A 72,089-nucleotide genomic window follows, 5' to 3' on the forward strand; every position below is an offset into this window, starting at 1 on the left:
AAGGTCAGCAGTCTCTGGTCATGCCCTGCACTGTCTGCAGTCTCTGGTCATCCCCTGCACTGTCTGCAGTCTCTGGTCATCCCCTTCACTGTCTGCAGTCTCTGGTCATTCCCTGCACTGTCTGCAGTCTCTGGTCATCCCCTTCACTGTCTGCAGTCTCTGGTCATTCCCTGCACTGTCTGCAGTCTCTGGTCATTCCCTGCACTGTCTGCAGTCGCTGGTCATTCCCTGCACTGTCTGCAGTCTCTGGTCATTCCCTGCACTGTCTGCAGTCTCTGGTCATCCCCTGTACTGTGTCCGCAGTCTCTGGTCATCTCCTGTACTATGTCCGCAGTCTCTGGTCATCCCCTGTACTGTGTCTGCAGTCCATTGGTTCAGAATATTTTTTTTTCTTGTTTTTCCCCTCTAAAACCTAGGTGCGTCTTATGGTCAGGTGCGTCTTATGGAGCGAAAAATACGGTAGTTTCTATGGGTAAGCCATACTCATGGTGGCCTCAAGCAGTCATTTAAGGCTGAAGAAAAGCAAAAAAACTGATGGACAGCACTAAGGATGATGAGAGGGAGCAAATTAAAGGGAAAAAAAGGACAACAAATATAAGGGATGATATACTAAAACTGAAGAGTGTAAAAGGCTGGTGCAGCTGTGCCTGGCGGCCAATCAGCTTCTAACTTCAGCTTGTTCAATTAAGTTCTGACAATAAAACCTGGAAGCTGATTGGTTTGTATGCAGAGCTGCACCAGAATTTGGACTCTCCAGTTTTAGTAAATCAACCCCATAGAGTTGACCCTTCACCTGCCCAATGTGCTCAAAATCTATGACTAAATCTAGTGTTAATGTTTATTGACTTTTCCAGCATGGTGCTCCTACAGACTCAAAGTTCAAATGGTTAAAGTATTTTTGGGCAGGTATTTCACATTCAAGCTATTGAGCTGGTTTTCCTTCATTTGACTACATTTGCAAGTCTAAATGTTCCCAGTGCCTCTTTGAGTATGTTGTTCTGGAGTACATAAATGTGTATGACCAACAAGAAGTAATTAAAAACATGCACTCAATGGGCCATAGAATAAAGACATGTCTTCCTTACAGCCACAATTTTATACATATGTCTCTTCTTCTGTGCTGCCATTTTGGATCCAGGATCATTGGGGGCCAGGTGTTATTTGCAGACTTTGGCACTTGGCCTCCTTGTGACACTCCACTATGTAAAGCTATACAAATCTCACAATACTTATGTCAATCTTGTGTCATGTCGGCATTGAATGACCAGAAGCCTTGTGGGAAATGTGATCTGGATATTCCAGGACGCTAGGAACAGCTGAGAGAACGTCGCTCTCATCTCTTGTTTTACATTGTCTAATATTGTCTTGATTTTAGCCCTAATAAAGATGAAGTCCTGAGCCCCAGAATTGGCTTTCTCTTCTGTCTTCTTGTTATGAAACATAAAGTTCTCCTGGACTTACTCCAGTGTTGTGGTGCTCTCATATTTTGCATTTTCTCTAGGCAAGAAATAGGAGCATAAAAGGGGACAAATCAGAAACCCGCGGTCACTAAATGGCGGACGACGGTCCGCGAACAGTCAAAGAAGCGCTACCGCCTGGACCACCAGCCCACAATGGCAGATCCGCCGCTGAGCAGGGCAGTCCTCATGGCAACATGGCATCACGTATTCGCCCAGCCCCTTTTAGCTCACTGTCTCTCCAGCTCCCGCTCCCTGCCTGTACACAAGTGTCCAGCAAGGATCCCCACATAGCTCCTTTCTGCCCTCAAGGTAGGGTGTAATCTTACAGGGGCACTCTGATGGGCACATTGAATGTTAAGGGGCACTCTGATGGGCACATTGAATGTTAAGGGGCACTCTGATGGGCACATTGAAAGTTAAGGGGCACTCTGATGGGCACAGCATAGAATGTGCCCATCAGAGTGGCCCTTAACATAACATGTGCCCATCAGAGTGGCCCTTAACATAAAATGTGCCCATCAGTATGCCCCTTATTTTATGTAAAAGAGGCACTCTTATGGGTAAATTTTATGTTAAGGGACACTCTGATGGGCACAACATAGAATGTGCCTGTCAGAGTGCTTCTTAACATAGAATGTGCCCATCAGAGTGCCCCTTAATATAAATGTGCCCATCAGAGTGCCCCTTAACATAAAATGTGCCCATCAGCATGCCCCATATTTTACGTTAAGTGATACTATGAAGAGCACAGTTTATGTTAAGGGGCACTCTGACGGGTCCATGTTATGTTAAAGGGGCACAAATTAGCACATACTGTGGAAAGGGGCACTCTGATGGGCACGTGCTGGAAAGGGGCACTCTGATGGGCACATGTGATGGAAAGGGCCACTCTGATGGAGAATATGATGGAAAGGGGCACTTTGAGTGTAAGGGGGCACTCTGATGGGAATATCTTTATTATTATTATTATTATTATACAGGATTTATGGCGCAAACAGTTTGCTCAGCGATTTACAATATAACGGGAGACAATACAGCAACAATACAGTTCAATACAAGAGGGATAGGAGGGCCTGATCCTTGGAGCTTACAATCTAAGAGGGAGGGGCTAGTGGTACAAAAGTTAATAACTGTGGGGGATGGACTGGTAGGAGGAATAGAAGATTCCATTATTAGCTGAGGGCAGGATAGGCTTCCCTGAAGAGATAGGTTTTCAGAGATTGCCTAAAAGTGAGCAGAGTAGGCATAGAGAGTAGAGGGTAGAGAGTTCCAGAGGATGGGGGAAGCTCTGGAGAAGTCCTGGAGACGAGCATGGGAGGAGGAGACAAGGAAGCTAGAAAGCTAGAGAGCAGGAGGTCGTGCAAGGAGCGGACAGGATGGTTTGGGTGATATTTGGAGACAAGATTGGTAATGTAATTTGGGGCAGAGTTATACCTGATGTAAAGGGGCACTCTGATGGGCACACTTGATGTGATGGTAATATATGATGTAAAGTTGCACTCTGATGGTGACACGTAATGTAAGGGGCACACAGATGGGCACATCCTATTCGGACCTTGACTAGAAGAAAATTTTTGTGACCAGACCTCCTTGAATTTTAATTGAATACCCCTGCCTTAAATATACATAATGAAGTGATACACAGAGAGGAAAAAATCTCCTATATAGGTTGAACCTGTTTATCTGCAGTCTTCTCTTCTCTACATCTGTTCAAAGGGGTGGTGAGCTGAAATTACACTCTGAAGAGCTCAGAGAAGAGAGCTCTGAGAGCTGACTGGAGGGAAGAGACACACCTCCTTCACACAGCACACAGGAACAGAGCTGAGGCTGTCAATCACAGGCTTTGTGCTGGAGCTCCCTCCCCTGTCACCTTTTTTCTCTTGGTGTCAGGAATGCTTGTCCGAAGTGACTCATGCTGATAGCAGAGGAATGAAGCAGCAGACAGAAGTGACACTTAGAGCATCAGATGGAGACAAGTACATTCTATAGAGGGTGCTGGGTGAACACCGCTCAAACAGATCCCCAGGAGTCAAAGAATGATACTGTGTAGTGGATGGCCTCAGCCACTGCTCCAGCCATGCCCACTGATGCGTTTTGCCCCACCCAGGAGCGGACTGACAACTCATGGGGCCCCCGGGCAACAGGGGATCATGGGGCCCCTGTGTCCTTGCCAAAACTCAAAAAAGCCTATGAAAAAGGTACCAGGGACGTCTCATGGGGCCCCCTACTGACCCCGGGCCCTCGGGCAGTGCCCGAGTTTCCAAATGATCAGTCCGCCCCTGGTCCCACCCATTGGGGGCTTGCTCACAGAGGCTTAGGAAACAGACAGCCCGAGAGATAAATGTAGCATCATCGGCCATGAAAACAGGTGTGTGTGCAGGTGATGTGACGAAAAGATTGAAGGGACTTAAAAAAAATGTATCAAACATGGGAATGGAATAAAGCAGAAAACACAAATGAAATTAAGAGCAAAAATGACAAAAGATTGAGAAAAGTTAATATAGAGAAGAAAAATGTCAATAGAAGAATAATAAAAGTGATGAGAAAGCGATGAAGATCAAAAAGATAAAAAAAAGTGAAAGAAATAAAATAAAACGTAAAAAAATATATATAAGATGAAAAAATGAAAAAAAAAAATGAAAAAATTAAAAGAGGGATGGAAGGGACAAGGCACACTATAGAGCAGTGGTTCTCAACCTTCCTAATGCCGTGACCCTTTAATACAGTTCCTCATGTTGTGGTGACCCCCAACCATAAAATTATTTACCCAGTAATTATAATTCATGAGTGTCATTTTACCTCCAATACTGCTGCTTTCAGCACAGTAGCTGCTTTCAACACAGTAGCTGCTTTCAACACAGTAGCTGCTTTCAACACAGTAGCTGTCAGGGCTCCCAGGTATGACCAGAGGTGTGTGACTGATGCAGGGAAACGCAGACTTCAGGTATGTGATAAACAATACAATTTATTAACACTAACCATACAAACATAAACGCAGTGCAATACTAAACATAATACAGTGCAAACAAACCAAACCAACCACCCACAGATAACAGTACATACAAGCAAGCGTCATCAGGCAGGCCGGGTCAATATCAATTGGGCAGGTAGGTACAGGGGGAGCAAGCAGAGAATGGTCGGGGTCACAAGCCAGAGATCAAAACAGGTAACAAGCAGCGTAGTACAGAGGGTCAGGCAGAGGGACAGAAACAGGATGCAGGACAGATACAGGGCCCAGGACAAACACAACACCAAGGCAGAGTCTGTGGGTCTGGCCATCCCTTAAATACCCCAGTATCATCAGTTCCAGGTGTTAGCTGGCTGAAAGGTTGAGTCTCTGATTGCTGGGAGCACCCGCTGGCCAGCCCTGGTACTGCAGATCAAAAGGCAGGTGAGTCCCACCATTGCTGGCCAGTCCATTCCTAACAGTAGCTGCTTTTAACAGAGTAGCTGCTTTCAACACTGCAGCTGCTTTCTACACAGTAGCTGCTCTTTACACATCGGAAATATGTGTTTTCTGATGGTCTTAGGGGACCCCTGTGAAAGGCTCGTTCGACCCCCAAAGGGGTCGCGACCCACAGGTTGAGAACCACTGCTATAGAGGGATATGCTTTGTTCATAGTTCATAATGGAGAAAAAACAAACAGAGGGCCTAAAAGCATTTCTTAAAGCGATAAAAGTAGGTATTGTACTCACAAACGACAATACAGTCAAAGGCACATCATGAAAGAACAGCTCAGTCCAATCCACACTACATGTCGAACCGCAATGGGAACCCTGGACTTCCAACAGGCTAACGCGTTTCGAGGACTTGCCTCTTCCTCAGAGCCCTGTAATGCACTAGGCCGGTGTCTCTGTTTGTTTTTTGCTCTATTCAGTACATTTGGACTCCCCCGGTCCTCTGAGGGCAGCAAGGAGTGCAGATTCCAGGACTTCCGCGAAGTGCTCATAATCTTCATTATTAGGGATGGTTGTGTCCATCCCTAAGCGAAGAAGTATTTGGCTCTGCTGTTTCTTTCTTGTTCATAGTTCATGTCTGAGGTTTACATTCACTTTAAAAAGGAAATGACATGACTTCAGTGACTGTAATCAATTGTTTACTCTATGTAAAAACAAAATAAGTGAGCGCTTAAATTCATATAAAAGTAAAACAGCAGCTGTACACCAAAAGGCACCATATAAAACCTTCAAAAACACAGAGACAAAAGAGGATGCAGCGCTATGAAATTCTCAACAATATTATAAATCAAAATTAAAATTAAAAAATTAAAATATTAAAAATAAAACACAGTGACAATGTGCACACAAAAAAGGCCACTATGCAGTGGCTATGAAGTGAAGGAAGTGTTAATAAAATCAATAAGTCCAAACAGGAGTGCTCATGAGATCTCAGACGATCTTCAGACGTCTAATATGTGGAACCGTAAAAAAGGTGATGGATAATGTAAAGATTGCGCACTCACCAGATACGTAATCTTAATGAGCATTTGTATAGAGACCACTGAACATCTGGGGGTTTATTTACTAAAGCTGGAGAGTCCAAAATCAGACTCCCTTCTGCATAGAAACCAATCAGCTATTAACATCAGCTTGCTCAATGAAGCTTTGCAATGAAACCTGGAAGCTGATTGGTTTCTATGCAGAAGGGAGTCTGATTTTGGACTCTCCAGCTTTAGTAAATAAACCCCCTGGTGTCATCCAACTGGTCTGGTCAGATCTGGTCACGTTTACTCTCACTGCCTGGTGCTGTCACACTAGAGTTTAGGTAGACGTGGCTGCTCTGTAACAAATGGAGAAACAGAAAAAGGGCGCACTGACCTAGTGCATTATCGTTTAAAATCATTTATTAAAGAAACAAAAATAGGTATCATACTCACAATGGACATAATAACACAGGCATGTCAAACTGAACAAGGTGTATGATCCAAACAACATCTGAGTCCATACGATGGAACCCTGGATGACCAACTGGCTAACGCGTTTCGAGGACACAACCTCTTCCTGAGAGCCAACCTCTTCCTCAGTGGCTGCTCTGTAAACCTGATTGGTTCTCAAAAGAACTCAAACAAACAGAGAGAGCCACATAGTGTAATATCCTTAAGGTATTTATTCAGTAAACAGGCATACATAGTAGCAGAGGTAACAAGAGATCCAATGTACTGACCAAGTGTATAATCAAGATGGCCGCCGGGGCCCCTCAATCACCCCTATGCCTATGAGCAGTTGCTCGAAACGCGTCAGTGAGAGCTACAGCAGGTGGGATGCTACGCCGCCGGTGCCACGAGGGGCCGTCTTGATTATACACTTGATCAGTATATTGGATCTCTTGTTACCTCTGCTACATACTGCCACTGCCATGATTCGAGGTTGGAAGAACGGAGTTCAAGGAAGGATTCTTTACTGTTAGAGCAGTAAGTATATGGAATATACAGGGCCATGGGAATTGTTGTAGAATTAAGATCACACACACATAGAATGAACTGGATGGACCTGTATCATATTTCTACCTTATAAACTGTGTGATTGTATAAGAGGGAGTGGGGAGGAAGTGGCTGGGAAAAGGTTTGAATAAAGCAGAAAGGTCTGCTCCAGGCTCTGGTTAGTGCTCTGACCAATCTGAAATGTTCTGTCTAGAAGAGAAGACTAACCATGATAGAGAGATTCCATAGGTCGCCGGATAACCAGAGGGGTTAGGGAACAAGGAAAAGCAATTTCAAGGAACGAGCTGCAATACAGGATCATAAAGGGGGACAAAGTACAGAACTCACTAAAAACACCCCCAGCCACCGCTGTATCAGGCTGCTCAGCTCTCTAATTCCACTTTCTGGTGGTAACACTATAAAGATTTATTGATACCATGATATTCAGCAGAAGGACACACACCTAACGAGAGCAATCCGACACGACCCACACCAGGACAACCGGCAATCTGCTGAGAGACACCACTTCCAGAACCCCAACATCAAGAAAGGTATGACCGGACTGAGCCCATAGTTCCGTTATGGGCAGACAAAGGTGGGGTGAATTTTTTTTTTACCCAACATTTGGGTATGCCCGGGGACCTTCATACACTTCATAGGCATAAGCCTCACTCCTTTGGTTATAGCAGGTGGGAGGAGCTGGGAACCTAACAGTGGAGGTCTCACCCCTGAGTGATGGTAAAAATAAATTGTTAACTTGCATTACGTTATATATATATATATATATATATATATATATATATATATATATTTTTTTTTTTTTTTTTTTTTTTAAGTAAAAATGTAACAGAATATGGGGGGGAGGGTCTATTTTTAAATGTTTTCATTGACACTTCACACAATTTCCCTTAGTTACATGGTTAGTCTGGCTGAAAAAAGATAAAAGTCCATCCATTTCAACCATTAAAAAAAAAAAAAAGTTATAAACCTATACCCACAGTTGATCCAGAGGAAGGCAAAAAACTTAAAAAAAAAAATCAAATGAAATGTAAATATGAGTGAATCGTGGATAAAAACGTTGTTACATGGGACCCCCCCAAGGTGTAATAAATAGATGATGACAGATGTGTTCAGGGGCAGACTGACAACTCATGGGGCCCCTGGGCAATAGAGGATCATGGGGCCCCTGTGTCCTTGCCCAAACTCAAAAAAGCCTATGAAAAAGGTACCAGGGGGCATCTCATGGGGCCCCCTACTGACCCGAGCCCTCGGGAAGTGCCCGAGTTTCCAAATGGTCAGTCCGCCCCTGGATGTGTTTCAGGTAGGTTGTGTGACTTCAATTTGTAAAATCTATTTCTTTCTAATTATGGAAATGATAACTTTGCTAGATTGCAACCATTAATGATAGTTAGTGATTAGGTTAACCTTTGAATGGAAGGATTGCATATTCATTTATTTCTTCACTGATCTGTCCTGTATCAAAACCGAATTTTTATTTAGTTCAATAAAACTTCATTTTATTAACAAAATCAAATGGATATTAAATATAAAATCATGGAAACATACAAACAAACATAGAAGAGTAACGGCAGAAAAAGACCAGGTGGTCAACCGAGTCCTCCCCTTTTTTAACTTTTTGTGGTCTTTAATTTTGTTTTTTGGGTTTTTTTTTGTTAAGTTTGGTTTTGGTTTTGGTTTGGTTTGTCTATGTACAGATTTATGTTGTCCCAAGCACTTTTATTAAATCCATTCATAGTTGACTGACTCACTACCTCTGCTGGGAGTCTGTACTGAGAATCAGCTACTGTTTAAATAAATTAATACTTTCTAAAGTTAGCTTTGATTTTTTTCTTTCTGTTTTCAACATTGTATCACTAATCCCTGAGATCCATCCAATATAAGTACTAATGTTTTAAAATAAAATTAAGGGATCATTTTTTTTTTAAAGGACAAGCACGCTATACTTACCTGCTCTGTACAAAACCATTAAGGCTGCTCTGTGAAAAAACATTAGGGCTGCTCTGTGCAGAACCATTACACAGAGCACTGTGTAATGTTTTTGCACAGAGCAGCCCTGATCCTCTTCTTCTCAGGTCACTCATCAGTGCACCTTGCTCCTCCCCTCCTCCAAATGCCCCCAATAGAAGCCACTTGCTATGGGGGCATGCATGCGTGCTCGCTCCTGAGCTGGCTCTGTGTGTCCATAAGACTCCCTTTGCTCCCTCCTCACTGTCTCTGACTGACAGCAGCGAGAGCCATTGTATCTGAGCCAATGAGAATAGAGAGGGCCGAGAGAGCCTTGGCTCTCGTATGTTTGGGGGGGGGGGGGGGGACAGCAAGGTAAAAAACCTTCTGCCTTTACTACCACTTTGATGGGAACATTCAGGACCTTTAATGGGAATAATGGGAACACTATATTTAGTTATATAGTTACAGGTTCAAAAAAAGAGTCCATCTAGTTCAGTCAATAGAAACAGTTCACTTTTTTTTGTTTTTGGTCCTTTTTATGACATTCCATTGGCAGGCTAATCCCAATACCGTGCCCAACAGTTCTTTATCCATCGCCTGTCTACGGTGATCCCATTATTGGACTTGAACTATACATTGGGTGGACTCACTCTTTTTCCTGTGATTTGTAGTTCACCTTTGTGTTTGGTACATTCCAAGGAGGAAGTTCTCTGATATTGGAGTGGATGGAGTTTTAGGTTGTCGCTGGGCCTCTCCTCACTGCTGAACTCCAATATCTAATGCTATACAGCAGGGGTGGCCAACCTGCGGCTCTCCAGCTGCTGCAGGACTACAAGTTCCATCATGCCTCTGCAAGTCAGTAACTTCCCATCTTTGCAATGCCTCATGGGAAATGTAGTTCCACAACAGCTGGAGAGCCACAGGTTAGCCACCCCTGCTATACAGTATACTAAGCTGTAAGCTGTTCCTATAAATTAGCTCAAAAATGTCTGAAACATTGGTCTGTGTTATTTTAAGGTTAGGACTACAAAAAAAATGTTTGTTACATTTTATTTTAGTCGAGGAAATATAAAATATTGTAAATAAATGTTTGCATTTTCGGCAGCTAATTTTAACATGTTTAACATTATATAGATCTAATTTATTGAAAAAAAAGCCTGTTGTTTTCTGAGCTGTTTTTCTATTGTTCTATCAGACAGAGAGAGACAGTCTGAAAGCAAACAGGAAAAGCCCTAGTGCTCTGTCAGTCCTGTGTTGTTGGTTCGGCCTGTAATAATATGAATGTGAATTATTCCAGAGGATGACATTGAATTAATGTAAAGCTGAACTCTGACCTTCCATTCAGGCTTGCACAGTTGTGCCGACTCCTCTCCTGGACTTGTATACTCTGAGTTCGCTGCACACTGTGAGCTTCCCACAATGTGAATAAGAAGCTGCAGCAATTCAGAAAGGGCAGCCTCATTTCCTGGCTGGATGATGTCCAGTATCATCTAGCCCAGCAATGGGCAAACTACGGCCCGCGGGCCATATACGGCCCGGCGGACCTTTTAATCCGGCCCGCGGAGCTAGGCTCCCGCTAGGCTCCTCTCACAGTCCGCCCTGAAGACCGGTGTAGCATGAAAATCTGTCTCCTATGAGGATCTGTCCCCCTCGACGTATCTGAGCATGTGCCGGAGATCGCCGATCGGCTGCTAATGCCTGAAATGGCACATGCGCAGATACGTCAAGGGGGACAGATCCTCATAGGAGACAGATTTTCATGCTACACCGGAACGGCGCGGGAACACGGCGAGAGGAACGCGCGGAGCAAAGGTAAGTGAATTGACACAGGGGGGACTTGGGGACTTAATATGGGGGATGAATTAATATGGGGGATGAATTACTATAGGGGGGATGAATTACTATAGGGGGAATTAATTACTATATGGGGGATGAATTACTATGGGGGATGAATTACTATGGGGGATGAATTACTATAGGGGGGATGAATTACTATATGGGGGATGAATTACTATATGGGGGATGAATTAATATAGGGGGGATGAATTACTATGGGGATGAATTACTATATGGGGGATGAATTAATATAGGGGGGATGAATTACTATGGGGGATGAATTACTATATGGGGGATGAATTACTATGGGGGATGAATTACTATGGGGGATGAATTACTATGGGGGATGAATTACTATATGGGGGATTAATTACTATGCTTACTATGGGGGAATATTACTATACTTACTATGGATGACACATACACATCATTCATCTACTCTTGGTCCGGCCCCCGGGTCCAATATATGAACCCATTGCGGCCCTCAAGTCAAAAAGTTTGCCCACCCCTGATCTAGCCTGATTATCCAGCCCCTTCCTTTCATTGAATTTCAGCTATTTGAATCATGGAGGCTCAGCATCATCTGTGGGCATTCCTTAGGGTGGTCTGCATGCAAATACAGTGTGCCTAGGAACACCAGCTCCTCCAGACCATCAAGACATTTGGATATTTGCAGAACTCTTACCAAGAGCCAGCACACTGCTTGCGTCAGGGTAGAGGGTTCTTGAGATGCGTACTGAGACAGGGCGCTGTGATGTGTTCAGGAAGCTATTCACAGCATCCTGCTGGCTCCTCCCACCAGCTATGATCTGCCTGCCTTGTATAGAGAAGCACAGAGAAACAGTGATAACATCACTTGGTCTAAATAACAATATGTAATGATAGCAGAAAGGCTTTATTTAAAACTTCCATAAGTTTGTTGATGAGGAAGCAGGGATGGGAGGAACTAGGGAAAGGCAAAATATAAGCAGAAATGAATTTCAGCTTTGAAGGTCTTGTGCATGTCCATAACAATAGAAAAAAAATATTAAGGCCAATATCTAGTTGAACATTTCCCTTCTTATATATTTTCAACCAGAGGAGAGCAGAAATGAAACACTCAGTTGGCATATTCTCCAGATCTGACAAAGCTGACTATTCCTGGCTGGTGACACTTTTATCATCGAGGGACTTCAGTGATTGTGTTCAGGATGTGAGGTCCACCATCATATCCAATAGAGGATTTCAGCAGTTTATTGATGGCGCATCTCAGTGCTCTTTGGGGCTCATATATCACACCAAGAACAGAGGACGAATCAACATCACCGATATGCCGGAATCACTCTACGATGAGGAACTGGACAACCTGAATCAGTTACTTGGTAAAAGATTGACAGATGAAGAGAAAGATAGACTGATGGATATATAGATTGAAGGAAAATAGAGGAGAGGAGAGGAGAGGAGAAGAAGAGAGGGTAGGTTCAGAGGGGGGAGATGGAATTCTAGAAAGGATGAGAAAGGAGAAAAAGAGAAGAGTGAGGAAGAAATGATTCTAGAGGGAAGGAGAGAAAAGGAAAAGATAGGAGGGGAGGGAAGAAGATATGGTTTTCAGAAGGAAGGTATAATTGTAGAAGGAGGAGAGGAGAAGAAAAAGAAAGGGGGGATATGAGTCTAGAGAGGGGGAGAAGAAAGGAGATGAGAGAGGAAGATATGACTCTAGAGGAAAGAAAATGAGAAGAGAAGAGAGGAGGGAAGAAGATATGATTCTAGAAGCAGAAGAGGAGTGAAGAGAGAGGAGGGAAGGAAAGGAGAGAGGAATGTTTAATTCTAGAGGGGAAAAGAGAAGAGAAGAAGTGAGGAGAAGATGGAAGAAGGTATGTTGAGGAAATGAGGGGAGTGAATTTTAGCGAGGAGGTGAAAAGAGAGGATGAGTGGAAGGATGGAGGAAGATATGACTCCAGAAGGAGGAGAGGATAGGAGAAGAGTGGAGAAGAGAAAAAAGGAGAGGGAAGAAGACAATACAGAAAAGAACAGTGGAGGGATTGAGAGAAGAGGAAGGAAGAGAAAGGATGAAAAGCATAGGAAGGAAAGTGAAGGTGAAGGAGGAGGAGAATATATGGTTCTATAGGGAAGGAGAAACCAGGAGATTAGAGAAGGAGAGGAGAGGAGAGGAGAAGATACTGTGTTTTATAGGAGAGAACAGAAGAGAAGAAGAGGGGGTAGAAGAAATGTGATTCTGGAGGAGGGAATGAGAGGAGGAAGAGAGAGGAGTGATGGAACAAGAATGTGACTAATATGGTTGATACTTGTGTGCATCCACAGGGAGGGACAATGTGATTGTGGTGATTGATGATGTGGAGGACAGCAGCCATGAGGAGAGTGTTCGGATCCTGGAGCTTCAGCCTACTATTGAGAAACTGGCCTGTGATCTACTTCTCATTTCAAAGACTGAAAAAGCCAACACCAAAGCCCTTATGACAAAACTGAAAAATCTGACACCTTTCCATTCTACTTCAGGTATGAAAAAAAGTAAAAAAAAAAAAAATCAATAAAAATAAAACTTGTTACAATACATATAAAATAGTTAGATAGACTAAAACCTTTTTAATTGCTCAATATATAAAATAAAATACTGATAATCATAAATAAAAGTACATTTATTTTTATAAAAGTGGAAAAATAGGCTTGACCATTTAAATTGGACTAGCCCATATAAAAAAAATGTTTACATTGTTTCCTGTCATGTGATCTTCTTATGAAAACATGTCCTATTTGTTTCCCATATGTAAAGCATTACAGGGGAGCAGCACCCACAGAGGTCCTGATCTTCAGCCCGGCAGACACAATCTGGAGGAAAAGCTCAAAGACACCAAGAAAACAAAGTGCAAAACTGGATATTCAAAACCACTGCATGGTGACAAGAGTCTCAACACAAAATCCACACATGAGATTTTAAAGCCATGGAGCTCCAACAGTCCGGAGGGGTCATTCAGCAATGAGGACCCTCAGACATGGAATGACTATGATGAATTTAAGTCCATGAGGAAAAGTTCAACCCCCATAAGCAGCAATGAGGAGTCTGAGATGCCATTGTGCACGACACAGTTCTGCCATATATACTATGACAGTCAAAAAATACCATCCAGCATTGAGAGCTCAGAGACATGGCAGACTGAGAACATCTATGAGACTCCTGATACATGCATCCTTGACAAACCTAAGCCACAACTGTTTAAAGAAAAGTCAACAATTTGGTACAGTTTTGAAAATTCTGAGAAGCTGCCCAATGATGAATGCCAAAAGGACCAATTCTGCAGTAAAACTTCTAAGATAGGGTTTGATTCTGAGATTTTAGAGAAACTGCCTAGCAAAGGCTGCCCAACCACCCGAGTCAACAATGAAACTTCTAAGATACAGAACGGTTCTGAGAATTCAAAGAAACCACCCATTGATAAATTCTCAGAGATCCATTTATACAATAAACCTCCTGAGATTGGGTACAAGAGTTCTGAGGCAAAACCTAACCGTGAAAAGTCAAAGGAACTATGTGATAATAGTGACTCATTGTGTGAAGGTGAAGGCCTTCATACACCATTAGGGAATAGGAGTCCTAAGCCGCTATCTGCACATAAAAGTGTCGAAAGTCAGCCCAACAATGCAGGCTTTTCTGATGTGATAGGTGAACTGAAAAGAAAACATAAAATAAAAACTAGTCCCACCAACACGTCTGCCTAGACACTGCATAGATATAGGTATCATCAAAATGATAAAGAATGAGCTATTTTGTAACCTTATTCTCATGTTGTTTTTATTTAATGCTAATGCCTGTTATCTGCTGGAAAACATATGGAAACAATTCTTAATATCTGATATATTAAAAAAGTGCAGAAGTCTCTGTGGACATACAGCTGTGTGCAGCCATGCATGAACTAAGGAGCTGATCTGATATACCCCCATCTGCTTCCAGTAAAACACCATTAAATACACCTTTCTCTTTTTTATATATTTCATTCGGACATTTTGCTAAATATATCATCTAACCAGTAACATTCTGAGTAGGTTTTATATCCATTTTTGAAGCACCAGGTAGCCCCACAGAGAGCAAAATTTGAGGCCTTTTGTCCAGCAGGAGAGGTGCCCCTGCTATTTGAATGGTGGACGGACATGTGCATTTTATTTTCTTCATATAACGACATTAATGGAATGATTCTTGGATACTGATCACACTGTACTCCTATTGACATTCAGATAAACTCTGTTACTGTTAATAGTATTCTGGTTTACCTTGTCCTGAAGAAATGGGCAAGACCTGAGAAATGCGTAGATGCATGGGATTCCATATTAGAATTATATACACCATGTACAGTGCTTGTTCTTTCTGTGTGATATTTTAAACCATCTTGTATCCAATGTACAGGTATAAATGTTGGTCCTCATTCTTCTGTGTTCAACTTCCATGCCAAGTTTTTTTTTTCTTTTCTTTGTGTCTGACTCTCATTAGAAGGCTAGATGCTTCTAGCAAACTTGTATCGATACAACCCATGCGTTTGTCTATGTTTATGTTTTTCAATGCTCAATAAATCTTCATTGGCAATAAATAAATAAATGTTGGTAGACATGTATCCGAAACAAAGTCACCCATTTGTGCTACTGATTTTATCTTTGATGGCAGTATTTACTCCCCATTGTGAAGGTTTTGACATTTATGCAATAAATATGATTCATTTTCCTGGTTTGGAATTATGTATTCCTATTACATGTGTTGACAACTTAAGTTTGTGGATGGGAATCAGCTATATAAAAATGGGGGTTGACTCAGACTGGCCTGTTCAGGTTTGAGCAGTGTTTGGCAAAATTCAATGGAGTTCCAATGCCAAACCCTATTGAAATCAATGGGAGCCAAATGTGTCAAATTAAAAAAATGCCCATTTTCTGGGCCTATAGGCATTGGGTTGTCAAACAAATATCAAAAAGGGGAAAGGGGGTGGGGACAATCACTGCCCTGGGGAATATATACCACTGCAAACATTGTCTGGGAGCATTGCATTTTTTGATAAACTAACATACTTTACAAAAGAAAAATGTTTTTTAAATGGTTGGCAAATGGCCTTTCCTGTCTGTCTTCTATAAAAAAAAATGAATAAACAATGCCTAGACCCCTCCAAAGGTCACCTAAAATATTAATCTAATGTCATATCAAATATATATTGCTGGCAAGTTACACTGTATCTTTTTTTTTAGTAAATGTCACTTTTGGTATAGCACGTCCTAAACCACAAATTAAAAAAACTATTTATGTAGAGTTCCCTCCCATAATGCATACTAGATCCTTTGAATCTGGTATGTATTGTTAGGGGGTACTACACATAAACAAAAGTAGGAGGTCACCCCTTAAATTCCATACCAGACCTTTCAGGTCGTGTTTGGACAATAAGGAAAATCTTCATGCAAAAAAAAATTGCACAAGGTTGCCCTAAAAACACACAACAGACCCTTAATCCCAGCACCCTGGACAGGAAAGGAGGGATGAGTGTGTGGCCCCTCCTTCTAAATCCTTCCTGACCACATGCTGTCAACATGGAGGGGTATCTTTCCTCGGGGAACCCCCTTGACAAAGCATCCTGATAGTACAGCTTATTGATTGACAGCTCCCTGAGGGGTGAGAATAGTAACAACATTGGACAAAAATTGTCAGTGACCATATTTGAGCAGTGATGTCACTGCTATCCTCATCCCTTTGCTGTCCTGTCCACATCCAGGTGATGCCACCATTTGCTTCCTTAGGAACCATTGACGGCAGGAAGCTGTCATATAAACTCACCGGCCACTTTATTGGGTCCACCTTGCAAGTGCCAAGAAAATCTCCCCCACACCATGACACCACCACCAGCCTGAACCATTGATACAAGGCAGGATGGATCCACCACACCATAACACCACCACCACCAGCCTGAACCATTGATACAAGGCAGGATGGATCCCCCACACCATAACACCACCACCACCAGCCTGAACCATTGATACAAGGCAGGAAGGATCCCCCACACCATGACACCACCACCACCAGCCTGAACCATTGATACCAGGCAGGATGTATGCACCACACCATGACACCACCACCACCAGCCTGGAACATTGATACAAGGCAGGATGGATCCACCACAAGCCTGAACCGTTGATACAAGGCAGGATGGATCCATGCTTTCATGTTGTTTTTGTCAAATTCTGACCCTACCATCTGAATGTCATAGCAACTAGTCTGCCCATTCTTCTCTGACCTCTGAAATCAACAAGGCATTTTCCTTCACACAACTGCCGCTCACTGGATAATTTCTCTTTTTCGGACCATTCTCTGTAAACCCCAGAGATGGTTGTGTGTGAAAATCCCAGTAGATCAGCAGTTTTTTTAAATACTCAGGCCAGCCCGCTTGTTCAGTTTAAAAACAACAGACTCACTGGTCGGATCACCAGGCAAAATAAAGGAAAGAAAGCCTAACAGAAAACTAATGCAGCCATCACCTATAAGAATTGGTGAGTTGTAATATAATAAATGTTTATTTTGGGGTTTAATGCTGCTTTAATTTTTTTGCTATCACAGGGGGGTTTAACGAACCCCATGTGATCACTATGGGCTGGTGACAGGTACTTCTGCCCTCCGAAGCAGCTAGCTAAGCACAGATCACACTTGGTTAGCTGCTCCTCTGGCTGAATCAGCCAGGGAATGACAGCTCTGAATTGGAAAATGCTTCCAGCTTCTTTCTGCAGAGGAGACCAAGAAATGGATGTGCTTTGGTCTCCTCTCATTCGTCATTGTGCAGCCCTTTGTGGTCAAGAACCAAGGAGGGGGAATTTTGGCAGAGGAGGGAACCACACCATTTACTGTAAATGTGGTTGGGCTTCTATACAGCACAAACTTATGGCTGCTACTGCAGCTATGAGCTTGGGTTTACTCTTCACTCTCTGGACGTATGTAAGTAGGTAAAAACCTTCTATTTTGTGGATTCTTCCTTCTCCTAACCTGAAGATGGGAATGACCTCTGGAAATGAACAGGTGCTGGGCTAAGTTACTATTGGGGTCCATTGCCATAAGGTATGAAGCATGTATGGGATGGAATACTGGTGGTGCTGGTCAGGCCAGGTCAATGACCTCTCTGGGGGTGATCATAGATTGCTGTCCAGGGGAGGATCCCATGTATGTACAGTTGCAAGAAATAGTATGTGAACTCCTTGGGATTACGTGGAGTTTTGCATGAATTGGGCATAAAATGTGCTCTGAACGTCATCTAAGTCACAACAATAGAAGAACACAGTCTGCTGAACATAATACTACACAAACAATAGATGTTTCCATGGTTTAATTGCACATAACATGTAAACATTCACAGTGCAAGGAGGAAAAAGTATGTGAACCTTTGGACTTAATAACTGGTTGACCCTCCTTTGGCAGCAATAACCTCAACCAAACATTTCCTGTAGTTGCAGATCAGACCTGCACAACGATCTGGAGTCATTTTGAACCACTCCTCTTCACAAAACTGTTTCAGTGTAGCAATATTCTTGGGATGTCTGGTGTGAATCGCTCTCTTAAGGTCATGCCACAGCATTTCAATCGGGTTGAGGTCAGGACTCTGACTGGGCCACTCCAGAAGGCGTATTCTGTGCTGTTGCAGCCATTGTTTTGTTGAATTACTTGTATGCTTTGGGTCATTGTCCTGTTGTATCACCCATCCTCTGCGGAGCTTCAGTTGGTGGACAGATGGTCGTACGTTTTCCTGCAAAATGTCTTGATAAACTCTGGAATTCATTTTCCCATCAAAGACAACAATCCGTCCAGGCCCTGAGGCAGCAAAGCAGCCCCAAACTATGATGCTCCCTTCGCCATGTTTCACAGTGGGGATGAGGTTTTGATGTTGGGGTGCTGGGCCTTTTTTTTCTCCACACATAGTGTTGTGTGTTCTTCCCAAACAACTCAATCTTGGTTTCATCTGTCCACAGTATATTTTGCCAGTAGTGCTGTGGAACATCCAGGTGCTCTTTTGCAAACTTCAAACGTGCTGCAATATTCTTTTTGGACAGCAAAGGCTTCCTCCGTGGTGTCCTCCCATGTACTCCATTCTTGTTTAATGTTTTCCTTATTGTAGATGTGTCAACAAAAATGTTAGCATGTGCCAGAGATTTCTGTAGGTCTTTAGCTGACACTCTGGGATTCTTCTTTACCTCATGCAGCATTCTGCGCTGTGCTCTTGCAGTCATTTTTACAGGACAACCACGCCTAGGGAGAGTAGCAACAGTGCTAAACTTTCTCCATTTGTAGACAGTCTGTCTTACCGTGGACACATGAACATCAAGGCTTTTGGAGATACTTTTGTAACCCTTTCCAGCTTCATGCAAGTCCACAATTCTTGATTGTAGGTCTTCTGAGAGCTCTTTTCTGCGAGGCATGGTTCACATCAGACAGTGCTTCTTGAAACCAGTAAACCCAAAACAGGTGTGTGTTTTTTAAGGGCAGGACAGCTGTCAGCAACACATCCAATATCATCACTCCTGGCTCCAATTAGCTCTGAGAGAAGTCACTAAGCTAGGGCCTCACATACTTTTTCCTCCCTGCACTGTGAATGTTTACATGTTATGTGCAATTAAACCATGGCAACATCTAATTTTTGTGTAGTATTATGTTCAGCTGACTGTGTTCTTCTATTGTTGTGACTTAGATGACGTTCAGAGCACATTTTATGCCCAATTCATGCAAAACTCCACGTAATCCCAAGGGGTTCACATACTTTTTCTTGCAACTGTAGATGACATGCAGCTCAGCCGTTACACAACAATCCAAGTAGAGGAGTCTTGCTTGGCCACCAGAGGTTGTGTGCCTACAGAATCAAGTAATGGGAATCTAGCTAAGCCTCTAAACATTCCTACAGGAGTGAGCAGAGGAATGACCTAATCAGTACATTGAATTGTATACAATTCATATCCTACTTGTGACACTTATTTGAATTTGAAAATATAACCTGATGCTTTTCATCTTATGGTGGGTTATGCTCACCAATATTTCTATGAAGACAATCAGAGCATGGAAGACCTAATATAAATATATATCATATGGCCTAATATAACACAGTGAGCAGCTGATCATGTTTATGTCAATATCCCCATCGCACACGTTTCTGGATCAGGCTCAAACGTAATGGGTGCTGGAGCCACATCCAGCTGGTAACTGGAACATTCATAGATCAACGTTCATATTGGCCAGCACACCCCGGGTCACCAATGTGCAACCAAGGTGCAACGCTTCGGAGCTGCACAGGACCCCGTCATCAGACATGTGATCACATGTGATGTGATCCTTTTGTGATATGATCATTCTTCAATAAAGATAGCCTTTTGGACGACATTGATGATCCGTGGTGTGCTGGCAAATATGAACGTTCAGCAGTTCAATCAGATGCTGGAAGGAGCAAATTCTACTCTGTGGAAAAAAAGTAACAAAGGTCACATTAGGCAGCTCAGGGAAAGAACAAGGAAAAAGAAAAAGATTTTGAAGACTGACTGAGTTATGCAGAAAAAAAGGTGAGGAACTATTGTATGCAGTCAGTGTTAAAACCTCCTTGGGGATGCAATACACTATTGGCTGCAGAAGAGGAAGAGACAACAATCTGAGAACCGAACACAGTTCCCTTTATCTAGGATACCACAGGAAGATCTAATCTCTCATATGTGCCCCAGAGATGTCACCACCTTCCAGACCATATCCAAAAGGTCTGCAGGCTCCCTGTGTGTATCTAAGTACCAATATCTAAAGTAAGTGTAAAGCCAATCTCTAAAATCCCATTTCAGCTTTAATGTTAAGGCGATTTCAAAAATATTTTTTCAATATTTTAAAATGTTCAGCATTCATTAATAATCTCCATGAAGGGCTTTGTATAGGGTGACAATGCTGTCTTCTTTCAATTGTTCTTGGGCTGTCACAATGTCACAAGCATTCTCTCTACAATATGGCAGAAACAAATTTTGGCAAGAATACAGACAAATTATAAAGAATTTGCTTTACGCACTTCTCAAGCATTTACACAACTATCACCAATTACCCCCCCCCCCATAAATATTTATTTCATACGATCATCAGCTACACTTAGGGATCATAATGTGTAACTTTCCTGATTGGGGTGTTTCTGGAAAATATAGCAATATATATATCCTAAATTTGGCACATTAGAGGAATTGTTCATGACAGCTGTATACATGTGTATGACATTCTCACATCAAATCTTTTATAAATATTATTATTATACAGTATTTATAAAGCGCCAATAGTTCGCTCAGCGCTGTACATTACAAAGGGGGACAGAACATGTGACAGAACAATACCAATACAATGCAAAACAAGAGACCCCTAAGTGTTTATTTTTGTATTTAGTATAGTGACCAGTTTACTTTGTCACTGAAACATTAAACATCTTTGGTGACAGTTCTGTTTGTTCACTTCTTCTCACCTTTGAATTTTCAGGAATGCAGCTGATGACTGAGTGATCCAGAAAAGTTTGAGAAAAAAAGCTAACTGGAAGAGGAACTTCTATCATGGATGAGACAGAGAGACATATGCTCACTAAACTTTTTCAGATCAGACAAATCTTGGAAGAGACACCAGGTAAGTCCCAGTAGTATTTTTTTGAAGATTATGGCTATTAACTGTTTTAGAGAAGAAGGTGGGTGCAGGGAACATTTTTTCTCTAATTCAATCATGATGGGTTGAAGGGTCCCTGCCCAGCTCAGCTGTTCTAAATAAAGCACCACATCACATCTTGAGTACCCACCAGAAGAGAGCCTTGTTTCACGTGAGCAGCCTTCCCAGAACACGTAGATTCATCAAACGATTAAGGTCACTTCATTTCTTTAAACAAACAAGTGTTAAAGTCTTAGTATCTCTTAAATATTTGGTGTGAGTGGTATTGGTTCTCAAAGGGCCAATGAGTCAAGCCAAAAGAACAAAATAAAGACCCATTGGTAGGTTCTGAGTGTCCTCTAAAGAACAAAAAGATAAGAGCTAGCAGAGCCCTTAAAGATGTGGTGTTTCTATGTTTTGTAGTTGTTGGATTAAAACCAAAAATATAGATGTTAGAAAGAGAAAAAGAAAAAAATATCTTACAGCTGGTGAGGTTATAGCTACCCCACCACTTCATGATTGCAGGTGAAGACAACCCTGTCTCCGGGTAGGATGAGCTCAGCCACTCTTGGTGCCTTAGGGTTCCGATCCTGAGTCCTCTGGGAAGCGACTGGTAAGGATTCTTGTGTAGGAGAAGGACAAAAGGCCTGTCGGTGATTCGATCAGCAGAGTGTGTAGTGGGATTGTGGTGTGTCTACAGATGGATCAGAGTCGTGATGTTGGACGAATAACAAAGAACTTTATTTCACCGAAAATATGCATTTTGTGGCTCACAAAAGTTTTAACTTTCTGGTTTCAGGATTTCTGGGGTGTTTTTTCACACGAATAAAGTTCTTTGCTATTCATCCAACATCACAACTCTGATCCATCTATAGACACACCACAATTCCTTTACACACTATAATGGGTGTCTCTGCTGACCAGATCACTGATAGGCCTTTTGTTACTTTCCTACCCTAGAAACCTCCTGGATGTGTATTTTTCTGGTTTTTATTCTCCAACATGGAAATTCATTTGACTTATTTGTACTTGTGATCATTGACATTGGGGAACAAAATATGGGAAAATCCAAAATTTTGGAATTGCCTTCAGTGCAGAAGATAAGAGGAAATCTTCCAACAAAGACACTTATTAAGAAGACAAATACCTAGGTAGCGAATTTCCCTTACATTGGGATATTTCTTCTGACTTCCGGTTTTGTATCTGGGGAAGGGAATGAATGAAATTGCAAGAAGGGAGGGAAAAAAGTTCCTGGTCAACTTGCCAGCCAGCTTGCCAACAACCGAAATAACACTTTTATACACTGTTGACTTGTAGGTACGTGGGTGCACTAGGACACCCTGGCTGCCATTGTGCTATATGCTGGAGGTCTGGTGCACTCCTATGCCTTTAAAAGGAGTTGGCTCCCTCAGGTCCACCTGCCCTTGATCTATCCATTAAATACATGTGCCTCTACTATGGGGGCTCTCAGAATTGCAGAGTTAGGACCATAGAATATCAGGGTGCTGTGACGTGGCTCTGTGGCTTACATATGTATTTGCAAATGTATGCTAACTAAACCCGTTTTTAACGCATACAGTTAGACAGGTTAAATCAGTTGTTGGCAAGCTGGCTGGCAAGTTGACCAGGAACTTTTTTCTCTCCCTTTTTCTTTTGACATGAGTCGCCTGTTCATTTGTCCTGGCAAAAGCCAGTTATAGACTGGGGCAGTGACCATTTTTATGCAATGAATTAAATTATCCTGAGCAGAACACAAACAACAAGAAAAAAATACTGACAGGAGTTTTAACCCTTCTCTAGTCCATCCAAGTTTAAAAGAAAATTATTGGCTATAGCTACACTTTATCAAATGGACACCTAAGTGGCCTGGACCTCAAAAAACATTCTTAAAGGGACTGAAAAAAATGGTTATTCTGTAAACTGACATCTGTTCTGTGGATATGTTCTTTATATCTTGTTGACATTGAAATGTTTTAGTTCTAAAAAACATTACTTTGTTTAATTTACTTTGGTTCATTGCAAATGGTGTGTTGTATTCTCTACCAGGACCTTTATGTTCACTTGGCCAACAAGTTCAGGATGGAAGATCAATTAACAAGGTAAAATATTCTCAACTCAATTGCCCAAAAAGAAGTATCACCCAACTCAATACCATCTCTGTTCTCCAGGTATACTGTATGTGTTGATGTTTCTGTAACTCGCCATAAGAGTAAATGTTCAGGTCTCCCTCTATATAAGCTCATGTGGCCTTTTGGATCCTGCATCAAGAGGGAAGTAACAAAATAATCACCCCCTTGTTCAGGGTATTAGCCTGGGGATTACAATTGTTGGGTTCATCTGCACCACCCCACCATCGACTGTAAAACATCATGAAGAAATTAGTGGTGGGGTTTTTTTTGCACGGTAGAGGAAGGGGCTATATGCATGTAGTCTTGTTGCTTGGGCAATAATACCCTGCAAGCCTGATTTCTTGGCTCAGTATTGTTTAGGGCCTTTGTTTTATAGTTTGTTTAAAATTAAAACAAAAAATAAATTATAGAAAGTTTGGGGGATTTGCTGATATCTACTGCTAGAAAACAGTTTGACCGACAAATCTGAAAAATCTGATGCATTGATTGGCTCATTTCTGCTACTGACGTTGATTAGACTTTAGAATTTTGTGAATTTAATGCTTGAGAGTTGTGGAAACATGACCCTGCTATGAGGATACAAATGTTATATCAGCTCAGAGTCACTCCTCTGTCACACATGTGGGGAGGAACTACATGTATCATTTTCCAGTCATGCTAATGCTAACCAAAATGTATAATGGATCAGATTAATTCCAACCCAGCTCCACAGTAGCCAGTATAAGCGGGCAATATTTCAAAAAGGTCTGTTTCTTGACTTTCTAATGTGAAATTTCATGAAATATCAGATTACTCCAGTCTTATTACATTTTAATTTTCACAGTAGGCTAATAAAACAATTTTATTCAAAAGTGTTTTCTCTTTTTGTGTGGAGCAGAACTGATCCACCACTTCACATTTCTTAAGAATTTCCAAGACTACTTCAGGGAATTTTCTCCCTCTTTCATCTTATCTTCTCCTACCTTATCTTATGTAAATTCCTGCCTACACAGTTTCTTCTAAATTTCAAGATAAACCATTTGGAGAAAAACAGTTTCCTTATTGACGGTCCTCTAAAAAAAAGTTCTAGTTACCTGCTCGTCATGTTAATGCTCTGGCTTCAGTACCTTCTGAGTTACTGTTCCAGATCAAGAGTTCTGATTTCACTCACTACATAAACATTTTTGGTCGATGATTTAGAAAAAGTCTAAAGATAGAGAATGAATATGATAGCCAGGTAGCTAGAATTCATAGATGGAAGTCAATTAATTTCTCTACAACATATGTATGTCCGACCTTGTACAAGTGGACCCCCTTCCAATGCATCACATCTCAAATATTTAGGGACATATTAGAGAGTTTTTTTATGCATTTTTGTTTTGATTTTGGGCAGCACAGTGGTTAAATGATTAGCACTTCCACCTGGCAGTACTAGAGTCATTGGTTTGAATCCCCACCACGGCACCACCTGCCTGGAGTTTGCATGTTCTCCCTGTGCCTGTGTGGGTTTCCTCCAGGTACTCTGTTTTCCTCCCACACTCCAAAAGACATGCTGGTAGGTGAATTGATTCCTGTCTAAATTGTCCCTAGTATGTGTATGTATGAATGTGAGTTAGGGCCCTTAGATTGTACGCCCCTTGAAGGTTAGGGACTGATGTGAATGTACAATATATATGTAAAGCGCTGCGTAAAATTGACAGCGCTATAGAAGTACCTGTAATAAATAAATACATTTAATAGTCATATTGTTCTTGTAATATAGGTTTCCAGTACACTGACATAAACCTTTTATAGCAGAGACCAGGACACATGGTTGGGATCTTCTCCATGGAGGCCTTGGACCCTAGATGGCTGAAAGCTGTGTTGAGTTCTAGTGTTTTTAACGAAACAGTAAAGATGACCAAATATACCATCTTAAAAGACCCAAAACTAAAGGACGCAGTTTCCAGGAGCACCTTCTGCATTTTCCTTACTGATCTCTTCACCTGGAACATTACATCAAGTTTGGAAAAAAATCAAGAGTTAGGAAAATTGGGTAAGAGCCACACATTGGAAAATATTTTTTGACATTGTTTGCTACCTCCTTTGATGATATGATATACAGCATATTGCCCTGATCATGCAGTTTGGGGGCCAAGTATTCAAAGCTCATGATCACCACTGCATTGTCCTGAAAGCAGTCATTTTTTCTCCATGGATATTTTTTGATGCAGGAGGGAAGCCCCTAATAGTGGTGATTGATGATGCAGAAAACAGTGAAGGTACAAAGGAAGAACTCCTGAAGAATCTGAGTAAGGTATATGTCAAAGATCTCTTCCTGTTCAGCAATCCAGAGAAGAAACTTGCCTTGATGAAGTATACCGATGCCAATCGCCAAACAGACTTTATGCCCAGTGGTAAAGGTAGGTACCTATTTGGTGAGGGTTGTTAATGGACATATAGCTATTCTGAGCCAACAGTTCAGGACACTTGGGAATTGAGATGGATATAATATCACATCACACTATTATGCAACATTCTTGAGTCATCCCTGGGCTTTTCTATTATTTGATTCAGAAAAAATGAGGAAGGGTTGTAACAGCGCAAACACTGCAAAGTCCTGGGAAATGGTAGTATGGGGTGATGGTGGTATTAGTGGCTGCTGTATGAAGAGCATAGGATTCCGTGTGGCACTGAGGGCAAGGCTTCCAAATAGGCTGTAGCAACTTCTGTAGATGAGAAAAAGGAGAGAAGCGCCTCTAAGTGCAATAAGTCTTTTAATTCAAGTCTAAATGTAGAAACACTCACATGTGTGACGTCATCATAAGCTTAATAACCGTGGTTACCAATAGTTACCGGGGGGGTGGTGACCCGGGTGAAGAGCCGTCATCTTACTGCGATGTGGGGAGGTCAGCTCTCGGCTGGAACAGCGTGGTGGCTGGAGGGGAACAGCGGTGAGGCCGGCCGGCGTGTAAGTCCTCCCTTAGAGCCTGATGGAACGCACGCTGGAACGTAGCGGCGGTGTGGCCGTGATGACGTCAGATCCCAGGGTGCACTGCAACGCGTTTCGGAGCATGCACTGGCCGTGGAAGTCGGAAGTGCACTCCTTTTTCTCTCCTTTTTCTCTTTTTTATTATTGGAGAATACTGTGAATATAAAGTTACTTTACAGAAAAACACAATTATATATTATTTTATTTATTTATTTCACCTATTAATTTATTCAAAGCTTGAATTGAAGCAGAAAATGGTGAAAAATTTGGCCATAAGTGTTAGCAAGAATATAATGGATATTGTGTCGTTTAGATGAGGCTGGGACCTGGGATGCTCACAGTTTATAAACATTTTAGATCACACTGGTGCAAATGTTCACACTTATGTCATGATTGTCCAGAAAAAAAGTCTCTGGGTATTTCTTCAAACCCCCCTAAAAGAAGCTTTCAAAAATGACATAACATTGAAGTCAGGACCAACCATGCCTTTACAACAACGTGTTTTAATGTAATATAAAAAAATATTTAAATATACACTCACCGGCCACTTTATTAGGTCCGCCTGTTCAATTGCTTGGTAACACAAATTGTTAATCAGCTAATCACATGGCAGCAACTCAAAGAATTTAGGCATGTAGACGAGGTGAAGACGACTTGATGAAGTTCAAACTGATTATCAAAATGGGGAAGAAAGAGGATTTAAGTGACTTTGAATGTGGCATGATTTTTAGTGCCAAGCAGGATGGTCTGAGTATTTCAAAAACTGCTGATCTACTGGGATTTTCACACACAACCATCTCTAGGGTTTACAGAGAATGGTCCAGAAAAGAGAAAATATCCAGTGAGCGCCAGTTGTGTGGACGAAAATGCCTTGTTGATGTCAGAGGTCAGAGGAGAATGGGCAGACTGGTTCAAGATCATAGAAAGGCAACGGTAACTCATGTCAATATGGACCAAAATCTCTGAGGAATGTTTCTAACACCTTGTTGAATCTATGCTATGAAGAATTAAGGCCGTTCTGAAGGCAAAAGTGGGTCCAACCCAGTATTATCTAGGTGGACCTAACAAAGTGGCCGGTGAGTGTATTTCCAAGGTCAAAATAAAAATTCAGCAAATTAACTTTTTATTCCAAGGCCCAATAAAAGAACAACGGCACAGAACTGGTTGATTAAGGGAAGTCAATATGACCATGTCAAGGTCCTACCTTTTCCCAGAGATTGTGCGGCTCCATGTGCTGGCGTCCATCTTGGGTTTCTGCAGAGCATGGTGGGAGTCTTTTATGCCTTCAGGTCTCTGAGATCCATCCCCCAGAGGGGTGTGGCTAATTACATATAAGCCTGTGATCCGCACATGCTCTTTGCACTTGTGTCTTGTGTCTTTGTGTAGCTACAGCTCTGTGTATACTCTCGTGACTCTTCTGGAATCTGACTCGGCTTGTGACTAGACCATTCTCTGTGTTTTCCTTTGATCTGACTTTCCGTTGCTGAACCCGGCCCGTGACCTGTGATTCTCGTCTACTGTTCTGTACCGTTTTGTCCCGTTGTTGTCGACCCGGCCTGCCTGACTACGCTTTTGTCATTCCTACCAGCTACACGCCATTGGCGGCGGCCATTACCGCAGCCGGGGTGTCTCGGGGGCCGCGACCTGATTCCTGGCTGTGTCAAGTCCATCCCCACCATCAGGGGCCCTGGTGAAGGGCATCCTGGGACTTAGACTCCGCGCCCTGAGGGACTTCGGTCTGTTGGTGGTGGTTGTCGTCAGTCAGTTGCGGGACCCTGCCACTAGGCCTGCCTGTCCGTTCCACAGCCCTGCCCTGACAGACCACCAGTAGGCGGAGGAGTTCTTTACCGTAAGAACTGTAAACTGTGGATAATTCTAATCTCTTAACAACAATATCAATCACGAATTTAACATGTAACTTGTTATATTGGTTTTGTAATATTTCTAGATATTTCAGCTGGTAGACTCTCTTCAGTAATTGGTAAATGGCTAGTTTTCCCATAGTCATTGCTATTCATTATTTTAGACTGTGTTGCTTCATAGGCTTGAGATCTTGTCAAGGGAAAAAGTGGGGATTGTGATAAGTCCTTCTAGGTTGTATAAGGGTGAACAGTTTGCACATTACTCTCAACCTCATCCACCTAAAACCAGGGCAAAAATACATGTACTACCTATCCAGCAAATATGATGGGAAGGTCTCAAATTGATATCAACAATGATGTTGAAGAAATGTGAAAAGTATGTATTTCTATTAAAAAAAAGAAAGATAAAGAAAGAATTTAATAGGCATAGTTTTTACTAAATTGTGCACATTTACCAGAGCCCTCCTTTAACACTAAGAACCATATTTTCTTCTGTCATCTGACTTTTTAACCCCTATTTAATACACTTTCGTCGGTAGATCCACCAGTGCCTGTCCCAGCTACCCCAAATCAGGACATACATGGTAATGCTGCCCATGTAACACACATGATGGGTGAGTATAAAATTTAACATGATTATTTCAAAAATGCTATTTATTTCCAGCAATAAATTTAATTCTCCAATTATGTGATTATTTTCAGAGGTGAGTGGGGGGAGGGATCGCTAAGACGCATCTACCCTATGTGCGTTTGGGAATGGACCATCAGCAATGGGGGTTAGTAGAATGTGCGTTTGGGAATGGACCATCAGCAATGGGGGTTAGTAGAAGGTCCATGTGGAGGTGGTGTCCAAGTCCATCTGTAGTGGGGGGCTTGTAGTAGTATGGACTTGTACGAGGAGGCAGCCGGCTGTAAGAGCTTGTAGATACTCCCAATGCAGGTAGAGAAGAGAGACGGCAGCGCAACTCTAAGTGTAGAAGGTTAAAATCAGACAGATTTAATGGTAAAATTGCACTCACATAGATAGGTAACAGGTAGGCATGTCAAGTGATAGATGTCCAGTGGGAGCATCAGGTCCTTTGGCCGTGCTCTGGGTGTTTTCACACCTCTCCGGTGGTGTCCAGGGCTCGGGGAATAGCAGAGGGGTGCAGGGAGGCTCGCAGGGATGATGACACCGGATGAACTGGGTTTCCAAGATGGCTAATCTTGCCACTGGACCTCCATCACTTGACATGCATACCTGTTATCTATCTATGTGAATGCAATTTTACCATTAAATCTGCCTGATTTTAACCATCTACACTTAGAGTGGCACTGCCATCTCTCTTCTCTATGTGATTATTTTCACCCATATCTGGTGCTATTTCATGGGTAGATATAGTATCAACATTCCCAGCTACCCAGAACCTGGACATACATGTTATTTCTTGCCATGTAGTGGCTAAATGGTTAGCACTTCCGCCTGGCAGTACTAGGGTCATTGGTTCAAATCCCAGCCATGGCACCACCTGCCTGGAGTTTGCATGTTCTCCCTGTGCCTGTGTGGGTTTCCTCCGGGTACTCCAGTTTCCTCCCACACTCCAAGGACACACTGGTAGGTTAATTGGACCCTGTCTAATAGAGATGAGCGAAGAAATGAAAAATTCGATTCGACTGATTCGGCGAATTCGTGGACAATATTCGATTCGAGTCGAATAAATTCGCTGTGAATTTAACTTAAAAAAGGGTGTTTCTAGGCTTCAGAGAGACTTAATATTAGTGCAGAACACTGTACCTTTAATTTAAATGCCCTTGGAGTCTGCTGGGGAAGAGAAATAATACTGTCTGTCAGTATGACATGCAGATGAGTGCCGTCGATCTTAGAATCACTGCACACTTCACTCCTTTGGCCAGTCACGGGGCCAAAACCAGTGTTTGGAGCCACAGTGTGGCGGTGGAGGCAGCAGCAATGGGAGGCCATACAGCAACCTATGACAAAATGGAAACCAGCAGGAGCGTGAGGAGACCTGAAAGTGGCACATGGCAGAGTGGGAGCAATGGGAGGCGGTACAGGGACCCAGGTCACACTGTGGGCCCAGCAGCAGCGTGACCAGGCGGTACGGGGGCCCATGGCCGATATGGGGCTTGGTGGCACCTATGGAAGGCCTGTAATCTGCCAGCAACCTATGACAAAATGGACAACCGCAGGAGTGTGAGGAGATTTCAAAGTGGCACATGGCAGAGTGGAAGCAATGGGAGGCCGTACAGGGACCCAGGTCACACTGTGGGCTCAGCAGCAGCGTGACCAGGAGGTACGGGGGCCCATGGTCAATATGGGGCCTGGCGGCACCTATGGAAGGCCGCTAATCTGCCAGCAACCTATGACAAAATGGACAACCGCAGGAGTGTGAGGAGATTTCAAAGAGGTACATGGCAGAGTGGAAGCAATGGGAGGCCGTACAGGGACCCAGGTCACACTGTGGGACCAGCATCAGCGTGAACAGGCGGTACGGGGGCCCATGGCCGATTTGACCTCATTCATCCCATAGTCCTGCCGACTCACGAATAGCGTGGCCTCCTCAAAGGGCCTGAACAAGCGCAGGTGTCACACATGAGCTGACAATGGCTGACATCTAAGTTACACAGGGAGTACCTTTATCCGCTTTTAACATCAGGAAATCTGTGATGGCCTTTAGCTGTTCGTAAAGGCGGTCTAACATATGTAGGGTTGAATTACACCTTGTTGCAACGTCACAGCATGAGGAGTCGGTACGGGGGCCCATGGCAGATTACATGTCTGGCAGCAGCAATGGGAGGCCCGTAATCTGCCAGCACCCTATGTCAAAAAATTTAACACACCAGCAGTGTGAAGAGACCTGAAAGTGGCACATGGCAGCAGAGTGTGGCGATGGAGACAGCAGCAATGGGAGGCCGTACAGGGACCCATGAGAGACTCTAGACTTGGCAGCAGCATGAGGAGGCGGTTTATAGGGGCCCATGGCAGATTAGGGGCCTGGCAGCAGCTATGTGAGGCCCGTAATCTGCCTGCACCCTATGTCAAAAAATTTAACACACCAGCAGTGTGAAGAGACCTGAAAGTGGCACATGGCAGCAGAGTGTGGCGATGGAGACAGCAGCAATGGGAGGCCGTACAGGGACCCATGAGAGACTCTAGACTTGGCAGCAGCATGAGGAGGCGGTATATAGGGGCCCATGGCAGATTAGGGGCCTGGCAGCAGCTATGTGAGGCCCGTAATCTGCCTGCACCCTATGTCAAAAAATTTAACACACCAGCAGTGTGAAGAGACCTGAAAGTGGCACATGGCAGCAGAGTGTGGCGATGGAGACAGCAGCAATGGGAGGCCGTACAGGGACCCATGAGAGACTCTGGACTTGGCAGCAGCATGAGGAGGCGGTATATAGGGGCCCATGGCAGATTAGGGGCCTGGCAGCAGCTATGTGAGGCCCGTAATCTGCCTGCACCCTATGTCAAAAAATTAAACACACCAGCAGTGTGAAGAGACCTGAAAGTGGCACATGGCAGAGTGTGGCGATGGAGACAGCAGCAATGGGAGGCCGTACAGGGACCCATGACAGACTCTAGACTTGGCAGCAGCATGAGGAGGCGGTTTATAGGGGCCCATGGCAGATTAGGGGCCTGGCAGCAGCTATGTGAGGCCCGTAATCTGCCTGCACCCTATGTCAAAAAATTAAACACACCAGCAGTGTGAAGAGACCTGAAAGTGGCACATGGCAGCAGAGTGTGGCGATGGAGACAGCAGCAATGGGAGGCCGTACAGGGACCCATGAGAGACTCTGGACTTGGCAGCAGCATGAGGAGGCGGTATATAGGGGCCCATGGCAGATTAGGGGCCTGGCAGCAGCTATGTGAGGCCCGTAATCTGCCTGCACCCTATGTCAAAAAATTAAACACACCAGCAGTGTGAAGAGACCTGAAAGTGGCACATGGCAGAGTGTGGCGATGGAGACAGCAGCAATGGGAGGCCGTACAGGGACCCATGACAGACTCTAGACTTGGCAGCAGCATGAGGAGGCGGTATATAGGGGCCCATGGCAGATTAGGGGCCTGGCAGCAGCTATGTGAGGCCCGTAATCTGCCTGCACCCTATGTCAAAAAATTTAACACACCAGCAGTGTGAAGAGACCTGAAAGTGGCACATGGCAGCAGAGTGTGGCGATGGAGACAGCAGCAATGGGAGGCCGTACAGGGACCCATGAGAGACTCTAGACTTGGCAGCAGCATGAGGAGGCGGTTTATAGGGGCCCATGGCAGATTAGGGGCCTGGCAGCAGCTATGTGAGGCCCGTAATCTGCCTGCACCCTATGTCAAAAAATTTAACACACCAGCAGTGTGAAGAGACCTGAAAGTGGCACATGGCAGCAGAGTGTGGCGATGGAGACAGCAGCAATGGGAGGCCGTACAGGGACCCATGAGAGACTCTAGACTTGGCAGCAGCATGAGGAGGCGGTATATAGGGGCCCATGGCAGATTAGGGGCCTGGCAGCAGCTATGTGAGGCCCGTAATCTGCCTGCACCCTATGTCAAAAAATTAAACACACCAGCAGTGTGAAGAGACCTGAAAGTGGCACATGGCAGAGTGTGGCGATGGAGACAGCAGCAATGGGAGGCCGTACAGGGACCCATGACAGACTCTAGACTTGGCAGCAGCATGAGGAGGCGGTATATAGGGGCCCATGGCAGATTAGGGGCCTGGCAGCAGCTATGTGAGGCCCGTAATCTGCCTGCACCCTATGTCAAAAAATTTAACACACCAGCAGTGTGAAGAGACCTGAAAGTGGCACATGGCAGAGTGTGGCGATGGAGACAGCAGCAATGGGAGGCCGTACAGGGACCCATGAGAGACTCTAGACTTGGCAGCAGCATGAGGAGGCGGTATATAGGGGCCCATGGCAGATTAGGGGCCTGGCAGCAGCTATGTGAGGCCCGTAATCTGCCTGCACCCTATGTCAAAAAATTAAACACACCAGCAGTGTGAAGAGACCTGAAAGTGGCACATGGCAGCAGAGTGTGGCGATGGAGACAGCAGCAATGGGAGGCCGTACAGAGACCCATGAGAGACTCTGGACTTGGCAGCAGCATGAGGAGGCGGTATATAGGGGCCCATGGCAGATTAGGGGCCTGGCAGCAGCTATGTGAGGCCCGTAATCTGCCTGCACCCTATGTCAAAAAATTTAACACACCAGCAGTGTGAAGAGACCTGAAAGTGGCACATGGCAGCAGAGTGTGGCGATGGAGACAGCAGCAATGGGAGGCCGTACAGGGACCCATGAGAGACTCTGGACTTGGCAGCAGCATGAGGAGGCGGTATATAGGGGCCCATGGCAGATTAGGGGCCTGGCAGCAGCTATGTGAGGCCCGTAATCTGCCTGCACCCTATGTCAAAAAATTAAACACACCAGCAGTGTGAAGAGACCTGAAAGTGGCACATGGCAGAGTGTGGCGATGGAGACAGCAGCAATGGGAGGCCGTACAGGGACCCATGACAGACTCTAGACTTGGCAGCAGCATGAGGAGGCGGTTTATAGGGGCCCATGGCAGATTAGGGGCCTGGCAGCAGCTATGTGAGGCCCGTAATCTGCCTGCACCCTATGTCAAAAAATTTAACACACCAGCAGTGTGAAGAGACCTGAAAGTGGCACATGGCAGCAGAGTGTGGCGATGGAGACAGCAGCAATGGGAGGCCGTACAGGGACCCATGAGAGACTCTGGACTTGGCAGCAGCATGAGGAGGCGGTATATAGGGGCCCATGGCAGATTAGGGGCCTGGCAGCAGCTATGTGAGGCCCGTAATCTGCCTGCACCCTATGTCAAAAAATTAAACACACCAGCAGTGTGAAGAGACCTGAAAGTGGCACATGGCAGAGTGTGGCGATGGAGACAGCAGCAATGGGAGGCCGTACAGGGACCCATGACAGACTCTAGACTTGGCAGCAGCATGAGGAGGCGGTATATAGGGGCCCATGGCAGATTAGGGGCCTGGCAGCAGCTATGTGAGGCCCGTAATCTGCCTGCACCCTATGTCAAAAAATTTAACACACCAGCAGTGTGAAGAGACCTGAAAGTGGCACATGGCAGCAGAGTGTGGCGATGGAGACAGCAGCAATGGGAGGCCGTACAGGGACCCATGAGAGACTCTAGACTTGGCAGCAGCATGAGGAGGCGGTTTATAGGGGCCCATGGCAGATTAGGGGCCTGGCAGCAGCTATGTGAGGCCCGTAATCTGCCTGCACCCTATGTCAAAAAATTTAACACACCAGCAGTGTGAAGAGACCTGAAAGTGGCACATGGCAGCAGAGTGTGGCGATGGAGACAGCAGCAATGGGAGGCCGTACAGGGACCCATGAGAGACTCTAGACTTGGCAGCAGCATGAGGAGGCGGTATATAGGGGCCCATGGCAGATTAGGGGCCTGGCAGCAGCTATGTGAGGCCCGTAATCTGCCTGCACCCTATGTCAAAAAATTAAACACACCAGCAGTGTGAAGAGACCTGAAAGTGGCACATGGCAGAGTGTGGCGATGGAGACAGCAGCAATGGGAGGCCGTACAGGGACCCATGACAGACTCTAGACTTGGCAGCAGCATGAGGAGGCGGTATATAGGGGCCCATGGCAGATTAGGGGCCTGGCAGCAGCTATGTGAGGCCCGTAATCTGCCTGCACCCTATGTCAAAAAATTTAACACACCAGCAGTGTGAAGAGACCTGAAAGTGGCACATGGCAGAGTGTGGCGATGGAGACAGCAGCAATGGGAGGCCGTACAGGGACCCATGACAGACTCTAGACTTGGCAGCAGCATGAGGAGGCGGTATATAGGGGCCCATGGCAGATTAGGGGCCTGGCAGCAGCTATGTGAGGCCCGTAATCTGCCTGCACCCTATGTCAAAAAATTTAACACACCAGCAGTGTGAAGAGACCTGAAAGTGGCACATGGCAGCAGAGTGTGGCGATGGAGACAGCAGCAATGGGAGGCCGTACAGGGACCCATGAGAGACTCTAGACTTGGCAGCAGCATGAGGAGGCGGTTTATAGGGGCCCATGGCAGATTAGGGGCCTGGCAGCAGCTATGTGAGGCCCGTAATCTGCCTGCACCCTATGTCAAAAAATTTAACACACCAGCAGTGTGAAGAGACCTGAAAGTGGCACATGGCAGCAGAGTGTGGCGATGGAGACAGCAGCAATGGGAGGCCGTACAGGGACCCATGAGAGACTCTAGACTTGGCAGCAGCATGAGGAGGCGGTATATAGGGGCCCATGGCAGATTAGGGGCCTGGCAGCAGCTATGTGAGGCCCGTAATCTGCCTGCACCCTATGTCAAAAAATTAAACACACCAGCAGTGTGAAGAGACCTGAAAGTGGCACATGGCAGAGTGTGGCGATGGAGACAGCAGCAATGGGAGGCCGTACAGGGACCCATGACAGACTCTAGACTTGGCAGCAGCATGAGGAGGCGGTATATAGGGGCCCATGGCAGATTAGGGGCCTGGCAGCAGCTATGTGAGGCCCGTAATCTGCCTGCACCCTATGTCAAAAAATTTAACACACCAGCAGTGTGAAGAGACCTGAAAGTGGCACATGGCAGAGTGTGGCGATGGAGACAGCAGCAATGGGAGGCCGTACAGGGACCCATGAGAGACTCTAGACTTGGCAGCAGCATGAGGAGGCGGTATATAGGGGCCCATGGCAGATTAGGGGCCTGGCAGCAGCTATGTGAGGCCCGTAATCTGCCTGCACCCTATGTCAAAAAATTAAACACACCAGCAGTGTGAAGAGACCTGAAAGTGGCACATGGCAGCAGAGTGTGGCGATGGAGACAGCAGCAATGGGAGGCCGTACAGAGACCCATGAGAGACTCTGGACTTGGCAGCAGCATGAGGAGGCGGTATATAGGGGCCCATGGCAGATTAGGGGCCTGGCAGCAGCTATGTGAGGCCCGTAATCTGCCTGCACCCTATGTCAAAAAATTTAACACACCAGCAGTGTGAAGAGACCTGAAAGTGGCACATGGCAGCAGAGTGTGGCGATGGAGACAGCAGCAATGGGAGGCCGTACAGGGACCCATGAGAGACTCTGGACTTGGCAGCAGCATGAGGAGGCGGTATATAGGGGCCCATGGCAGATTAGGGGCCTGGCAGCAGCTATGTGAGGCCCGTAATCTGCCTGCACCCTATGTCAAAAAATTAAACACACCAGCAGTGTGAAGAGACCTGAAAGTGGCACATGGCAGAGTGTGGCGATGGAGACAGCAGCAATGGGAGGCCGTACAGGGACCCATGACAGACTCTAGACTTGGCAGCAGCATGAGGAGGCGGTTTATAGGGGCCCATGGCAGATTAGGGGCCTGGCAGCAGCTATGTGAGGCCCGTAATCTGCCTGCACCCTATGTCAAAAAATTTAACACACCAGCAGTGTGAAGAGACCTGAAAGTGGCACATGGCAGCAGAGTGTGGCGATGGAGACAGCAGCAATGGGAGGCCGTACAGGGACCCATGAGAGACTCTGGACTTGGCAGCAGCATGAGGAGGCGGTATATAGGGGCCCATGGCAGATTAGGGGCCTGGCAGCAGCTATGTGAGGCCCGTAATCTGCCTGCACCCTATGTCAAAAAATTAAACACACCAGCAGTGTGAAGAGACCTGAAAGTGGCACATGGCAGAGTGTGGCGATGGAGACAGCAGCAATGGGAGGCCGTACAGGGACCCATGACAGACTCTAGACTTGGCAGCAGCATGAGGAGGCGGTATATAGGGGCCCATGGCAGATTAGGGGCCTGGCAGCAGCTATGTGAGGCCCGTAATCTGCCTGCACCCTATGTCAAAAAATTTAACACACCAGCAGTGTGAAGAGACCTGAAAGTGGCACATGGCAGCAGAGTGTGGCGATGGAGACAGCAGCAATGGGAGGCCGTACAGGGACCCATGAGAGACTCTAGACTTGGCAGCAGCATGAGGAGGCGGTTTATAGGGGCCCATGGCAGATTAGGGGCCTGGCAGCAGCTATGTGAGGCCCGTAATCTGCCTGCACCCTATGTCAAAAAATTTAACACACCAGCAGTGTGAAGAGACCTGAAAGTGGCACATGGCAGCAGAGTGTGGCGATGGAGACAGCAGCAATGGGAGGCCGTACAGGGACCCATGAGAGACTCTAGACTTGGCAGCAGCATGAGGAGGCGGTATATAGGGGCCCATGGCAGATTAGGGGCCTGGCAGCAGCTATGTGAGGCCCGTAATCTGCCTGCACCCTATGTCAAAAAATTAAACACACCAGCAGTGTGAAGAGACCTGAAAGTGGCACATGGCAGAGTGTGGCGATGGAGACAGCAGCAATGGGAGGCCGTACAGGGACCCATGACAGACTCTAGACTTGGCAGCAGCATGAGGAGGCGGTATATAGGGGCCCATGGCAGATTAGGGGCCTGGCAGCAGCTATGTGAGGCCCGTAATCTGCCTGCACCCTATGTCAAAAAATTTAACACACCAGCAGTGTGAAGAGACCTGAAAGTGGCACATGGCAGAGTGTGGCGATGGAGACAGCAGCAATGGGAGGCCGTACAGGGACCCATGAGAGACTCTAGACTTGGCAGCAGCATGAGGAGGCGGTATATAGGGGCCCATGGCAGATTAGGGGCCTGGCAGCAGCTATGTGAGGCCCGTAATCTGCCTGCACCCTATGTCAAAAAATTAAACACACCAGCAGTGTGAAGAGACCTGAAAGTGGCACATGGCAGCAGAGTGTGGCGATGGAGACAGCAGCAATGGGAGGCCGTACAGAGACCCATGAGAGACTCTGGACTTGGCAGCAGCATGAGGAGGCGGTATATAGGGGCCCATGGCAGATTAGGGGCCTGGCAGCAGCTATGTGAGGCCCGTAATCTGCCTGCACCCTATGTCAAAAAATTTAACACACCAGCAGTGTGAAGAGACCTGAAAGTGGCACATGGCAGCAGAGTGTGGCGATGGAGACAGCAGCAATGGGAGGCCGTACAGGGACCCATGAGAGACTCTGGACTTGGCAGCAGCATGAGGAGGCGGTATATAGGGGCCCATGGCAGATTAGGGGCCTGGCAGCAGCTATGTGAGGCCCGTAATCTGCCTGCACCCTATGTCAAAAAATTAAACACACCAGCAGTGTGAAGAGACCTGAAAGTGGCACATGGCAGAGTGTGGCGATGGAGACAGCAGCAATGGGAGGCCGTACAGGGACCCATGACAGACTCTAGACTTGGCAGCAGCATGAGGAGGCGGTTTATAGGGGCCCATGGCAGATTAGGGGCCTGGCAGCAGCTATGTGAGGCCCGTAATCTGCCTGCACCCTATGTCAAAAAATTTAACACACCAGCAGTGTGAAGAGACCTGAAAGTGGCACATGGCAGCAGAGTGTGGCGATGGAGACAGCAGCAATGGGAGGCCGTACAGGGACCCATGAGAGACTCTGGACTTGGCAGCAGCATGAGGAGGCGGTATATAGGGGCCCATGGCAGATTAGGGGCCTGGCAGCAGCTATGTGAGGCCCGTAATCTGCCTGCACCCTATGTCAAAAAATTAAACACACCAGCAGTGTGAAGAGACCTGAAAGTGGCACATGGCAGAGTGTGGCGATGGAGACAGCAGCAATGGGAGGCCGTACAGGGACCCATGACAGACTCTAGACTTGGCAGCAGCATGAGGAGGCGGTATATAGGGGCCCATGGCAGATTAGGGGCCTGGCAGCAGCTATGTGAGGCCCGTAATCTGCCTGCACCCTATGTCAAAAAATTTAACACACCAGCAGTGTGAAGAGACCTGAAAGTGGCACATGGCAGCAGAGTGTGGCGATGGAGACAGCAGCAATGGGAGGCCGTACAGGGACCCATGAGAGACTCTAGACTTGGCAGCAGCATGAGGAGGCGGTTTATAGGGGCCCATGGCAGATTAGGGGCCTGGCAGCAGCTATGTGAGGCCCGTAATCTGCCTGCACCCTATGTCAAAAAATTTAACACACCAGCAGTGTGAAGAGACCTGAAAGTGGCACATGGCAGCAGAGTGTGGCGATGGAGACAGCAGCAATGGGAGGCCGTACAGGGACCCATGAGAGACTCTAGACTTGGCAGCAGCATGAGGAGGCGGTATATAGGGGCCCATGGCAGATTAGGGGCCTGGCAGCAGCTATGTGAGGCCCGTAATCTGCCTGCACCCTATGTCAAAAAATTAAACACACCAGCAGTGTGAAGAGACCTGAAAGTGGCACATGGCAGAGTGTGGCGATGGAGACAGCAGCAATGGGAGGCCGTACAGGGACCCATGACAGACTCTAGACTTGGCAGCAGCATGAGGAGGCGGTATATAGGGGCCCATGGCAGATTAGGGGCCTGGCAGCAGCTATGTGAGGCCCGTAATCTGCCTGCACCCTATGTCAAAAAATTAAACACACCAGCAGTGTGAAGAGACCTGAAAGTGGCACATGGCAGAGTGTGGCGATGGAGACAGCAGCAATGGGAGGCCGTACAGGGACCCATGACAGACTCTAGACTTGGCAGCAGCATGAGGAGGCGGTATATAGGGGCCCATGGCAGATTAGGGGCCTGGCAGCAGCTATGTGAGGCCCGTAATCTGCCTGCACCCTATGTCAAAAAATTTAACACACCAGCAGTGTGAAGAGACCTGAAAGTGGCACATGGCAGCAGAGTGTGGCGATGGAGACAGCAGCAATGGGAGGCCGTACAGGGACCCATGAGAGACTCTAGACTTGGCAGCAGCATGAGGAGGCGGTTTATAGGGGCCCATGGCAGATTAGGGGCCTGGCAGCAGCTATGTGAGGCCCGTAATCTGCCTGCACCCTATGTCAAAAAATTTAACACACCAGCAGTGTGAAGAGACCTGAAAGTGGCACATGGCAGCAGAGTGTGGCGATGGAGACAGCAGCAATGGGAGGCCGTACAGGGACCCATGAGAGACTCTAGACTTGGCAGCAGCATGAGGAGGCGGTATATAGGGGCCCATGGCAGATTAGGGGCCTGGCAGCAGCTATGTGAGGCCCGTAATCTGCCTGCACCCTATGTCAAAAAATTAAACACACCAGCAGTGTGAAGAGACCTGAAAGTGGCACATGGCAGAGTGTGGCGATGGAGACAGCAGCAATGGGAGGCCGTACAGGGACCCATGACAGACTCTAGACTTGGCAGCAGCATGAGGAGGCGGTATATAGGGGCCCATGGCAGATTAGGGGCCTGGCAGCAGCTATGTGAGGCCCGTAATCTGCCTGCACCCTATGTCAAAAAATTTAACACACCAGCAGTGTGAAGAGACCTGAAAGTGGCACATGGCAGAGTGTGGCGATGGAGACAGCAGCAATGGGAGGCCGTACAGGGACCCATGAGAGACTCTAGACTTGGCAGCAGCATGAGGAGGCGGTATATAGGGGCCCATGGCAGATTAGGGGCCTGGCAGCAGCTATGTGAGGCCCGTAATCTGCCTGCACCCTATGTCAAAAAATTAAACACACCAGCAGTGTGAAGAGACCTGAAAGTGGCACATGGCAGCAGAGTGTGGCGATGGAGACAGCAGCAATGGGAGGCCGTACAGAGACCCATGAGAGACTCTGGACTTGGCAGCAGCATGAGGAGGCGGTATATAGGGGCCCATGGCAGATTAGGGGCCTGGCAGCAGCTATGTGAGGCCCGTAATCTGCCTGCACCCTATGTCAAAAAATTTAACACACCAGCAGTGTGAAGAGACCTGAAAGTGGCACATGGCAGCAGAGTGTGGCGATGGAGACAGCAGCAATGGGAGGCCGTACAGGGACCCATGAGAGACTCTGGACTTGGCAGCAGCATGAGGAGGCGGTATATAGGGGCCCATGGCAGATTAGGGGCCTGGCAGCAGCTATGTGAGGCCCGTAATCTGCCTGCACCCTATGTCAAAAAATTAAACACACCAGCAGTGTGAAGAGACCTGAAAGTGGCACATGGCAGAGTGTGGCGATGGAGACAGCAGCAATGGGAGGCCGTACAGGGACCCATGACAGACTCTAGACTTGGCAGCAGCATGAGGAGGCGGTTTATAGGGGCCCATGGCAGATTAGGGGCCTGGCAGCAGCTATGTGAGGCCCGTAATCTGCCTGCACCCTATGTCAAAAAATTTAACACACCAGCAGTGTGAAGAGACCTGAAAGTGGCACATGGCAGCAGAGTGTGGCGATGGAGACAGCAGCAATGGGAGGCCGTACAGGGACCCATGAGAGACTCTGGACTTGGCAGCAGCATGAGGAGGCGGTATATAGGGGCCCATGGCAGATTAGGGGCCTGGCAGCAGCTATGTGAGGCCCGTAATCTGCCTGCACCCTATGTCAAAAAATTAAACACACCAGCAGTGTGAAGAGACCTGAAAGTGGCACATGGCAGAGTGTGGCGATGGAGACAGCAGCAATGGGAGGCCGTACAGGGACCCATGACAGACTCTAGACTTGGCAGCAGCATGAGGAGGCGGTATATAGGGGCCCATGACAGATTAGGGGCCTGGCAGCAGCTATGTGAGGCCCGTAATCTGCCTGCACCCTATGTCAAAAAATTTAACACACCAGCAGTGTGAAGAGACCTGAAAGTGGCACATGGCAGCAGAGTGTGGCGATGGAGACAGCAGCAATGGGAGGCCGTACAGGGACCCATGAGAGACTCTAGACTTGGCAGCAGCATGAGGAGGCGGTTTATAGGGGCCCATGGCAGATTAGGGGCCTGGCAGCAGCTATGTGAGGCCCGTAATCTGCCTGCACCCTATGTCAAAAAATTTAACACACCAGCAGTGTGAAGAGACCTGAAAGTGGCACATGGCAGCAGAGTGTGGCGATGGAGACAGCAGCAATGGGAGGCCGTACAGGGACCCATGAGAGACTCTAGACTTGGCAGCAGCATGAGGAGGCGGTATATAGGGGCCCATGGCAGATTAGGGGCCTGGCAGCAGCTATGTGAGGCCCGTAATCTGCCTGCACCCTATGTCAAAAAATTAAACACACCAGCAGTGTGAAGAGACCTGAAAGTGGCACATGGCAGAGTGTGGCGATGGAGACAGCAGCAATGGGAGGCCGTACAGGGACCCATGACAGACTCTAGACTTGGCAGCAGCATGAGGAGGCGGTATATAGGGGCCCATGGCAGATTAGGGGCCTGGCAGCAGCTATGTGAGGCCCGTAATCTGCCTGCACCCTATGTCAAAAAATTTAACACACCAGCAGTGTGAAGAGACCTGAAAGTGGCACATGGCAGAGTGTGGCGATGGAGACAGCAGCAATGGGAGGCCGTACAGGGACCCATGAGAGACTCTAGACTTGGCAGCAGCATGAGGAGGCGGTTTATAGGGGCCCATGGCAGATTAGGGGCCTGGCAGCAGCTATGTGAGGCCCGTAATCTGCCTGCACCCTATGTCAAAAAATTTAACACACCAGCAGTGTGAAGAGACCTGAAAGTGGCACATGGCAGCAGAGTGTGGCGATGGAGACAGCAGCAATGGGAGGCCGTACAGGGACCCATGAGAGACTCTAGACTTGGCAGCAGCATGAGGAGGCGGTATATAGGGGCCCATGGCAGATTAGGGGCCTGGCAGCAGCTATGTGAGGCCCGTAATCTGCCTGCACCCTATGTCAAAAAATTAAACACACCAGCAGTGTGAAGAGACCTGAAAGTGGCACATGGCAGCAGAGTGTGGCGATGGAGACAGCAGCAATGGGAGGCCGTACAGGGACCCATGAGAGACTCTAGACTTGGCAGCAGCATGAGGAGGCGGTATATAGGGGCCCATGGCAGATTAGGGGCCTGGCAGCAGCTATGTGAGGCCCGTAATCTGCCTGCACCCTATGTCAAAAAATTAAACACACCAGCAGTGTGAAGAGACCTGAAAGTGGCACATGGCAGCAGAGTGTGGCGATGGAGACAGCAGCAATGGGAGGCCGTACAGGGACCCATGAGAGACTCTGGACCTAGCAGCAGCATGAGGAGGCGGTATATAGGGGCCTATGGCAGATTAGGGGCCTGGCAGCAGCTATAGGAGGCCCGTAATCTGCCAGCACCCTATGTCAAAAAATTAAACACACCAGCAGTGTGAGGAGACCTGAAAGTGGCACATGTTTGAGGCATGATTCATGGCGGATTTAGTCAGTTGTGTCAGGAACTGGTGGTTTGAAATCCAGACTAATCCACGCCTGATTCATTTTCACAAACGTGAGTCTCTCCACACTTTGGGTGGACAGTCGTGTCCTCCGCGGAGTTACAATACCTCCTGCCGCACTAAACACGCGCTCCGATGCCACGCTACTGGCCGGGCATGACAGCCTTTCAAGGGCAAATTCAGCTAGTTGGGGCCAAAGGTCAAGTTTCGTTGCCCAGTAGTCAAGGGGATTGTCTACCTCGGTTGGCAGGGTGCTGTCCAAGTAGGCCCAAGCCTGTTGTTTGAGCTCCTGCTCCAGGTCCACCTGATGCTGCTGCTGCTGCTGCGGCTGGTTAGTAGTTTCCTCACTGCGCTGGTGAAGAAAGCTACTCATCATCGACTGCAGACTGAGGCAGCCACTGCTGGTGGAGCTGCCACTGCTCCTACCACCCCACCCCTCCCCTGCTGCCATGCCAGCGGAACGCGAGCGCACAGGGCCCACAGTGTCTGAGGATGGACGTTGGCGCACAAAGGCAGAGACCAACTGACTACATAGGTGGTTTTTATAGTACGTAATTTTGGCCTCCCTCTCAGCAGGTGTGAAAAAGGCCACCATTTTGGACCGGTAGCGAGGGTCCAACAAGGTGGACAGCCAAAAGTCATCCCTCTGTCTGATGGTTATTATTCGGCTGTCGCTACACAAGCAACCGAGCATGCTATGGGCCATTTGTGCCAAGGAATGCGAGGGACTCCCTGCCTCCATCTCCACAGCATACTGCCACGGTGCGTCTGGGTCCTCTGTCTCCTCCTCCTCCTCCTCTACCAGATGCTCCTGCTCCTCCACTCCTGTCCGCTGAGTGGAAAAACCACCCATTTCACTCAATAATTCCTGAGCACAAATGTCCTCCTCTACCTCCTCCTCTTCTTCCTGTCCTGCCCCCACAGGGGTCATGTGGCGTTGAGATCTGTGCGCCACGTCTACCGCACCCTGACCAGCCATTGTTAACAGCATTTGTTCCAGGACGTGCAACAGAGGAATGACGTCGTTCATCCCATAGTCCTGCCGACTCACGAATAGCGTGGCCTCCTCAAAGGGCCTGAGCAAGCGGCAGGTGTCACGCATGAGCTGCCAATGGCTGACATCTAAGTTACACAGGGGAGTACCTTTATCCGCTTGTAACATCAGGAAATCGGTGATGGCCTTTCGCTGCTCGTAAAGGCGGTCTAACATGTGTAGGGTTGAATTCCACCTTGTTGCAACGTCGCAGATCAGGCGATGCTGTGGAATTCCGTTCTGCCGCTGCAGCTCAATGAGGGTGTTCTTTGCGGTGTAGGAATGGCTGAAATGCATGCACAGTTTACGTGACATTTTAAGGATGTCTTGCAGTTGGATGGTGGATTTTAGGAACCGCTTGACAACCAGATTGAACACGTGAGCCATGCATGGCGCATGGCACAACCTTCCTTGACGCAGAGCAGACACCATGTTCTTTCCGTTGTCAGTCAACATGGTTCCGATTTTCAGTTTGCGCGGAGACAGCCATCTGTCGATTTCTCTGTTCATTACACTCAGCAGTTCCTCCCCTGTGTGACTACGTTCGCCAAGGCATACCAGGTGCAGCACAGCGTGACACCGTTGCGCCCTGCACATGTGATATGCCGGTCGGGTAATGGGACTTGGCACGGGGGTGGCGGCTGAGGACACGGCGGAAAAAGAGGTGGTAGAGGCGGACATGCTTGCTGGACCAAGGACGTGCAAACGTGGAGGCAAAAGCGTCGTGACCTGTCCAAGTTGCTGGTGCGGCTGTGCCGGCACCACGTTCACCCAGTGGGCCGTAAATGACATGTACTGTCCCTGACCGTAGTTACAGCTCCACACGTCGGCGCTGCCGTGCACTTTGGCAGAGACCGACATGCTCAAAGACTGGCCCACCATCTCTTCTACATGTGAATGCAGGGCTGGCACTGCCTTTTGGGCAAAGAAATGACGGCTTGGCACTCTCCACCGCGGCGCGGCACAAGCCATCATTTCTCGGAAAGGTGCTGAGTCCACCAGTTGGAAAGGGAGGGACTGCAGCACCAGCAACTTGGACAGGAGGACGTTCAGCTTTTGCACCGTCGGGTGCGTGCTCGCAAACTGTTGTCTCTTGGATACGGATTCCAAGAAAGACTGTTGACGGAATCCGAGAAGAGGAGTAGCAGGAGAAGGAGCATCTGAACGAGCGGAAGATGCCAACGAGCGACAACTCCCCTCAGCAGAGGTGTTGGAGCCTTGACTGGCTGATAGAGGGCGATTGACGACGTCGGGTGACGGAGCAAGTAACGGAGCGGGTGATGGAGCGGGGGCTGGGGCAGGCAGAACCGCCGTATGTTTATCACGGTTTTCCCAGGCCACCGAATGGTGACGCTGCATATGCTGACGCAACGCTGTAGTCCCAACATGGGCCCCCTGGCCACGCTTGCATTTCTGGCCACATAGTCGACATACGGCTACGTTTACTTCCTCGGGCGGCTTGAGGAAAAATTGCCACACCACCGAGTAGGAAACTTTGCCCCCGCTACTCTTCACTGGCTGACTGCTACTTCCTCCGTGCGCACCGGCACCACTACTGGCCGTGGTGGTAGGCTGCAGTGGAGCTGGTGCTCTACTCCGTGGACGTTTGGCTCCACTGACACTGATGCGACCCTGCTGCTGTCTCCTGGGCAACCCACCGACTGTTTTGCTCGCTGCCAAGCTGCCACCCTCTTCTCCTGATGATGCGGAAGAAATTGCCTGATGACGACGAGGCTGCCAAGTGCGATCAACCTCCTCATCATCAAGTAGGGTCTCCGCCTCACTACTAGCCCCCTCGGCTGCGTCTGGGTCAGGAGACAGACCTGTCTCTAGACCGGCTACCGAGCCACTCTCCTCGCCAGTACTTGTTCGCTTGGCTGCTGAAAAGGCCGATGTCTCCCCCCGTTCCTGACCGCCCTCTGTTAGCTCTTCCTCACTGTACAGTGGGGCTGAGCCCACAGCATGCGATACTTCGCTTGGTGAGGGAACAGCAAAGGACAGGGGCAGGTAGAGGACACGTGATTTCAGTGGGCTTGGTCCCGGGCCATGCCAACTAACGGTTGTGTCTGACGTACCCACCGACCGTTGGCTGTAGGTGTCAGAGGTGACCTGGGAAGAGGAAGACGACCGAGCCAACCAATCAATGACGGCAGGGTTGTCGGTGGAGACACGACCGCTGGATGACACCGGGAGCACTGGCCTCTGGCTGCGAATACTGCTGCCTCGACCCCTTCCTCTGCTGCCACGTCTGCTCGCTCCTAAAACATTGCCTCCTCTGCCACTCCTCTGCATGTTGTCTGACATACTATTTAATTCAACGATTAGGTGTCCCTGAGTAACAATTCTCTGGCACTCAGTAACAATTCTGTCTGTCCCTGAGTATGAATTCTGTGGCCCTGAGTAACAATTCTGTGTCTGTGCGAGTAACAATTCTGTGTCTGTGCGAGTAACAATTCTGTGTCTGTGCAAGTAACAATTTTGTGTCTGTGCGAGTAACAACTCTCTGGCACTCAGTAACAATTCTGTTTGTCCCTGAGTAACAATTCTCTGGCACTCAGTAACAATTCTGTCTGTCCCTGAGTAACAATTCTCTGGCACTCAGTAACAATTCTGTCTGTCCCTGAGTATGAATTCTGTGGCCCTGAGTAACAATTCTGTGTCTGTGCGAGTAACAATTCTGTGTCTGTGCAAGTAACAATTTTGTGTCTGTGCGAGTAACAATTCTCTGGCACTCAGTAACAATTCTGTCTGTCCCTGAGTAACAATTCTCTGGCACTCAGTAACAATTCTGTCTGTCCCTGAGTATGAATTCTGTGGCCCTGAGTAACAATTCTGTGTCTGTGCGAGTAACAATTCTGTGTCTGTGCAAGTAACAATTTTGTGTCTGTGCGAGTAACAATTCTCTGGCACTCAGTAACAATTCTGTCTGTCCCTGAGTAACAATTCTCTGGCACTCAGTAACAATTCTGTCTGTCCCTGAGTAACAATTCTCTGGCACTCAGTAACAATTCTGTCTGTCCCTGAGTATGAATTCTGTGGCCCTGAGTAACAATTCTGTGTCTGTGCGAGTAACAATTCTGTGTCTGTGCAAGTAACAATTTTGTGTCTGTGCGAGTAACAATTCTCTGGCACTCAGTAACAATTCTGTCTGTCCCTGAGTAACAATTCTCTGGCACTCAGTAACAATTCTGTCTGTCCCTGAGTAACAATTCTCTGGCACTCAGTAACAATTCTGTCTGTCCCTGAGTAACAATTCTCTGGCACTCAGTAACAATTCTGTCTGTCCCTGAGTAACAATTCTCTGGCACTCAGTAACAATTCTGTCTGTCCCTGAGTATGAATTCTGTGGCCCTGAGTAACAATTCTGTGTCTGTGCGAGTAACAATTCTGTGTCTGTGCAAGTAACAATTTTGTGTCTGTGCGAGTAACAATTCTCTGGCACTCAGTAACAATTCTGTCTGTCCCTGAGTAACAATTCTCTGGCACTCAGTAACAATTCTGTCTGTCCCTGAGTAACAATTCTCTGGCACTCAGTAACAATTCTGTCTGTCCCTGAGTATGAATTCTGTGGCCCTGAGTAACAATTCTGTGTCTGTGCGAGTAACAATTCTGTGTCTGTGCAAGTAACAATTTTGTGTCTGTGCGAGTAACAATTCTCTGGCACTCAGTAACAATTCTGTCTGTCCCTGAGTAACAATTCTCTGGCACTCAGTAACAATTCTGTCTGTCCCTGAGTAACAATTCTCTGGCACTCAGTAACAATTCTGTCTGTCCCTGAGTATGAATTCTGTGGCCCTGAGTAACAATTCTGTGTCTGTGCGAGTAACAATTCTGTGTCTGTGCAAGTAACAATTTTGTGTCTGTGCGAGTAACAATTCTCTGGCACTCAGTAACAATTCTGTCTGTCCCTGAGTAACAATTCTCTGGCACTCAGTAACAATTCTGTCTGTCCCTGAGTAACAATTCTCTGGCACTCAGTAACAATTCTGTCTGTCGCTAAGTAACAATTCTCTGGCACTCAGTAACAATTCTGTCTGTCCCTGAGTATGAATTCTGTGGCCCTGAGTAACAATTCTGTGTCTGTGCGAGTAACAATTCTGTGTCTGTGCAAGTAACAATTTTGTGTCTGTGCGAGTAACAATTCTCTGGCACTCAGTAACAATTCTGTCTGTCCCTGAGTAACAATTCTCTGGCACTCAGTAACAATTCTGTCTGTCCCTGAGTAACAATTCTCTGGCACTCAGTAACAATTCTGTCTGTCCCTGAGTATGAATTCTGTGGCCCTGAGTAACAATTCTGTGTCTGTGCGAGTAACAATTCTGTGTCTGTGCAAGTAACAATTTTGTGTCTGTGCGAGTAACAATTCTCTGGCACTCAGTAACAATTCTGTCTGTCCCTGAGTAACAATTCTCTGGCACTCAGTAACAATTCTGTCTGTCCCTGAGTAACAATTCTCTGGCACTCAGTAACAATTCTGTCTGTCCCTGAGTAACAATTCTCTGGCACTCAGTAACAATTCTGTCTGTCCCTGAGTATGAATTCTGTGGCCCTGAGTAACAATTCTGTCTGTGCGAGTAACAATTCTGTGTCTGTGCAAGTAACAATTTTGTGTCTGTGCGAGTAACAATTCTCTGGCACTCAGTAACAATTCTGTCTGTCCCTGAGTAACAATTCTCTGGCACTCAGTAACAATTCTGTCTGTCCCTGAGTAACAATTCTCTGGCACTCAGTAACAATTCTGTCTGTCCCTGAGTAACAATTCTGTCTGTCCCTGAGAATGAATTCTGTGGCCCTGAGTAAGAATTCTCTGGCACTCAGTAACAATTCTGTCTGTCCCTGAGTAACAATTCTCTGGCACTCAGTAACAATTCTGTCTGTCCCTGAGTAAAAATTCTGTGGCCCTAATAACGTTTCTGTGGCCCTAAGTAACAATTCTCTGGCACTGAGTGAAAATTCTGTCTGTCCCTGAGTATGAATTCTGTGGCCCTAACTAGCGTTTCTTTGTCCCTAAATAACGATTCTGTGGCCCTCATTAACAAGTCTGTGTCCCTGAGTAATGGTTCTCTGTCCCTAAGTAACTTCTCTCTGTCCCCAATTCTCGTTTCTGTGGCCCTAACTCTGTCCCTGTCCCTAGTACAGAGCGGTCTGCCTCTGTTCAATGACTGCAGGCAAATGAAGATTTCCAAAATGGCCGCTATATATACCTCGACCATTACACAGTGCTGGCTGGCTGGCTGCTGATTGGCTGATGCGATCACATGTCGTTGAGGAATGCATTATGGGGCAGCGCGCCTTGTCTGCGCGCCTTCCCCGACATCCCCGCTCCGTCGCCGCACATGTCAGCCGCCATTTTCGGAAAAATTTCGATTCGCGCGTCCGAATTAGGCTGTTTTTCGGATTCGGCACGAATCGAAATTTTTCCGATATTCGACTCGAATTCCACTTCGGATACTTCGATTCGCTCATCTCTACTGTCTAATTTGTCTCTAGTACTGTATGTATGAATATAAGTTAGGGACCTTAGATTGTACTCCCCTTGAGGGTTAGGGACTGATGTGAATGTATAATATATATGTAAAGTGCTAAGTAAATTGATGGCGCTATATAAGTACCTGAAATAAATAAATACATGAGGAAAAAAAATGCATGTGTTCACAGTAATATTTCATATACTTCTTTTATTTGACTATTTTCACCCAAATGATGGTATTCAGAGATAGATCCACCGGAGTCCGCACCAGCAACTGCATGCATTGACCAGAATCCTCATATAAAGTGGAACTCTACCCATAACAACTTTATAAAAATAATGTTCTTTAGCAAGGAACATACATTCCACATAATTAATTATGCAACCAAAATGAGTGTGTGCTGTAAACTGCCTCCATCATTGTCCCGGTTTCGTATTGCTGGAGGCGGCCATTTTGCTGAAGCCCAAAGCCCCTGAGCAGCGTAAATTTTCAGGCTGTCAACATTTCTTCCTCTACAAATATGGCACAGCGCTGAAAAATAGAGAGTAACTGAGCATGTGCAGAACAGGACGAGACAGTGTATTACTGGATTTTAAACCGTGTAGGCACTTATTTTTAATGCTTTACATACAGTAGCTATACCTACAAAAGGGGCCAGCCTGATGTGATCGAGGAGGACTTAATTATCTGACTGAAGTTCCACTTTAATAATGACTACCATGTGATATCCTTCTGGTATCTGACCATTGTAACCCCTAATAGGTGTTCCTTCATTGGTAGATCCACTGGTGCCTGTCCTAGCTTTGCCGAACCAGGACAGATATGTTAGTACTCAACATGGAGCACACATGATGGGTAAATATAAAATCTAATATGGTCATTTAAAAAATAAAATTTACTATTTTTTTCTTTTTATTTATTTATTTATTTTTATGTGACTGTTTTAACCCATAGCTGATGCTATTTCAGGGGTAAATACATTAGCACTGTCCACAGCTGCCCCAACCCAGGACAAACCTGTTAGTTCTTACCATGCACCACACATGATGGGTAAGTATGAAAAAAATACAATTTATTTACAGTAATATTTTACGTATTTCTGTCATCTATTTTCACCCATATGATGGCATCTCAGGGGGAGATCCTCCTGTGTTTTCCCCAGTATCCACAAACAAGGAAGGACGTGGTCATAATTCCCATCCAGCACACACAATGGGTATGTATAAAAAAACAATGTAAGCAATTGAAAAAATAGTTTGCATATTATAGCAGTGATAAACGATGAAATGTTTCTGCTATATAACTTTTACAGTCATATGATGTAATTTCAGGAGAGGAGTTACTAGGGACGGTCTCACCTACCTCAAACCATGAAATATTTAATAACTCTTCCTGTCCAACACAGATAGTGGGTGAGTATAATGATCAGGGCTGGGATCTCAAAAATCAAAATGCGTGACTTTTATTGTAAAAGTTAAGCTTTTTGTTGTAATATTTTGTTTGCTTTCTCTCTGTATTAGTCTTTTGCAGTGTCTATCTAGTATATCAGCTGAATAAACACAAAGCTGAGAAATGCTGAATACATTACAGTACTAAATATTATGTGATTTACTAAAATTGGAGAGTGCAAAATCGGGTGCATCTGTGCATGATAGCCAATCAGTTTCCAACTTTTTTTTTCAAAAAATAACAACAATCTGAAGTTAGAAGCTGATTGGCTATCATGCACTCTAGAATTTTAGTAAATCAACTCTAATGTGTTTCACCTTCTCTTCTAAATACATCAAAGGGACTTGACCACGGGTGAGGACTATCCAGAAAGTCAATGTGGTTGAACAAAGTTCCCATGTTTGTGACAACAGCAGTGTGTGGCACCTGGCCAAAGATGTGAGAATTACACAAGTAAACAAGGGCTTTGAGTGGCTCTTATTTTCGTACATTGAATCACGAAATCTAAGTTGAAAGAAGATTGGTGAAAAATTTCGGATATTTCTGAATATACGTGTTTAAAATACCATTTTATAAACTCCTGTGATTATTTTTTCACCCATATAATGTGCCATGTTTTCAGGAAAAGATCTACTATTGTCAATCCCATCAACTGCAAGACAAAAGAGATGTGCTAAAACTTACAGTCCAGCAAATGTGAGTCCAGCAAATGTGATGGATAAGTACAACAACCAAGGTGAGCATTTTAAAAATCCATTTTTACATCTATGTCTATTTTATTTATTTCTTTACCTCTTTCCATCTAAACCACTCATCTTCTTCTCCCTCCTCTCTTCTATCTAAACTTCTCATCTCCTTCTCTCTCCTCTCTTCCATCTCAACCCCTCATCTCCTTCATCTAAACTCTTCATCTCCTTCTTCCTTCTCTCTTTCATCTCAGCCCCTCATCTCCGTCTCTCTCATCTTTTCCATCTAAACCCCTCATCTCCTTCTCCCTCATTCCCTCATTCCCTCCATCACAACCCCTCAACTCCTTCTCCCTCTTCTATTCCATCTAAACTTCTCATCTACTTCTCTCTCATCTCTATATTAGCCACTCATTTTCTTCTTCCTCCTCTTTTGCACCTAAACCCTTAATGTCTTTCTTCCGCATCTTCTCCATCTTAACTCCTCACCTTCTTCTCCCTCATCTCCTTCTTTCTAGTCTCTTCCATCTAAACCCCACGTCTCTTCTCCCTCATCCCCTCCATCTCAACCCCTCATCTCCTTTTTCTCCTATCTTCCATCTAAACCCCCCATCTCCTCCATTTCAACCCTTAATCTCCCTCTCCTTCCTCTCTTCCATCTAAACCCATCATCCCCTCCATCTCAAAACCTCATCTCCTTCTCTCTCCTCTCTTCCATCTAAACCCTTCATCTCCTTCACACTCACCCCCTCCATCTTGACCCCTCATCCTCTTCTCTCTCCTCTCTTCAATCCAAACTCCTCTCCTTCCTCCTCATCTCCTTATCTCAACCCCTCATCTTCTTCTCCCTCCTTTCTTCCATTTAAACTCCTCATCTCCTTTTCTCTTTCTCTTCCATCTAAACCCCTCATCTCTTTCTCTCTCGTCTCTTCCATCTAAACTCCTCATCTTCTCCCTCCTTTCTTCCATCTAAGCTCATCTCCTTCTCTCGTCTCTTCCATCTAAACCCCTCCTCTCTTTCTCTCTCGTCTCTTCCATCTCAACCCCTCATCTCCTTTTCTCTCCTCTCTTCCATCTAAAGCCCTCAACTCCTTATTTCTTCTGTCTTTCATCTTAAACTTCCATCTTAAACTTCCTCTCTTCCATCTCAACCCCTCATCTCCTTTTCTCTCCTCTCTTCCATCTAAAGCCCTCAACTCCTTATTTCTTCTGTCTTTCATCTTAAACTTCCTCTCTTCTATCTCAACCCCTGATCTCCTTCTCCCTTATCTCCTCCATCTAAACTCCTCATCTCCTTCTCTTTCCTCTGTTTCATCTTAGCCCCTCATCTTCTTCTCCCCGTCATTTCATTTCATCCATATTATTTATGAACTGCCTCATCCACTCCCAAACCACACACATCTATGTGTACTCTCGATTCTAAAGATAGGACAGAAAGGTCTTACAGTCAAGGTGAACATCTAAAAATACATTGTTTTCATAGCTATACTTGATCTTATAATATAGTGGAAGAAAAATAGATAAATGTAAAGGTTAGTACTGTAGGTCTTATTTGTTATGTTTCTTTTGCAGAGCTTAAGACCATTATTTCCCCAGAGGTAAGAAATCTAAAAATGCTACTCTTTCTCCCACATAAAAGACACAAGGAAAATGGAAAATAGAACAAATGCATACACAAGTAAAAAACAGTTTAATGTAATATTGTTTACCTGTATGTGATTAAAAAAAATATTCTCCTTTAATTGTGTTCCAAGCCAAGTTAAGGACTGCACTCCATTTTTAGAATCTGCCAACACGTCTGAATCTCTATTACCCAGCCTTTGCTTTGTAATTGTAAACTGTGTTTTATTTTCCTTAAGAAAAATGGCATGGGCTTCCCCCCCCTCAGGTCTGGTATGGGCTATGAGGGAAACCCCCATGTCAAAATGTTTTTAAAAAATGGCATGGGGTCCCCTCCAAAATCCATACCAGCTCCTTATCCGAGCATGCAGCCCAGCAGGACAGGAAAGGGGGGGGAAGAGCGACTTCTCCTCCCTCCTGAACCATGCCAGGCCACATGCCATCAACATATGGGTTCCCCCAAAGCACCTTGTCCCCATGTCAATTATGGATGGTGTTTGTGGGTATCTTTGGGAGTTGTAAAAATTGGAATCTGGAAGCCACTTTTAACAAGGGGACACACAGATCCCTGCCTCTCCCCATGTGAATATGAGTGAGCGAGTATGGGGTACATGGTACAGCTACTCATTCACAAAAAAGGTATGGTGTAACAAAAATGACAGAAGAGAGTCTTTGACAAGTCCTCTATTAAAACAACAAAAATTAAAAAAATGTCCCCCAAAGTAGAACCAACAACAATCACGATGTCCGCTTCCACCGCCGACCTGAAAAAAGAAAAAAAAATGCTTCGCTGCTGACACTGGCTCCTGTCGTCTGACTGTTCCACTGCCCTGACAGTTCCGAAATATTTAAGGGGCGAGGGCCACTCTGTGATGTCACTGGGTGACCCTGCCTCCTTGTGATGTCATTGACCATGGCATGCTGGTTGTGCTGTGATTGGCCAAAGCACCTGTGGTCAGGTGCATTGCTTTGGCCAATCACAATGCACTATCAGAGTGCAGTGCATTGTGGGGTGCAGCAGACGAACAGCCCACCAAGCGCCGTTACCGTTCGTGTGTTCACCAGCCACACAAATGGTCGATGTTTGAGTCAAACTCACATTTGACTCGAACATCAAGCCCATCACTAGTCACCATTAAGATTCCTCTTACATCATATCCTGATGGGAAACCTCTCCAATAGCCAGACACAGGCTTGAAGCAAGGCCCCCTCCATCTATGTTGTTGAGAAAGTCACAACAAAAAAATAAAAGCTTTTTAGTGTGGCACTCTCTTACCACCACATGGACGTTCAAAGTGGTTAAAATTTATGACATTGAAAGTGAGGTTTCATACACAGGCACATCTAATGAGAAGTAGTCCTGGCTGAAACGTGTTGTTTTTCTGGTGTTACTGGTCCAAATGAAAAGTCAGAAGTCTCTTGGAGTGGGTCAGCTGGGACAATGTTCCTCAAAAGAGGAACAACAGTTCCTACATGGCACAGTATATACCCAAACTGATTGGTTTCTAATGAATTGTCTGTTGAGGACAGTTTTCAAAATTCAGGCTTTTTCTTTTCCGTTCAAGGCTATATAATGCATCAATATATTCCAAACTTTCCAAACAACCTGTGTCATTCTAGTGCTGATCTGTCTTTCCATATGTCAGCTACATGCAGGTAAAAAGCACATTGTGGGGATCTTCTCCAGATCTTCTGATGAGGATTACTCCTGGCTGGTGGAACTCCTGACATCCGAATATTTCACAGAGAACATCCAAGAAGTGAAACCTTGTTACATCTCCAACAATGGATTCCAAAGGTTTATAGAGGTTTTGTTTCAGTGTACATTTGGTATCCTGTATCACACCAAGAACAGAGGAAGAGTTAACATCACCAATGTCTCCGACTCTCTGTATGATGAAGAACTGGATTATCTTGAGAAGAAGCTTGGTAAGGCTAGGTTCACATTACAACATTCTCTGAAAAGTGTTCTGCGAAGGATTGCTATTTTAAGAGTGGCTAAGCTGTGGGTTCTATGCATTCAGGAGGTGAACTGCCTAACAGAACATTTGAATTGGACTAAGGTGCCACAACTGCAAGTCAAATGCTGTGCTTGCGATAGGGTCCCCTTGACTTGAATGGGTGAGCTTAACAGGTGATACCCCTTGTCAGCTTGACATGACAGTAGGCAAAATATTTTTATTTTGTTTTGGATAGAGTGGAAAGGAATTAGGACCCCTCTCATGCTTGTATTGCTGTCTGTGTCCCCTTTATGGTGATGCACCCTCTCTATTTGTCCTGTTTACCATTATCATTGTAAGTGAAAGTAATAGAAAATCACAAATTTTGAGTTGGCCCCATAACAGTGCTAGAGGGAAAATCTTTTAATGAGGACAAAAAATCTGGTGAACTGGAGGGCTCCAAGAGATTCCCATAATTTGCAGAGTTTCCTCTCATTTCCTGTTTTGACTATGGGACAGGAAGTGAAGGGAACTTTCCCTAATAGGACACAGATGGCAGAAATAAGTCTTGCAGGGGTTATAACCCTCCTTTACTCTATCCAAAATGAAAAAAGTGTTGCATATTGCTCTGCTTTAATTTGTCACATCAGTAATGCAAATCGTCCTGGCCATGGCATGTTTACAGCCCCCCTTTAACTACCAGTTTTACAGTGCCCTAGGTGCTCAAGTGAAGGAGTCTTAAGGACACAATATTGATGATGAGTTAACTGTTTAGCTCAGTTAGAAATAAAATAGAAATAAAATTTGCCCATTAAAACTAATTATATATGGTCAGAGAAGATCACCTGACATTTTTACTTGGCTGATGGTGGGTAATCTGAATCACATGGCAACATGGATCTTGTACGGGCTCATCTTTAATTCCAGATGTTCAATACTAGAGCGGGTATCTGTGAGTCTGGAAAGCCAAAATTGTTCTTTTAAATGCATATTATTGATAGTGAATTGATACCTAGGTGAGTAGATGTGTCACAGTAGTAGAGACCATTCAAAATCAAAACGAATCTGATTGCATATAGAGAACATTGAGATGATTTTGGTGTTGGCCAAAGAGATAAGAAAACATACAGTATACACGACAAATGAACTGTACATACCTGTATATTGATCATTGATGTCCTCTGTGTACTCAGGAAAGGACTATGTGATAGTGGTGATTGATGATATGGAGGACAATAGTGATCAGGAGAAGACTCGGATCCTAGAGAATCAGCCCGATATTGAAAGGTTGGCCGGTCACCTCCTACTCATATCACACACAGAGAAAGCTGAGAAAATGCATCTTGTAGAAAAACTGAAGAGTATAACCCAGTTACATCATCATCAGGTAATTTTCTCTTAATCCTGTATTTAGTAGTAAATAACTGGTAGTCTGGTGTGTTTAGTAGCACAATGAACAAGAGACCTTGCAAGGATTGGGAGGGAGAAAAAAAAATGGACCAGCTAGGAGAGAATATAGGATGATATGGAATACACCAGGACCACTAAATATAATAGGACACACATCTCTAGGTTGCAATCTCCAAAGACAAATCTACTAGTCTTCAGAGTACAGTCTTCCTACAAGACACTAAAGGAGGCCAGAGGTAGAGACCCCTCAGGAGAGGAAGTACTTGGCTCAGCTACCCAAGAATATGCAATCACTAGGATCTTGTAGTAAAGTCAGTACTCACAAGGACAGGGGAGCCTCTTCACCCATGTAGCTTCCTCCAGAGGCTGTGTAATGAAGACTGTCTGGACTGGATCCTTTAGGCGAAATCTTGGGGAGGCAGAAAGACTCTCAGGTGTAGACCCCCCAGCTCTGCCACAGCTGGGACCTCAATGAACATCTTGAATCAGCAGAATGGTCGGGGGGGGCAGAAGGTAGGCACCCTCCACCTGGGCAGGTGGAATCCCTTTACCAGGAAGATCCCACTGTTTTAAAGATCAGACTATTTATATGCTTCTCAGACAACTTCTAGACCCACCTCCCTAGGAATTGACTGCAATACCATAAATATTCATGCTGCCCATTTTCCTTGTTCAACTCCCTATATTCTAGAAATTTCCAGAAGGCAGGGAGAACAATCAAACCACAGCCTGTGAAATCCAGAACAACCAAAATAAATCACCAACTGCTCCCGTTAATACAGAGGAGGCAAAAAGAACTACATTTGCCTAACAATCTAGCAACCTAACTAGGAGGGTGCTACACATGTATATGACAAACCTATATATAGTCTAGAACAACTGTTATTAAGATATCAAAAAGATCATAGATACCATCATTTAATTCTACATGCTTTCAGAATGTATTAGTTATACGCCTCTTTAAAATCTGGCTCAATGTTTTTAATTTTTGTTGGAACAAGTTACATTTTCTATCAGCTTTGTATTTCTGTCTTTGATCTCATTGGGGACATTTCCCTTGCTTTCCCTCCCTTTGAGACCCATACAGGTAATAGGAGGTAAAGGCATCACCTGGCCAGAATGGCACAGATAGCTTTTTCTTTTTTCCTCAATGTAGATAGGAAGTAAGAAGTGATTTTCCTAATAGGGAAACAGACGACGGCAAAACCTGATAGAGGTTCCATACAAAACAAAAGTCAATATTTTGGCTGGTTTGGGGCTTTAATTGATTTAAAGTTCTGCATTAGACATTTTCTTGGTTTATGTAAAAATTAGAAACATCACTTAGCTACCCAGAGAACAAAAAAGTGAGTGGAACTATGGCAGTGAAATTCTTCAACATCTTCCTCATTATTGCTTGTACAGTTTCTCCTGTAGTATGATAAGTACATAAGAGAATAAGAAACTGCATACTCCTTTCTGTTTCCTTCAGTAATTCCTTCTTTGATGAAGCAAAGTTCAAATGTTAACAAGGGTTGTGACGGTCCACAATGTTCACAAGCGTCCTTCACATCCACAATGTGAAAATCTGAAAAAGAATGAAGAACTGAGGATGACTCAATGGTAACAGCAGAAATACCAGGAGTGGTGACAGTCCAAAGAAAATAAACCTGAAATAGAATTCAGCCCTGCAAATTCAAAGTTGTAAAGTGCGGTCCGAGAATGAGGAGACATGGAGCGTCAACAAGACGGTTGAAGGGAAATTACTGGAATTTTTTCATGGCACTTTTGCAGATTAATACATTTGCTGTACCATTTTGTAATTAAAGCTAAAGTTTATTCTGCCTGTATATCTGCCTTCCATAGTTCTGCACAAAATGTCCTGAATACAGAAGACTAGGTAACACCCACACGTGATGCAATGCCTTCATGACTTACATATAGTTACATTCTGTAGTTAGTCTGGCTGAAAAAGGCACAAGTCCATCTAGTTCAACCATAAGAGGAAAAACATATATATCCACAGTTGATCCAGAGAAAGGCAAAAAACCCAGCAAAGGATGATCCAATTTGCTTCTGCAGGGGAAAAAATTCCTTCCTGATCCCCCGAGAGGCAATCGGATATTCCCTGGATCAACTTTACCAATAAATGTTATATCCAGTTATATTCTGTGTATCGAAGAAAGAATCCAGGACTTTCCTACAGCAATCCACTGAGCTGACCAGAACCTACTCTTGAGAAAGTTAATTCCCCACTTTCACAGCTCTTACTGTGAAGACGCCTTTCCATATTTAGAGATTAATTATTTTTTCCTCCAGACGTAAAGAACGCCCCCTTGTCCTCTGTGATGACCTCAGGGTGAATAACTCTACACGGAGCTCACTATATGAACCACTGATGTATTTATACATGGAGATCATATCCCCCCTTATGTATTATACATGGCGATCATATCCCCCCTTATGTATTATACATGGAGATCATATCCCTCCTTATGTATTATACATGGAGATCACATCCCCCCTTATGTATTATACATGGAGATCATATCCCCCCTTATGTATTATACATGGAGATCATATCCCCCTTATGTATTATATATGGAGATCATATCCCCCCCTTATGTATTATACATAGAGATCATATCCCCCTTATAAATTATACATGGAGATCATATCCCCCCTTATGTATTATACATGGAGATCATATCCCCCTTATGTATTATACATGGAGATCATATCCCCCTTATGTATTATACATGGAGATCATATCCCCCCTTATGTATTATACATGGTGATCATATCCCCCCTTATGTATTATACATGGAGATCATATCCCCCCTTATGTATTATACATGGAGATCATATCCCCCCTTATGTATTATACATGGAGATCATATCCCCCCTTGTGTATTATACATGGAGATCATATCCCCCTTATGTATTATACATGGAGATCATATCCCCCCTTATATATTATACATGGTGATCATATCCCCCCTTATGTATTATACATGGAGATCATATCCCCCTTATGTATTATACATGGAGATCATATCCCCCCTTATGTATTATACATGGAGATCATATCCCCCCTTATGTATTATACATGGTGATCATATCCCCCCTTATGTATTATACATGGCGATCATATCCCCCCTTATGTATTATACATGGAGATCATATCCCCCCTTATATATTATACATGGTGATCATACCCCCCTTATGTATTATACATGGCGATCATATCCCCCCTTATGTATTATACATGGAGATCATATCCCCCCTTATGTATTATACATGGAGATCACATCCCCCCTTATGTATTAAAAATGGAGATCATACCCCCCTTATGTATTATACATGGAGATCATATCCCCCCTTATGTATTATACATGGAGAGCATATCCCCCCTTACGTATTATACATGGAGATAATACCCCCCTTATGTATTATACATGGCGATCATATCCCCCCTTATGTATTATACATGGAGATCATATCCCCCTTTATGTATTATACATGGAGGTCATATCCCCCCTTATGTATTATACATGGAGATCGTACCCCCCCTTATGTATTATACATGGAGATCATATCCCCCTTATGTATTATACATGGAGATCATATCCCCCCTTATGTATTATACATGAAGATCATATCCCCCTTATTTATTATACATGGAGATCGTACCCCCCCTTATGTATTATACATGGAGATCATATCCCCCCTTATGTATTATACATGGAGATCATATCCCCCCTTATGTATTATACATGGAGATCATATCCCCCTTATGTATTATACATGGAGATCATATCCCCCTTATGTATTATACATGGAGATCATATCCCCCTTATGTATTATACATGGTGATCATATCCCCCCTTATGTATTATACATGGAGATCATATCCCCCTTATGTATTATACATGGAGATCATATCCCCCCTTATGTATTACACATGGAGATCATATCCCCCTTATGTATTATACATGGAGATCATATCCCCCTTATGTATTATACATGGAGATCATATCCCCCTTATGTATTATACATGAAGATCATATCCCCCCTTATGTATTATACATGGAGATCATATCCCCCCTTATGTATTATACATGGAGATCATATCCCCCCTTATGTATTATACATGGAGATCATATCCCCCCTTATGTATTATACATGGAGATCATATCCCCCTTATGTATTATACATGGAGATCATATCCCCCCCTTATGTATTATACATGGAGATCATATCCCCCCTTATGTATAATACATGCAGATCATATCCCCCCCTTATGTATTATACATGGAGATCATATCCCCCCTTATGTATTATACATGGAGATCATATCCCCCTTATGTATTATACATGGAGATCATATCCCCCTTATGTATTATACATGGTGATCATATCCCCCCTTATGTATTATACATGGAGATCATATCCCCCTTATGTATTATACATGGAGATCATATCCCCCCCTTATGTATTATACATGGTGATCATATCCCCCCTTATGTATTATACATGGAGATCATATCCCCCTTATGTATTATACATGGAGATCATATCCCCCCTTATGTATTATACATGGAGATCATATCCCCCCTTATGTATTATACATGGTGATCATATCCCCCCTTATGTATTATACATGGAGATCATATCCCCCTTATGTATTATACATGGAGATCATATCCCCCCTTATGTATGATACATGGAGATCATATCCCCCCCTTATGTATTATACATGGAGATCATATCCCCCTTATGTATTATACATGGAGATCATATCCCCCCTTATGTATTATACATGGAGATCATATCCCCCTTATGTATTATACATGGTGATCATATCCCCCCTTATGTATTATACATGGTGATCATATCCCCCTTATGTATTATACATGGAGATCATATCCCCCTTATGTATTATACATGGCGATCATATCCCCCCTTATGTATTATACATGGAGATCATATCCCCCTTATGTATTATACATGGTGATCATATCCCCCCTTATGTATTATACATGGAGATCATATCCCCCTTATGTATTATACATGGTGATCATATCCCCCCTTATGTATTATACATGGAGATCATATCCCCCTTATGTATTATACATGGAGATCATATCCCCCCCTTATGTATTATACATGGTGATCATATCCCCCCTTATGTATTATACATGGAGATCATATCCCCCTTATGTATTATACATGGTGATCATATCCCCCCTTATGTATTATACATGGAGATCATATCCCCCTTATGTATTATACATGGAGATCATATCCCCCCTTATGTATGATACATGGAGATCATATCCCCCCCTTATGTATTATACATGGAGATCATATCCCCCTTATGTATTATACATGGAGATCATATCCCCCCTTATGTATTATACATGGAGATCATATCCCCCTTATGTATTATACATGGTGATCATATCCCCCCTTATGTATTATACATGGTGATCATATCCCCCCTTATGTATTATACATGGAGATCATATCCCCCCTTATGTATTATACATGGAGATCATATCCCCCCCTTATGTATTATACATGGAGATCATATCCCCCCTTATGTATTATACATGGAGATCATATCCCCCCCTTATGTATTATACATGGAGATCATATCCCCCTTATGTATTATACATGGAGATCATATCCCCCTTATGTATTATACATGGTGATCATATTCCCCCCCAAAAAGCCTATGAAAAAGGTACCAATGGCATCTCATGGGGCCCCCTACTGACCCTGGGCCCTTGGGCAGTGCCCGAGTTTCCAAATGGTCAGTCCGCCCCTGGTCTAGACAGTAAATCCATAACATATGTAATATAACAAAAGTTTTTTATTGCTAATATATATGTGATGGATATGGATTTTTATTCCACTTGGATTGAAATGTTGACAAAAAAATCTTTTAATAAATAAACATTTATACTTTTTGTATGTGTAATTTCTTTCTTTATTACCAGGGAGTCGCCCTTGATCACCCTTTTTCTTTCTTCCTTAATTGTGTCTTAATTTTGGGTTTGGTTACCCCCTGGTAAATGTATAGATCCAGTTCACATTTATATATATATTTTTGCTCATTTGCGACACAGTTGCCCGATTACATTGAGGTCAGCTTGTAAGTTGGAGCAGGGCTCCTGTTAAAAACCATGGGGCCCCATACAGTCAACCTGACAACCCCCCCCAAAAAAAAACACAGTTACTATGCTTCAGTTATGAATGACCTCAGTACCAATCGCTCTTTGTGTTCATTCAGGAAAGGAAGGGGCTTTTAAATGTGATATATTTACTAGAACCTTCCCCCACTCTCCATGCTGAAGGATCCTATTGTGTGCTTGCAACTCTCAGGTGGGAAGGAGACGAGGGAAGCAGGCAGCACTGTCAGGGTACATGGGGAAACTTATGGTGCACAAGGAGAGTGATGGGTATGATGGGGGGCAATTACTGGAACCAGTCCCCTGTATGGCTCTCCTTTCAGCAGCTGAAAACCAGCTGCAGGGAGCCAGCTCTCAGTTGCTGCAGAGAGGACCATACAGGGGATCACGTCCAGTAATTGCCCCCAATGTGCCAATCACTCTCCTTACCCACATCTGATTAACCCAGCTGCCTGGTCCCCCCTGCTTGCCTGGGCCCCGTACAGGAGGACTGGGGGTACCCCCTTATCCACGGTCCTGAGTTGGAGACATCCTGTAAGGACGTTATTTCACTGCATAGTTTGGCGTCATCTGCAAACACTGAAACCAGACCCTATATTGTTTATAAATTATTGATTATAGATTGTTGCAGCCTTGATTTACTTTTTACATTTTCTGTTATATTCTTTGTAATGTGTAAACGTTGATCACGTTCCTTCATTTTTATATTTAATAAAAGCTCTTCTCTTATTATCTATAGCTTTTGTAACCTTGGCCGTAAGCCACATAGGTTTGATTTTTAGCCTTTTAAACTTGTTGCCCATGGGAATATATTTTGCAGTGTGTTCACATACAGTCTTTTTGAAGAACTCCCATTTCTGTTCAAAGTTCATCAATGCCAATATTTCCCTCCCAGTCTAAGTCTTGGAGAGCAGTCCTCAGCCTTGGAAAATTTGCTCTCTTAAAGTTCAGTGTTTTTATCTTTCTCCTATGTGCTTGTTGTTTACAGCTAACAATAAATGAAATCATGTTATGGTCACTGCTACCCAGATGTTCTTTTATATGGACATTTGTAATAAGCTCTGCATGGTTTGAGATTACCAGGTCCAGCAGAGTATCGTTCTTAGTTGGGGCCTCTATGAACTGTACCATAAAATTGTCCTGTAGTAGGTTTATAAATGTTTGCCCTTGAACTGTTCCTGTAGTACCATTACTCCAGTCAATTTCCGGGTAGTTAAATCCCCCATTATTATCACTGTCCCAGCCCTTGCAGCCCTTTCCATCTGTGCAAGGAGCTTAGGAGTCTCCACTTCCTGGCTGAAGAACTAAAATCCAATTAATGAAATTGGCAGGCCGGGGACTGTCAGGCTGGGGAGGACAGATTAGATGATGCTGGAAGTCCTCCAGCCAGGAGGAAAAGCCAGCTCTAATTGATTTTCTGCTGTTTCTAATGAACACTGTGAGTAGTTCACAGTGTGCAATGGAATCAGAGTAAATGATTTAGGTACAGGAGAGGAAGCAGTGCATGTTCAGAGGAAGAAGCTGAGGAGATGAGCAGGGAGCTAGGATGAAAAAAAGAAAAAAATACTTTTTTATGTAAAAATGGTATTTGTTGGTAAATGATACATACAATTGTTTTGGTGTTCACATGTGTGACTACTAATAATCCCCCCCCCCCAACTCTGCGTGTCACAGCTAAAGCCAATACACCGGGCTGTCACTGAAATTCTACGTTTCTACAAACAGAGCAGTAAAAACTAACCAGGAAACGGAATGAGAACATCGGTGTATTAGTTGGATTTTATTGTAGTTTCACTCTAGATTATTTTCAGTTGCTACATAATTGAAGTGAGCAAAGTACACGTTTATAGTTTCTACAAGTGCAGTTTCTTTTTTTTTGCTGGCTGGATGATAAGTGTGCCGGGAAAATGTTTTCTTTTGTATGTGCAAAGCTCTTACAGGTGTATCCTACCATAAAAGGTATACATTGGGCATTTGTCATTGTTTTTTAAGAAAAATGTTTGTCTCTAAGGTCACATGATATTTGGTTTACTGAATTTATGGGGTAGGGCTTTTGAGTCCAGTGCCTACTGGTTCAACATGCTTTTTGATGTGTTTTTGATGCTTCTGATTTTTTAAAGCTTTAATGAAGTTTGGAAAATGCCCTGTGTGTGTGTGTTGATTTTCTATTAGTTTTAAATGAGCATAGTAGAACTCCAGCTCAGTAGTACCCCCACTCAGCAGATCCCCAGAATAATTAGTACCCCTGTTCAACAGATCCCAAGCTCATTAGTACCTCCATTCAGCAGATCCTCATCTTATTTGTACCCTTGTTCGGCATATCCCTTGCTCAGTAGTACCCCAATCTCTGCTGATGCTGCACTCAGTAGTTCCCCCAGATTTGCTGATGCCCCACTTAGTAGTGACCCCCAACTCTGCTGATCCCCAGCTTAGTAGTAAACCCCAACTCTGCTGATCCCCCGCTTAGTAGTAACCCCCAGCTCTGCTGATCCTCCATTTAGTAGTACCCCCAGCTCTGCTGATCCTCCATTTAGTAGTACCCCCAGCTCTGCTGATCCTCCTCTTCTCTGGTCCCTGCTCACTTCCTGATATATTGCTCCCATACTGTGCAACACATGTAACATCTTCAGGTTTCTCCTCCTCCAGACCTACAGCTCAGCTGATCCTCTGTCGCTCAGCCCTCTCCCTTTGTTCCCTGCATACCTTCCGCTATAGCATTTCCATGTTGCCCACCACGTGTTCTGTCTGCTAGTTGCTTCACTCCAGTTTCACTCACCTTCCTGCTTCTTCTAGCTGCACACCAGATGTGACATCTGCACCAGACACTCCTAGAATATATACGCATGAACCAGGAGTGACTGCTGATGGCTTCTTTCTGGTTCACTTGGTGGTTTTCCAGTGCATCCTGGGATATCTCATACATTCAATGCCTCTTAAACAAAGCAAAGCTAACTGAATAAAAGCCAATGAAAAGCTGCAGGTGCTGTAAGCAACCCCTGTCATAGACTTCTATGGAGGCTTTGGAGACACTTTGAAGCACCATAAAAGCGAAGAAGAAGTGAAATGAAGCAGATAAATGCAGCAGTATGTATAGGACTGTAAGGTAACTATCGTATTTAGTGAGAAGTGCTTTGATTGGTATTCAGAGCACATTAAAAAATCGTATCAAATGCCACATTTTGAACAGTGGTGTATTTAGGTTTTGTGTTGCCGCCCCCCCTCCCCGGCAGAGAGAGAGCTTGACACCGACCAACACCAGACACATCCACCCCCCCAGGAGAGAGCCTGACAATGACCAACAACACCCCTGCCCCATCTCTTGACCAGAGAGAGCCTTCCACTACATCCACGGCCCCCCATCATGGCGACAGGGAGACACTCACTTTCACAGCTCTGAACGTCCCCAAGAATGACAGTTGGGCTCTGCATACTCCATCAAGCAGCCTGCAGCCTCTCTCAGATCCCACCTGGTCCCCATGCCACATATGTCCCTTCTTCCAGGGGGCAGTGCTGCCTCACTAAAAAATGCTGCGGGTGTAAAAAGACACACATCCATTTACACCTGCAGGTCCATAGGGGTGAATAGACCATCCAATCAGGTCTGCCTGAAAAACTGACAGGTGGACCTGATTGGACTCTTCATGTTAAAGCGGCCTTATGGTTGTACTGTCTGTATGTTTTTCTTACACAGAACTATCAGTTTCACCTATAAAAAAATGTATTTGTTCAATGTTTATATTTATTCACACAGTCCATATTTATTTAAACATATATTCTATATATTCTATTCTCCGGCCACTCCCCCTGATAATGTCTATTAGGACGAAATGCATAGGACGAGGCTAACGGATGTGACGTCATCATGCATGCACCAACCACAAGTGTGGCGGAACCTTTTGATAATGCTGAATTTTATTGTTTAATATGTGGGTGTGGACTATCCAAATACAATTATTTGGTGATATTAACTATATTACCCAATGATAGTTTTATTATCTGTGTGGTGTTTATACAGAGGAATCTGGATACCTTTTCTTATGATGCATGGAATCTGGCATTGCTAGACCAGTAGGATTTACCTCTATATACTCTGTTTGACCATCTGCTGTACAGAAGTCCAATCTCTCTGGCAAGGATCCTGTGTTGGCAGTGTGTAGATCACAGATTGCTGGGGGGTTTCCTATCTATAACCATCACAACTGGACTTTTCTGGAGATTTTCTTGGAGCTGAAGCTCTTTGAAACACTTTATACTTCATATCTTTTTTATTATGGATCTTTTTCGGTTTATGGACATTGATTTACACTCAAGAGTCCCAGACAGGGCTGCAATGTATATTTTTAATCTTTCCTAAACTTAATTTGGGTTTAAATGATTCTCATATTTGGAGACACTGATAGTTATATATTCTAATATTTTACAGCCATGATGGATCTTTGTAACCCTGAAACATGTTGTACTTTTTATTACCTTTCAACGGGGCTTTTTGTCTTAGAGAATAGGTGCAGGAACTCCCCTCTTCTGAGTCACCCCTTGTCTCTGCCCCCCACCCACCTCTGAGCACTGTCCCTTGGTTCCACCCCCTATTTGACAATACAGAACCAAGTATCATTTTGTGATGCTAAGTAATGTGTATGGGATTTGTTATTGATAACAAGAAAAGCAGTAAATACTGTAGATCCCCTGCAGCCAGCAACAATGAACAGCCCCCAGCAACAAAAGACCCCACAACAATAGATCCACCCCCACAACAAGAGACTTCCTCAGCAACAATGGACCTCCACAAAATAATACCACTCCAGCAACAATAAAACCATCCCAGCAACAATAGACCCCCAGCAACAAGAACAGAACTCCCAGCAGCCAGCATCAACAGACCTATCCTTCAACAGTGGATTCCTCCCAGCAATAACTGGACCCCCTAGCAACAACAGCTTCCCCACCAGCAAAATACCCCCCACAACAACAGATCCACCCCCACAGCAAGAGATTTCCTCAGCAACAATGGACCCCCACAACATAATACCACTCCAGCAACAATAAAACCATCCCAGCAACAATAGACCCCCAGCAACAAGAACAGAACTCCCAGCAGCCAGCATCAACAGACCTATCCTCCAACTGTGGCCTCCTCCCAACAATAACTGACCTCCCCCAGCAACAAAAGCTTCCCCACCAGCAAAATACCCCCCACAACAACAGATCCACCCCCACAGCAAGAGACTTCCTCAGCAACAATGGACCCCCAGAACATAATACCACTCCAGCAACAATAAAATGATTCCCAGCAACAATAGAACCCCAGCAGCAAGAACAGACCTCCCAGCAGCCAGCATCAACAGGCCTATCCCTCAACAGTGGCTTCCTCCCAGTAATACCTGAACCCCCTAGCAACATAGGGCCCCCCAGCAACAACAGGTTCCTCACCAGCAAAAGACCCCCCAAAACAATAGATTCACCCCCACAAGAAACTTCCTCAGCAACAATGGACCCCCACAACATAATACCACTCCAGCAACGATAAAACCATCCCAGCAACAATAGACCCCCAGCAGCAAGAACAGACCTCCCAGCAGCCAGCATCAACAGACCTATCCCTCAACAGTGGCTTCCTCCCAGCAATAACTGAACCCCTCAGCAACATAAGCCCCCCCCAGCAACAACAGCTTCCCCACCAGCAAAAGACCCCCCACAACGATAGATCCACCCCCACAACAAGAGACTTCCTCAGCAACAATGGACCCCCACAACATAATACCACTGCAGCAACAATAAAACCACCCCAGCAACAATAGACCCCCAGCAGCAAGAACAGACCTCCCAGCAGCCAGCATCCTCAACAGTGCCTTCCTCCCAGCAATAACTGAACCCCCCAGCAACAACAGCTTCCCCACCAGCAAAAGACCCCCCCCAGCAACAATAGAGTGCCAATAACAATAGACCCTCCAAGCAGCCAGCATCAATAGACCCTCCAAGCACACCCCAGCACCTCTTGCCATTACGCACATTCAGTGCTGGAGGTGCCGGAGCTGCTTTCCTCCAAGTTCCTGCCGAAAAAAAAGCCCCGCCTTTCAATAATCTGCACATTATGTTGGCTTGGTGCTCTTCTTTCTACATTTATATGAGTCAAAACAGGTAGAATTAGTAAAACACATTCAAGTTTGTGAAAAATAAAACGGTATCAAAGGTCACCAAATTCATTCCGGGATTGAAGGAGGAAGAACAGTTTCAAAAAATGAGATTGTAAAAAGGACAATAAAACATTACAAAGTACAATGTCTTGCAGCACAAACTGCACAAGGGAACACATTGGTGTTATTACCCGCAGGTAAGCCTGGACACAAGAGCCCCAGAGTCGGATACAAGGATCTATGACTTATCCTATATAGACTGAATACATGTGATTATGGAAAAATCCAAGCTGGGGCCACACATGTGAACTAGAGAGACGTCACCATATTCCAGAAGGTTGAAGACCGGAGATTGGTGTCATGTCAGGAAAAGAGGTACGATTGTGCTGCTGTGAGGCTCCAGGTACTCGGGGCGTTGTAATAATGCTGCCAGCCTTAGCTGTGTAAAGTCATGTTAACAATTTGAGCTTTTCAGCATTTTTGAGCATTTTTGCATTAGTGTTTACCCACGTTTTACCACGTTCTTCCGTACAGGGGTGGACTGACAACTCATGGGGCCCCCGGGCAATAGGGGATCATGGGGCCCCTGTGTCCTTGCCCAAACTCAAAAAAGCCTATGAAAAAGGTACCAGGGGCATCTCATGGGGCCCCCTACTGACCCCGGGCCCTCGGGCAGTGCCCGAGTTTCCAAATGGTCAGTCCGCCCCTGCTTCCGCATTGACTTTTTTTTTACCACCAAAAAATGTTTTTTTGCTCCAAAAAAGTCCAAAAACACCAGTTTGCTGCTTTTTACCTCGTTTTTCAGTCTTAGAGCATTTCTACAGCTAAAAAACTCCTCTAGAAACCCACTAGTTCTGTTTTTTTTTCCCAGCTAATAAATGCCCCTGCCAAAAAACACTGCTTGAAGCTTATGTGTGAATGGGTAACATGCTGGGGGGTTTACTGGCTGTAGAAAAAAATGCCAAAAACCAAAAACAGCCGCTGTAAAAACGTCCCGTGCGTGAGGAATAATGATTGATACTGCATGTTACTTATATGATCTTGGAGTTACCATTTGAATAATTTAATGATCTCCTTGTGCATCTATATTGCTGATTTATGACAAATGTATCAAATTTATACAAAATGTATACAAATGTATCTAAAAGGACATGGAACAGTATAGTGAGATAAGGAATGGTTGGTCTGATTTGATACAAATGGAATGGATTGTTCAGGTGGGTCCTCCTCAGGGGCGGACTGACAACTTAGGGGTCCGCCGGGCAATTAGGGATCATGGGGCCCCTGTGTCCTTGCCCACACTCAAAGCACACCCAAAAACCCTATAAAAGGTACCAGGGGCATTTCATGGGGCCCCCTACTGACCCCGGGCCCTCAGGCAGTGCCCGAGTGCTCGAATGGTCCACCCCTGGTCCTCCTATTCCATAGTTCTGGGAAATCTAAAGGAAATTGCTCAGAGATTGCATAGTGTACGGCCATCTTTATACAAGTACATAGGAGGGAGACCCTCAGTTGTCAGGCCCTGTTCACATCTCCATGTAGCAAAAACTCAGATTCCCGCTAAGCATTTGTTTTGGGGTGTTTTGGAGTGTTTTCACTTGTCACACAAAGGGCGGCTCATTCATTTGAACGGTCTGCCATACACGCAACAATCGCCCCAGAAAAGCTCCAGACCTTTTTTTGGAGCGGAGCACGATATGTTACCGCAGTTTTTGGTGCGTTTGCCGTACTTGAGGTGCCGTTAACACGTAATGACAACACAAACAAGAGGCACGTTTCTGAAACGCATGGCACAGCGCTCATTTTCTGTCCAGATTGCTATGTGTTCGGAAACACGCAGATGTGGATGGAGCCTCATTGTTCTGTGTAAACGCACCAACTTCTCTTTCAGGCCCCATTCATACAGAGAGTAGAGGGAGCGCATGTTTTTCGGCTTGTTTTTCCAGTCACACACACAGGGCCTATTGATTTCAATGGGCTGTGCTACATGTGGCAAAGTATCTCATGGGACATTTTGGAATGATGCGTGTTGCATTTTTTTTACTGCACTTTTTTCTGCATTTGTTACCCATTTGTTCATGTGGCAAAATGTGTACTTGTTTCTGTGTTTGGTGTGACGCAGGGGCGGACTGACCATTTGAGCACTCGGGCACTGCCCGAGGGCCCGGGGTCAGTTGGGGCCCCATGAAATGCCCATGGTACCTTTTATAGGCTTTTTTGGGTGTGCTTTGAGTGTGGTCAAGGACACAGGGGCCCCATGATCCCCTATTGCCCGAGGCCCCATGAGATGTCCGCCCCTGGTGTGACGTTAACAATTCATGACACTGAAAGCGCAACTAGGTAATTTTAGGTATATAAACGTGGCCATACACTTCACAGTTTGATTGTACAATCTCTGCATGATCTCCTTTAGATTTACCAAAACTATATAATAGGAGGACACACCATCTATCCAATCACTCTATATCCAATCAAGCAGGCCCTTGCGCTACATCAGGGGTGTCCCGTGGGTTGCATGCGGCCTGAGCCTGTCTGTAAAGACACCGGGTTATCCAAGGAAATGCATGTGGGGAGAGATGGAGAGATGCCAGGGATGCTGTGAAACAAACAGTTGATGGGTGAAGGATGTGAGTTTAATGAGGTCAGTGAAGGATGTGTGTGCCAATGAGATCAGCTGGTAATCTGCTTCCTGCTCCTACTGGCTCCTCTGTCCTTTGTCTACATTACAGGAAGTGAAAAAGCTTTCTAAGAAAT

At 45.2% G+C, this 72,089-nt stretch overlaps 2 protein-coding genes across 2 annotated transcripts; both read left to right on the forward strand.

Annotated features, from left to right (window-relative positions):
* The first annotated feature begins 7,058 nt into the window (after window positions 1-7,058).
* LOC149441013 (uncharacterized) lies at window positions 7,059-15,392 on the forward strand. Its single transcript, XM_089657886.1, has 4 exons — window positions 7,059-7,431; window positions 11,763-12,045; window positions 12,986-13,180; window positions 13,455-15,392. The coding sequence occupies exons 2-4, from the start codon at window positions 11,775-11,777 to the stop codon at window positions 14,396-14,398; spliced, it is 1,410 nt and encodes a 469-aa protein (XP_089514012.1). The 5' UTR covers window positions 7,059-7,431; window positions 11,763-11,774; the 3' UTR covers window positions 14,399-15,392.
* Window positions 15,393-20,231: 4,839 nt separating this feature from the next.
* On the forward strand, window positions 20,232-57,839 carry LOC149441014 (uncharacterized). Its single transcript, XM_089657891.1, has 15 exons — window positions 20,232-20,464; window positions 21,171-21,311; window positions 23,373-23,425; window positions 25,229-25,469; window positions 25,648-25,836; window positions 28,807-28,881; window positions 50,686-50,778; window positions 50,893-50,973; window positions 51,059-51,139; window positions 51,255-51,335; window positions 51,995-52,108; window positions 53,631-53,656; window positions 55,325-55,607; window positions 56,812-57,005; window positions 57,720-57,839. The coding sequence occupies exons 2-15, from the start codon at window positions 21,242-21,244 to the stop codon at window positions 57,837-57,839; spliced, it is 1,701 nt and encodes a 566-aa protein (XP_089514017.1). The 5' UTR covers window positions 20,232-20,464; window positions 21,171-21,241.
* The last annotated feature ends 14,250 nt before the right edge of the window (window positions 57,840-72,089 follow it).

Source organism: Staurois parvus, unplaced genomic scaffold (assembly GCF_062004578.1).
Source record: "Staurois parvus isolate SC_StPar_1 unplaced genomic scaffold, SC_StPar_1.0 ptg001037l, whole genome shotgun sequence".
Lineage (NCBI taxonomy): Eukaryota > Metazoa > Chordata > Amphibia > Anura > Ranidae > Staurois > Staurois parvus.

Bases quoted from the DNA above. Each gene is read 5' to 3' on its own strand.
- LOC149441013 (XM_089657886.1), top strand. From the start codon at position 11,775: ATGAAACACTCAGTTGGCATATTCTCCAGATCTGACAAAGCTGACTAT. The intron at 12,046-12,985 runs GTAAAAGATTGA...GTGCATCCACAG, and splicing joins CAACCTGAATCAGTTACTTG to GGAGGGACAATGTGATTGTG. The intron at 13,181-13,454 runs GTATGAAAAAAA...CCATATGTAAAG, and splicing joins ACCTTTCCATTCTACTTCAG to CATTACAGGGGAGCAGCACC.
- LOC149441014 (XM_089657891.1), top strand. From the start codon at position 21,242: ATGGATGAGACAGAGAGACATATGCTCACTAAACTTTTTCAGATCAGA. The intron at 50,974-51,058 runs GTAAGTATGAAA...ATGGCATCTCAG, and splicing joins CCATGCACCACACATGATGG to GGGGAGATCCTCCTGTGTTT. The intron at 52,109-53,630 runs GTGAGCATTTTA...TTTCTTTTGCAG, and splicing joins GGATAAGTACAACAACCAAG to AGCTTAAGACCATTATTTCC.